The sequence below is a fragment of the Medicago sativa genome, chromosome 6, assembly GCF_051527215.1.
Source record: "Medicago sativa cultivar Bolivia chromosome 6, Bolivia_mono, whole genome shotgun sequence".
Classification (NCBI taxonomy): Eukaryota; Viridiplantae; Streptophyta; class Magnoliopsida; order Fabales; family Fabaceae; genus Medicago; species Medicago sativa.
The window spans coordinates 21,321,948-21,394,036 of record NC_140754.1 but is presented as its reverse complement, the minus strand read 5'-3'; the positions used below and the strand labels follow the sequence as shown (position 1 = coordinate 21,394,036).

Below are 72,089 nucleotides of genomic sequence, written 5' to 3'. Positions count from 1 at the left end.
TACAGGGACTAAAAGCACTGTTTATCCATAAATTTTTAATACTTTAGTGTTTATTAATTTCACTTGGCATTATTTGCATGGAAGTGCCCATCGTCACAAAGTTGTTACTAAATGTGATTGGCGATACACCCGTTGGCAAGGGAAAAACACGTGAATGATACTTTTCTTTAGAGCTTTAAACAATTTAACTAGTTTCATAAGGAGAAAACTACAAACAGAGTAATAAAAATTTATCATTAACATGTGGCATTAATTAAAATGCAATTAATATTGTCCTTGTGAACTATGTGAGCGTAGTTCAGTTGACAGGAACAATGTATTGTTGTATACAGAGACCATGTTCGAACTCCGGATATCTCACTTGTTCATCTTAAATTCGAACTCCGGATATCTCACTTGTTCATCTTAAAATGTGAATATTATCCGTTAAACTGATTTGAATCATCTCCATTGAAAATTTTCTCAAGTTTTCTACATTGTCAATCTCCATCATTAAAATACAACAACCACTTTTCATTATAATTTAATTCTCATTTTCTCTCTCATGATTGATGGTTGACATTCCACATGAGAAAACTAGAGAGAATTTTCAATGTAGAGAATCATAATCCCCGTTAGGCTACTTGATAAATAAATGCAACTACTTTTTAATTAATGTACGGTAAGTTTGAGGTTTAATTTAATTTTTTTTTTTAAGAAGTTTGAGGTTTAATTAAATTGGTTATAATGCTTGCTTTTGATTTTTTTTTTTTGTACCAAATGTTTATTATAGAGAAATGAAATTTGTTCAATCATTTTGTGATAACATTGTGATAATTGTTTTTCTCATACTCATATTATAATCATATTCTCTCTCTTCCTTTTTCTCTTAATATCACTACTCTTATGTTAAGTTTCATTTTGGTCCTACTCATTTCAAACGCTACACCATTTTGGTAATTTTGACAAACCCCTATTTTTGTTATTTTTTTTTAAGAAGCCTTATTTAACACTACTAAAGCAATCTTATGTGCGATACAATTGGAGAATGTAGTGTATAAACTTTACTGACATCAAGAGATAACTTGTAGCCTCAATCAAAAAGTCAGTTCTACGATTTGTAGTGGATAATTAGGGTTCCCCGTTTCTCTTCAAATCAAAGAAACCACGAACCCTAATTTTCCACTACAAATCGTAGAACTGAATTTTTGATTGAGGTTACAAGTTATCTCTTGATGTTAGTAAAGTTTATACACTACATTCTCCAATTGTATCGCACATAAGATTCTTTAGTAGTGTTAAATAAGGCTTCTTAAAAAATAGCAGAAAATAGGGTTTTGTCAAAATTACAAAAATGGTGTAGCGTTTGAAATGAGTAGGACCAAAATAAAACTTAAAATAAGAGTAATGATATTAAGAGAAAAAGTAAGAGAGATAATATGATTATAATGTGAGTATGAGAGAAAAAATTATCAAAATATTATTACAAAATGATTGTGCAAATTTCATTTCTCTAAAATAAACATGTGGTACAAAACAAAATCTAAAGCAAGCATTAGAACCAATTTAATTAAACCTCAAACTTCTTAAAAAAAAGAAATTAAACCTCAAACTTACCGTACATTAATTAAAAACTAGTTGCATTTATTTATCAAGTAGCCTAACGGATAATATTCACATTTTAAGATGAACAAATGAGGTATTCGGAGTTTGAATATGGTCTCTATATACAACAATAGATTGTTCCTGTCAACTGAGCTATGCTCACGTAGCTCGCAACGACAATATTAATTGCATTTTAATTAATGCCACATGTTAATGATAAATTTTGATTACTTTGTTTGTAGTATTTTTCCTTATGAAACTAGTTAAATTGTTCAAAGGTCTAAATAAAAGTATCATTCACGTGTTTTTCCCTTGCCAACGGGTGTATCACCAATCACACGTTCGTAACCGATCATTTTGTGAAGATGGGAACTTGCAATGAAATAATGCCAAGGGAAAGTAACTAATTAATGATAATACATCCATAAAAAAACAACACAAAAGTAATCATGGATTATTGACGATGTTGGGAAGATCTCAATTTTTCAGAAATCCCTAAATCCCAAAAAATCAAACAAGTAAGTAAACTCACCAAAATGATAGAAAATATGGAGAAAACAATACCAAAACACTATCTTTTCTCCCTTTTCAACAATTATTATATTATTTTCTCCATGAGATCCCTTTCTAATTTCTTCTTCAATATATTGTATGGGATTGGTGTAAGCAGTTGACTTTAATGGGGTGAGAGAAACAAGCTTATGGTGTTCTATGTGAATTTTGTGAAGATGAGAGACATAAGGTTACATAAAGTGGTTTGCGTGCAAAACTCAATTTTATAGAGAAACCCAAAAAAAAGCTTTGGCTCTTTCCGCTTTTCTCACCCTTTTCAAAAGTTATTCTATTATTTTTTTCCATAAGACTCCCCTTTTATTGCTTCTTTTATTTATTTTGTGGGAATGATGTGGGTATGGATGAAATGATTTTTATCACGAAATCAATTAAAGGGTGTGTAAACATGTGATGAAAGTGGGGGTGAGAGAAATGCGGTTATCAATTTGTAACTGTGTGAATTTTGTGAGGGTGCGAGATATGAGTTTACTTCAAGTGCTTTGCGTTCAAAACTCAATTTCACTCTCATGTTGTTTAAACAAAATCCTAACTTTTATTTATCCTTATTTATACTTTTTTTCTCAAGTGTTCCTAACTTATGTTACAAATTTTTCCTTATAATAAATTGAATTATCATCATCTATCCAAACCTATGTACACTCTCTAGTAATCACAAATATTAAATATAACATATAAAATTCAACACCATATATTTAAAACATATTTTTATTAAAGTATTTTTTACATGTAAAAGTATGAATGGCAATTTTTTTTAAAAAAAAAAAAGCCATACTACCCCTTAAAATTGATACTGAGAAAATCAAATTTGATATCTTGAGAGGAGCACACTTCAAGGTCCTAAGTCAACACCATCAAATCAACTCATATGGGTTAAATAGGTAGAAACTTAATTGCAAATTTTCTTCATGCATGTTTCAGTTTTGCAAGTTATCACGTGTACTTTTTAATGAGTCATTTAATTTCAGTTCTGCAACATCATATACAAATTGCCAATAAAAATACATTTGCTAATTGTTATTCCTATACCATAGATTCTATACCTTAAATACAACATAATTATGATGTGTTGTTAATGCGTTTCTATACGCATCTGCAGGCTTTATGCCGGTTCTTACAAGAAATCAGTAGCAGAAACTGAAGGTCCAACATGTTCTTTCAAAGAAGCATTCTAAATCCCGTGCACGGGGTGACAATAAATCAACTGATCAATGAATTGTCTCTATTGGAATATTAGAGGAAACAGCTGCGCAGATAGGTTGGATACTATGGGTCACTCCAGTGTTGGTGTAGTCTGGCTAGACACTCTTCCTATTGATTTAAGGCTTGATTTCTATAGGGATAGATGTGGACTTCCAAATTACAGATTCCCATGATCTGTTTTTTGGTTGCTTTTTATTGTTTCTTCTGTTTATTTTTTGTTTCCTTCTCTTTTTGTTTTTTGAGAGTTTTGGTCTAGTCCCCCCCTCCTTTTGTAATTATTTTTCCCCCTTTTTTAATAAAGTCTTTAGAGTGTGGTGACATAGGATGGAGGTCTCTCAGGGTGCCAACCTAGTTGGGTTGTCGATGATGCATTTTGATGTCTGTCTACGTTCTTTGCTTATCAAAAAAAAAAAAAAGATGTAATTAATCATTAACCTCAAAAAAAAAAATTATAACTAAAAATTCTTCGCCATCTTATATACCCTATCAGACTTCATATGACGTTTCTTACGGCGTTCTTCTGCGACCCATGCTGGAAGTAACCACTCATATCCTGGTGAAGTGTGGTCATGAAAAGTAATCAAGTCTAGATTTTCGGGCTTCTTCCGTTTGAGTTTTTTATCTTTTATTTTCGAAATTGTGTTTCTGGTTGCTTCTGAGAAATTATCCATTATCTGTATCAAACACACAAGAAAACTTATATGCAGGGCATTCAAATGTGAATAGGTATATAGAACATTAAAGGCCAAATAATTTGAAAAGAAATTTATTACTTTGACATGATATTTTCAAGGGCCAACATTGATAATACATGTAAACATATATGATTGTCAAGATAAAAATTGACATTTGGGTTCAAATCTTAGAAGTAACAAACAACATACAAGAACGTATACACATGATATGATGATACATGAATTATAGAATAGATTTAAGCTCATAAACAAACATATTTCAAAACACAACAAGAATATTGAACATGAAAGGAGCCCAATTACATGTATAAGTTTATGTTAAACCTCTGACCTTTATCACATGAGAGATATAAAATCTCAGTGTATGCTCTTCAGATCTCAAACATTATACATGCATATAGAAAAAAAATATTTAAATATATCATGCACCTATAATAATATAAAATTTAACCTAATAATATACAACAACGCGAGGTGTCCTGTCTTGCTCAATCTATACAAATACAACACATCTCCTCATATAAAAGAAAACTACATAGAATATTATACTAGTAGATTAAATATAATTAAAATCAATTGTAAGACAATTTAAAAATCCAAAAAGTCATATTTAAAGTATTGCACTTCTTTTATTTTAAACTCTAAACAATCTCATTAAAAATTGGATGAACCAGCACGTTTCAACTTCTTATAGTATTCAGATAAGCACAAATTATGAATGAAGATTCAAATGATTTAGCAAAATTTTCGAAGTTTTTCTGGAGTATTACAACTTACTTAGAATCCAAATTAAAATTATACACTAAATTTGATAGCACCTTTTCTATATATAAAAAAAATAAAAAATAAAAACTCAGTCCATCAAGATGTAATTTTATAAACTTATTAAATTATATTAATCCAAACATTGAAATATCCAGGCATTTCAATCAATTTTTTACTTCACTGAATCACTAACCAAGCATTTTAAGAATAGGTTCATTCCATACAGATTCACCCTAAAGAGAACACATGCTACTAGCACCTAACAAGCCATACTAAATAGCCATATCAACCCCATATTTAATAAATCTTTAAAATCAACAATAAATTGAGTTTTAATGATAATACATCCATAAAAAATCAACATCAAAATAACCTAATCATGGATTATTGATGATGTTGAGAAAATCTCAATATTTCAGAAATCCCAAAAAATCAAACAAGAAAGTAAACTCACCAAAATGATAGAAAATATGGAGAAAACAAGACCAGAACACTATCTCTTTCTTCTCCCTTTTCAACAATTATTATATTATTTTCTCCGTGAGATCCCCTTCTAATTTCTTCTTCAATTTATTGTATGAGATTGGTGTGGGTAAGATTGAACTGATTTTTGTTCCAAAATCAATATTATGGTGTGTAAGCAGGTGACTTTAGTGGGGTGAGAGAAACAAGCTTATGGTTTTGTGTGTGAATTAGGTGAAGGTGAAAGACATAAGGTTACATAAAGTGTTTTGCGTGCAAAACTCAATTTTATAGAGAAACCGAAAACAAAAGCTTGGATCTTTCTACTTTTCTCTCCCTTTTCAAAAGTTATTCTATTATTTTCTCCTTAAGATCCCCCTTTTATTGCTTCTTTTATTTATTTTGTGAGAATGATGGGTGGGGCTGAATTGATTTTTGTCACGAAATCAATATAAGGGTGTTTTAACATGTGATGAAAGTGGTGGGGGTTGAGAGAAACGAGGTTATGAATGTACAAGTGTGTGAATTTTGTGAGGGTGCGAGATATGTGTTTACTTCAAGTGCTTTGCGTTCAAAACTCAATTTTACCCTCAAGTTTTAAAAACAAAATCCTAACTTTTCTTTATCCTTATCTATATTTTTTTTTCCTTAAGTGTTCCTACCTTATGCTATAATTTTTTCCTTATAATAAATTAACTTATGATCTATCCAAACCTATATACACTCTCTAGTAATCACAAATATTAAATATAACATATAAAATTCGACACCGTATATTAAAAACATATTTTTATCAGATATTTTTTTTCTTCATGTAAAAGTATGAATAGGTAGACACTTTTTCTATAATAAAAAAAAAGAAGTCATATTAGCGCCTCAAAATTGATACCGAGAAGAATAAAATCTGATACTTTGAGAGGAGCACACTCCAAGGTTTCAAGTCAACATCATCAGGTTGAATAGGTAGAAACTTAATTGTGTTTTTTAATAATAAGCATTATTTGTGATCTTTTAATTAGAAATATGGAGCGCTATGATAAAATTCCTATTTTAATTTTCTATTTATATATTTTATAAAATAGAATAGATTCAATCATCATAACTACTTAGCTTAAAGGGAGAGATCTATTAGATAGATATTTTTTTTAGAATTGTTGTTTTGTTATAGGCCCTCTAAACTGAAGACGGTCCTTGTAGTACATGACTTAATTGAAGCATACATCAAGCCTACAATAATTTTAGATGGCTAAGAGTGGTTAAAAACAAAAAAAATAAAAAAATATGAAGGAAATGGTTTCACATCATCTCTACGATTTTATGCCCGTAAAATATTTTGCCACCACCTATAAAATTGTGACACGGTTGCAACAAACGTGTCACGGTTGCAACAAGGGTGACACGGTTGCAAAATCGTGACACGATTTTGACAACATCAGCAACCGCATAGACTGTCCAAAAGTAAAAAACAAAACAAAAACAGCCTTTCAAACGCAATTTTTACCATTAAAACTTCTCTAAGGCACCTAAATCAACTCCAACATGCAATTTCATGATTTCTACACCTTTTATCACAAAAACTCAAAACCCAAATTAAGCACAATTAAACTATGAATTTAACATAATCAAAGCATGAATTTAGAGATAATTACATACCAACATCATAGCAATATTATAAAATAAGAATTTAACATGTAATCATAAAAGATCATGAATAATATTGAAGAAATAGCATAAACCCTTCACAGCCCATTTCTCCAAACAATTCCCATGTGAATATAGACTCCCCCTTTACCTCAAGAATCGCCAAAGCTAACCTCTCCTATGAATGGGTCTCTCTCCAATCTTCTCTTCTAACCTCCTAGAGTTCTTCTTCTTCACCACCTTAAACCCCCTTTGTGTCTCTTCTCTCAATTTGCTCTTGTGTTTTTCTAACCCTAATTCTCATAAGACTAAAATCTACTTATGAATTATGTTCTTCACCCAACAGAAATTGCTCACTCCCAACTGAAAAGACCGAAATGCCCCTGCATAATTTAACTCACGCTAGTGTAAATCTCTGCGTGAGGTAACTCATGCTAGTAGAAATCTCTGCGCGAGTTAACTCACACTAGTGTAAATCTCTGTGTGAGTTAACTCGCGCAGCGTGAGTTAAGTCACACAGATTTAACATTAGCGTGAGTTAACTCACGCAAGGGTATTTTTGGAATTTCAGTTGGGAATGAGCAAAATGTGTTGGGTCAAGAGCAGAATTCTCTATTTATATCCTCTTATTTGGGCTTGGTTTTGTCACACTAATTGATTCGATTCATACTATGTATGATTCGTTTCAAGCTCGTATTTTTAGCGTTACTTTGAGGCAAACTTGTTATGTTTACCCTCACCCATATATACCCCTTTCACTCATTCTCTCAGAAGAATAATCAATTTGCAAAAACACTCCAAAGTCTCCAACCTCTCTTTTTCTACAACCTTCTTTGTATTAAACACTATTTTAAGAACTATTGTAGGATTTGAGATCTAGATTGTTAGGGTGCTTAGGTTAATTGTAATTTTGATTCTTTCAAGGATTTTGTGGGGTATCAAAGATCTAAAGTAAAAGGAGGTGCTTTTCACCTCCAAAGGTAATTGTGGGGGTTGTTTCTCAAACATTCAAGGTTCAAGGGGATCGAATCGGAGGGATAGAAAAGAAGGTTTATCAGAGTAGAAAAACAAAGAATTGCATGCAAGCTTATGATTCAAAAAACTTGTGCCTGTCCAATTTCAAGAGGTCTTGAAGATTGGATCTATTGTGATTGCTTAGCATAAAAGATTATGAATCGAAGGAATCTTTGTAATCATACACTTGTAAACATTTTCATCATAGTGGAATCCCGTATATTACTTGTAAACATATTCTACTATGCAGAGAGGGCATACCGCTAGCGAGGACAAAAAGGGGAAACTATTTGAACATTCATTTATACAATGAATAAGGACACTTTCTTTTAGGGAAATGAATAAGGACACTTAAATTTCATGAATGGGAGAGTAGTGTAAAGAAGAACGATATAACAAGGAAAGAAAAAGAGAAGAGAAAAAAAAAACTAAAAATGTGATATATGATTAGAAAATATTAAAATAGAAACCTAAGATTGTAAAATAGGATTGCAAATTTTCTTCATGCATGTTTCAGTTTTGCAAGTTATCACGTGTACATTTTAATGAGTCATTTAATTTCAGTTCTGCAACATCATATACAAATTGCCAATAAAAATACATTTGTTAATTGTTATTCCTATACCATAGATTCTATACCTTAAATACAACATAATTATGATGTGCTTTTTTGTGGAACATATTTACAATGTGTTCTTTCCTTAAAGATGTAATTAATCATTAACCTCAAAAAAAAAAAAAAATTATAACTAAAAATTCTTCGCCATCTTGCCACAAAGAGAAAGAAATATAATTTTACTATATTCTACGAATTAACGATGCTAGAATACTTTGAACATGGAACCAAACAAAAAAGAATACTTTGAACTTAAAGCATAAACATTACATTGGTTCACGATATTATTATGAAATACGATCTTTATTTTATTATTAATAAAACAAACATCAAAAGCTAGGAGTTAAGATCGGTGGATCCCAACCCAAAATCTAGACCACCTTATCAATGAGAATTTAGTGGTAATGTGCAAGATTTTAATGGTAGTGTGCTATATCTATTCAAGTAAATGAGAATTTAATATTAGTGTGGGTAAGATATGGGAGAGTTTTTGCATGGTTATCTATATCTATTAATAACATCTAAAGGTAATAACATCTAAAGTGTAAATGATACTAATGATCTGGCATAGAACACGGGGAAAGCATAATGCTTCAATTTTTTTGAAGAGACTAAAATAGAATATATTAAAATAAAAGAGTGTCGATCAGCACAAGAACAGCTTAGGAACACATCAAAAGATCCATGAAACAATTCACAAAGAGGGAAATAACAAGGACCAGCAAATGAGAATGAGAAAAATTAAATTACAGCAGTGAAGCACATGAAAGGGTTCTGCATCCAAACATTGTACTGAAAATTGAATGAGACAATCTTCGATTTAAACCTCTTAAAAATACGCATGTTTCCTTCTTTCCAAATAACTTAAACAACTGCTAACCAAATCATCTTGAAAGCAAAATAAATGTTTTTCGAAAAGCCATCTATGCCACAGAAGCATAATGGAATAAAATGCTGATATTTTCAATCGATATTGAACATGTCATGCTGCTTCAATCGATCGCAATCAGCCCCGAGTTCTCCCATACCGCTTTGACCTCGCTCTCACTTTTATAAAGGTTTCCTTCAGGGTCGTAGAAATACTGCATAACAAAATTGATAGTATAACTAAAATTGATGTGTAAGGTTTCTAATGTAAGATCCGTAATTTTGAAAAACAATAAATGTTAATAATATAATATTATGCTGCCTCGTTTATTTTAGTTTATGATCAAATAAAAATAAATAATGGTAATAAATCTTGACCATAATCTTAATCTTTAAAATATGGTCTCTTTGGTAGGAAATTGTCGAGTTGTATTTTCTTGCTCTATCTCATGTCTGATCATCTCTCTCTTTTTGCTTCGGTTTCTTTTCCCTTCTCCTAAGTGTCTTTGTCGTGAACTTTGAAAGAAGTGAGAGTTGAGTGTGTGAGAGTTGGGGAAATGAGTAAGATAATAAATTTAAAGCATTTACTTGGAAGGCTATTGGTGTGAGAACAAAATTGGGGATATCACCTTTGCGAATGCTATTGGGTTCTTGAGGGTTTTGACGTTTAAGAAATAAAAAGGAATGCTTTGCTCAGGTAAGGGCACTCTCTCGAAACACTATAATTACTTAAATGCGTGGTTGGTTTATGTGCTTATATATGTGTTGTTTGTGAATAAACATTTTGAGTAAATGTGTTTGCCCAGTTGGGGATGATATGCTATCAATTTGATTATGATCTATTGATGTGCTTTCCTTTCAAAATAATTGAAATGCTTGATGAATTTATGTGGTTATACATTATGATTAAGAAATGTATGAACAAGCATTTTATTGATATTACATATGCTTTTGAGATATGTAAGATGTTGCATTAGCATATAAGGGGAATCGTATGCTCATGCATTTCATAGTAAACGTGGCCACCAGAGAGGAGTCACGAGGTGCACACCGGAGAGGTGGCACGGGGTGCGTTTTTAAACCACCTTATCCCGTAGTGGATCATTGAGTCTGATAGATGAGTAGATACTCATCTCCTTAGTGGCGCGGCCACAACCCTCTGCGGAGCGGTGATAATTCCGGAATCATTTGCATGTGATGTCCTGTGATAGGCTTCATACTCGTGTAGAGTCTGCATTTTTAGGCTAAATGTGCATTGTTATAGTTTATTTGTTGAATGTTTATTTTAAAGCCATTTACCATGCCTACATGCAATGCATGTTGTGTTTTTGTAATTATGTTGTTTTTAGATCGTGTCCCTCTACATTAATTCGTGGATCGGGCTTTGCCCTACATCCAAATAGGGAATCGTTAAGAGGGAGTGACAAAGACTTCAGAGGAGTAGCAGTTTGGGAAGTCAAGCTTGGGTCATCAGTAGGTCTCAAACCAATTCAGTCCAGTTTAGAGTTAAGATCAGCTTTAGGATTCTTTTTAATTTTTAGTCAATACTTTTGATAGAAAACTCTCCCTCTGCGCAGGGATGTAATTGTGTCTTGTAAATTATTCCGTTGCCAAACAAAGCTCTATATAACTCTGACGTTCATTTTAAAAAGTAACCTTTAGTTTATTTTGTTAATAAAAGTCTATGACTTGAGTTTATAAAGGTTTTATTTCGTCTTCGTTAAAAAAAAAAAGACACAATTTCTGGTGTTAAAAAAACGGGGCGTTACATCTAACCTCTTAGTTTTTGATTCTCAAGCTTTGGTTTTTACTTCAATTTTTTTCCTTCATGTTTTACAATTTTTAATGTTAAATATAAAAATATATATTGAATGTATTAAATTTACATCAAAATAAAAGAATATAAGAATGTGAAAAGGGGTCTTATATGAAAATTAAGTCAATAATATAAACTAGAAGGGTGTAAGTATTACCTTATATACCCTATCAGACTTCATATGACGTTTCTTACGGCGTTCTTCTGCGACCCATGCTGGAAGTAACCACTCATATCCTGGTGAAGTGTGGTCATGAAAAGTAATCAAGTCTAGATTTTCGGGCTTCTTCCGTTTGAGTTTTTTATCTTTTATTTTCGAAATTGTGTTTCTGGTTGCTTCTGAGAAATTATCCATTATCTGTATCAAACACACAAGAAAACTTATATGCAGGGCATTCAAATGTGAATAGGTATATAGAACATTAAAGGCCAAATAATTTGAAAAGAAATTTATTACTTTGACATGATATTTTCAAGGGCCAACATTGATAATACATGTAAACATATATGATTGTCAAGATAAAAATTGACATTTGGGTTCAAATCTTAGAAGTAACAAACAACATACAAGAACGTATACACATGATATGATGATACATGAATTATAGAATAGATTTAAGCTCATAAACAAACATATTTCAAAACACAACAAGAATATTGAACATGAAAGGAGCCCAATTACATGTATAAGTTTATGTTAAACCTCTGACCTTTATCACATGAGAGATATAAAATCTCAGTGTATGCTCTTCAGATCTCAAACATTATACATGCATATAGAAAAAAAAAATATTTAAATATATCATGCACCTATAATAATATAATATTTAACCTAATAATATACAACAACGTGAGGTGTCCCGTCTTGCTCAATCTATACAACACCTTCGTCATATAAAAGAAATCAATTGTAAGACAATTAAAAAACCAAAAGGTCATATTTAAAGTATTGCACTTCTTTTATTTTAAACTCTAAAGAATCTCATTAAAAATTGGATGAACGAACTTCTTATAGTACTCATATAAGCACAAATTATGAATGAAGATTCAAATGATTTAGCAAAATTTTCTAAGTTTTTCTGGACTATTACAACTTACTTAGAATCCGAATTAAAATTATACACTAAATTTGATAGCACCTTTTCTAAAAAAAAAAAAAAAAACTCAGTCCATATCAAGATGTAATTTTATAAACTTATTAAAATATATTAATCTATCCAAACATTGAAATATCCAGAAATTTCAATCAATTATTTACTTCAATGAATCACTAACCAAGCATTTTAAGAATAGGTTCATTCAATACAGATTCACCCTAAAGAGAACACATGCAACTAGCACCTAACAAGCCATACTAAATAGCCATATCAAACCCATATTTAATAAACCTTTAAAATCAACAATAAATTGAGTTTTAATGATAATACATCCATAAAAAAATCAACATCAAAATAACCTAATCATGGATTATTGATGATGTTGAGAAAATCTCAATATTTCACAAATCCCTAGATCCCAAAAAATCAAACAAGTAAGTAAACTCACCAAAATGATAGAAAATATGGAGAAAACAAGACCAAAACACTATCTCTTTCTTCTCCCTTTTCAACAATTATTATATTATTTTCTCCGTGAGATCCCCTTCTAATTTCTTCTTCAATTTATTGTATGAGATTGGTGTGGGTAAGATTGAACTGATTTTTGTTCCAAAATCAATATTATGGTGTGTAAGCAGGTGACTTTAGTGGGTGGGAGAAACAAGCTTATGGTTTTGTGTGTGAATTAGGTGAAGGTGAAAGACATAAGGTTACATAAAGTGTTTTGCGTGCAAAACTCAATTTTATAGAGAAACCGAAAACAAAAGCTTGGATCTTTCTACTTTTCTCTCCCTTTTCAAAAGTTATTCTATTATTTTCTCCTTAAGATCCCCCTTTATTGCTTCTTTTATTTATTTTGTGAGAATGATGGGTGGGGCTGAATTGATTTTTGTCACGAAATCAATTTAAGGGTGTTTTAACATGCGATGAGGGGGGGGGGGGGGGGGGGGGGGGGGGGGGGGGGGGGCGAAATGTGGTTATGAATGTATAAGTGTGTGAATTTTGTGAGGGTGCAAGATATGTGTTTACTTCAAGTGCTTTGCGTTCAAAACTCAATTTTACCCTCAAGTTTTAAAAACAAAATCCTAACTTTTCTTTATCCTTATCTATATTTTTTTTTTCTTAAGTGTTCCTACCTTATGCTATAATTTTTTCCTTATAATAAATTAACTTATCATCTATCCAAAGCTATATACACTCTCTAGTAATCACAAATATTAAATATAACATATAAAATTCGACACCATATATTTAAAACATATTTTTATCAGATAATTTTTTTCTTCATGTAAAAGTCTGAATAGGTAGACACTTTTTCTATATAAAAAAAAAAGAAGCCATATTAGCGCCTCAAAATTGATACCGAGAAGAATAAAATCTGATAATTTGAGAGGAGCACCCTCCAAGGTTTCAAGTCAACATCATCAGGTCAACTCAAATGGGTTGAATAGGTAGAAACTTAATTGTGTTTTTTAATAATAAGCCTTATTTGTGATCTTTTAATTAGAAATATGGAGCGCTATGATAAAATTCCTATTTTAATTTTCTATTTATATATTTTTTAAAATAGAATAGATTCAATCATCATAACTACTTATTAGAATTGTTGTTTTGTTATAGGCCCTCTAAACTGAAGACGGTCCTTGTAGTCAGGGCCGTCCCTATGAAATAGGAGGCTCGACTCTCTATTTAAAATAGGCCCCCAATAAAATAAAAACGCAATTTTTTTGTGTAGCTAAGCTTTATTAAAAAATCAGAATCAGAAGGGATTCTAAACATGGAACGAAATACAAAAAAATTAAGCAAAAGAGAGGTAGAATTTACTAACGGCGTCGTTTGGATTTGTCACTTATCCGTTGTGAGAAAGGGAAAAACGAATGGTTTATGTGAAAAAGAAATGATTGTTGTGATTCTTTCAATGAAATAGGTTTTCAAATTGACTGCTTATTATACAAATTGGGGGTGGTTTGTCCAGATTTATGTCCAGATAAGAGAACTAAAGTCAAGAAGAAACTCAAACGTGTAAAGAAGTAACACAATAATTTTTTATTTAAGTGGGGGTGGGTATTAGAGTTAATTTTTTTTTTAGGCCCATAGCTTTTGGAGGCTCGGCTTGATTGAGCACCTTGCACTCCCTCAAGGTCGGGCCTGCTTGTAGTATATGCATTAATTATAAGGTATATCCTCCATCCGAAACTACTAATGATTCTAAAAATATAGAGTGGTCTTGCAGTATACTTACATGACTTAATTGAAGCTTATATCAAGCCTACAATAATTTTAGATGGCTAAGAGTGGTTAAAAACAAAAAAAAAATGAAGGAAATGGTTTCACATCATCTCTACGATTTTATGCCCAGAAAATATTTTGCCACCACCTACAAAATTGTGACACGGTTGCAAAATCGTGTCACGATTTTGACAACATCAGCAACTGCACAGACTGTCCAAAAGTACAAAACAAAACAAAAACAGCCTTTCAAACACAATTTTTACCATTAAAACTTCTCTAATGCACCTAAATCAACTCCAACACACTCAAATCGTCCAGAAATATTATACATGATCATTACACTTTAATTTGTCACTTATAACACATCAAAACATCAATCCAACATGCAATTTCATGATTTCTACACCTTTTATCACAAAGACTCAAAACCCAAATTAAGCACAATTAAACTATGAATTTAACATAATCAAAGCATGAATTTAGAGATAATTACATACCAACATCATAGCAATATTATAAAACAAGAATTTAACATGTAATCATAAAAGATCATGAAAAATATTGAAGAAATAGCATAAACCCTTCACAACCCATTTCTCCAAACAATTCCCATGTGAATATAGACTCCCCCCTTACCTCAAGAATCGCCAAAGTTAACCTCTCCTATGAATGAGTCTCTCTCCATTCTTCTCTTCTAACTTCCTAGAGTTCTTCTTCTTCACCACCTTAAACCCCCTTTGTGCCTCTTCTCTCAATTTGCTCTTGTGTGTTTCTAACCCTAATCACTACAAGAAATTTGCCATTTAGCAATGGCAGAAACCGTTGGTAAAAGTCCAAAAAACCGTTGGTATAGGGCATAAAACCTATACCAACGCCCACCTGCTGCCGTCTAGGATACTATGCTTATACCAACGGCAGAAGTGCCGTCCCAATAGCTTATACCAACGAATAACTAGCTTGTTGCTAAAAATTTCAGAGCTATAGCAACGGCATTTTACACCTGTTTAATTGCTTTAGCCAACCTGTATATCCGTTGGTATAGGACCAGACTGCCCGTTGCTATAAGTCTTTTTTTTTTAAAAATAAATATTTTTGTCTAAACCAAATAGTTTTTTAATAACAAAAGTTTTACTCTGTTTTATTATATGCACCACACAATATTTAAAGCAAAATAAAAGAAAATTTCAATTATATTGTCAAATTAACAAGTCTTACAAACATGTGAAACTAAAATCTTAAAAACTAACAAAGCTACATGGTACCAAGCTCTTATCCTTATAGAATTAACTTAATACAACCTATTTATGACTTAAGCTCGGATTTCTATTAACGATTTAAGCATCTCCTCTTAAGGAACTAGAACAGAGAATGTTATCAACACAGTCGTTGAATCATATTTGAAGTCGGCACACACTTCAGCGGATGCTGCAAGGAAGTAAACTTCAAACTTGCCACTGCCTCTCACCTTAACAAATTCACTCGTCTGCAACATGGGAGAGAGAGAATTATTAGAATCCAACAAAAAACACACAACACAAAGCCTACATCCTACGATGACAAAACACAACAAGGAGAAAAATACACTCAATCCTAAAAGAAATCTCAGTAACAAAAAAAACGCCTATGACATGTAAAAGTAGGTTTAACATTTTTCCCACTATCATCTCGGTCATATTTTAATATCAATATTAACTCAGCACAACAAATCACAATCAGAATGACAAAAATCAAAATCTCCAAATCACAATCATTTGAGACAAACACCCAAAGATTAGCATCCCCTTACTCCAATTACCAATTATTTGAGACAAACACCTGATCAAGATGAATCACACACCTCCACTAGGTTGAACCCACATAAATGTTTGTCCCAACCAATGTAGATCTGCAAACCCTAGAATTTCAAGAATAAACTAATGTACTTCGATTCCTCATTCCCCACTTCCCTTCGAAGCTTACCTCCGACTTCTTTCCTCTCATCCTTCCTCTGATCAAATTAAAATCTCTCAAACAACGCCAAAATTCCTCTACAAAGTTGTCTTTTACCTCTATGGTATACGCCCACAACCTCTATTTTGACAAAAAGTCACATGGATCGTATGCTTTAAGGATGATACACCAATTTTTCAACACACCCCACTCTAAATGCACCCCTGCAAATCCCTTACCTTGAAACATTGAAACAAAATTGCCTTTACCACCATCCCACATTTTATGAATTCCCCCACTCTTCCGCATGGAAGGGACAATGATCTACTCCCACACTATCATTCTCCTACAAAGAGAACACAATTTTCCATGATATCCACCCTCCCTATTCACCAAATCCCTAATTTCTCTCATCCTCAATGTTTGGACAACACCGAGATTTATCCAAAACATTTCCTTCAAGGTCAATCAATTTATCAATCATTTTCACTCTTTTTTCATTACTTGATAACCCTAAGTTCATGACTATATTGAATTATCATTCCACCTCAATTTTGTAATTGTTGAGATATGCGTAATATATAGTATCATTGACTGAGATATTATCTCCTATATTATCTTTATTTCCTTGCAGATATCTCTTATGTAATTAGGCCACATTTACTCCCTATGATCTTGGGATTTACTTTGTACATATTCTTATTATAAATACAAAAGGATGAAAGCTAATCCCTCAAGCTATTCAAAGATTTGGATATTATCCTACACCTTCAAAGATTTGGATAACCCTACACCTTCATAGTCGAGCACGGTGTTTCCCTCATAGTCCCTAATGAATCACCCTGAATATGGTCTAATTGGACCTCTGGAACTTCAAGTACCAAAGTGCTATTGATTTAGCATATGTGCTTCCATTTCATCAATCGATCCCTCTTCGTCGGATTCACAAATTTTGAGTTACCATTAAGTTGATGTTGGACCTAAGCCCACAAGGTACCCGCAAAAATTACACACAGTGGACAGGGTAAATACGGAAGTTTTACCCCACACCCTTACATTTATACCTTTACCCATACATTTGTTTCAAAATTCCTATTTTGTCCTCTTATACAAACTAAAATCCACCCCATCTTTTTTCACTTGTCTCTGAACAAGATACGATGAGTGATAAAAACGTGCATCCTTTTCCATCTAAAAATCTTCTTCCGTCTCTGCCTCCAATATATCTATGATTTTAACTTATTTTGTTCCTTTGATTGGATCTTGGATCTGAGAGTGTCTCCTTTCTATTCACTTATATTTCTCAATTTGATTTGTAGATTTTAATTTTGAAATTAAAATTATGGTTTGTTTTATTCTTCAAATCCTTTGGAATTTGGCTTATTATTCTGTTATGGAATTTCACATAGTTTTTATTTAACTTGTTGTCTACGTTGATTGCTAGCTTCAATAAAAAATGTGGAGAAACTATGATTATGTAACAATAACATAGAAAACATTGGCAAACCCATAAAACCTCAATAAATGATTTCGGTAAATAATTAAGAGAACAAACACAACCATATGAAGAAACGATTCCGATAACAATAATATTCCGGTTGCAAGAATCAATGTCTGTAAAAGAAAATCAAATTGAATTGTTTTTGACAAAGAAGGGGTTCCACACTGTTTGTTGAGAGCGTTTTCCAGAAAAAGGTAGGGGTGAAAGAGTGATTGAGTTTTATTTTATATAAAAGGGTAAATTTGGTACTTTGTGTCAAATGTTGGGATCAAGGTATAAATGTAGGGGTGTGGGGTATAACTTCCGGTAAATACCAGCAATAATGGGTTTGAGCCCATGTTCGAATAATTAACCGCAAGCCCTCCCCGCAGCTGTACATATATAAATATAAAATTTTAATTTATTTAACACTAATATTATTTAATTAATCTTAAAGTTTTGATATGTATTGTAATATGAACTTGTTTTTTATTCTTTGGATGCCTTTTAGTTGGCTAAATACTATGATTTGTAATATTTTACAAGTTGATTTAAAAGATTTTGCATCATATTTGAATTATATTCTGATGCTTTTTTTTTTTTTGTTATTTATTGTGTTTTTGTTGTTAAAGTGTGGATAATGGACAAAGATACATGCACTTAAGTGTCCAAAAGGTACTGAGGCAGACACTAATTTTGTTGCCCACGTTTGTTACAAATGCAAGTATGGGGATATACACTATGCCCTATGACAAGGGTACACATTGTCATCCCTTTATCTCATACCCTTTTGTGATCTTGGCTACTAGCAAATCTAATATCCTCTTTACTTGTTCATTTTCAACCTCCAGTGCTGAAGGCTCAAGGTTAGAGATATTTTTTGTGGCCCAATTAGACCATCCACCCCCTCCCAACAAAAATACACTCCCCAAAAAAAAAATTATTGAAAAAGATGACACAAATTTATTGAGGCAAGGTAAGATATTCTGCATAAAAATACAATAAGGAACTAAGATATTAATCTTTAATGAATAAGTTTAATTGTTGGTTCCTTCCATATGATGAGGGGATTTCCGTCTCGTGCGACTGTCCACGGCTAATAAAATTGTAGATGTGCGATTGTAGACGACTATGTGACCATAAATGAATAATTTTGATAGAAGGGACACAAAAAAGAGCTTTAGGATCAAAAACTCATCAATATTGTCAGACATGGTGAAACATGCTAGTGAATCAGAGACTAAGGAGATTATGATTATCGTCAGCTGTATGGAATTATTAAAGTTCCTCTCATCTTTTGGAGTAAATATTGCATTAAACAATTTTGCATTATTGCATTGCGAAACTACATGATACATAAACTCAACATCAATTGCATTATATAATAGAGGCAATGCCAGAGAAAAATACAAAATGTTTTGGAAAACAAAAACAAAAAAAGATGTGTTGTAGGGAAAGATCCCTTGCTCAAAATAGCATACTAAACACCTAGATATTCAACACAGTTATTGAAACAAAGCCGAAAAACGAAAAATTTGCATTCTCAGTGAACCAAGCAGAACCATTGTGTGATTACTTGGATTCTACTCTCTTAATTACTACCACTTACTTTCCACTTGCAAGCTGGTTGCGGATGCGTTTTGTGGCCTCAACCATGGCAGTGAGGGCTGGGTTCACCTCGGTGTACTTGCGAGTTTTGAGACCACAATCGGGATTGACCCACAAAACGTTTTTCTCAAGCACTGCAAGCATCTTGTTGATCCTCTCAGCAATTTCTTCAGTGGGTGGTATTCTTGGGGAGTGAATGTCATAAACTCCGGGGCCAATTCCAGCGCCATACTTAACTCCATCACGGAACACCCTTAGGAGCTTTTCATCAGAACGAGAATTCTCGATGGTGATCACATCAGCATCCATGTCAATGATTGAGTGGATGATATCATTGAAGTGAGAGTAGCACATGTGGGTGTGGATCTGTCAATTGTTAATAATCCAAGATATGTAAGTTAATTAACTATAGATGTAACATTTTATAAGTTCATCGTATGAATTTAACTTCATCATACATAAGAAGGGAAAAAAAAATCCGATAATGTTTTGTATTACAAAGCTTGGACACGGACACCAGACACGACGCTGACGGGTAATAATATAAAAAGAACGAAAGTAATTGAACGCAACTTCATGTGTGTCGGTGTCAGACATTGACGCGTGTCTCACATCGAAGATGCCAATGATCTGAAGTGTCGGTGCTTCGTATTTGTAATTTAGAAGTACCTGAGTAGTATCCTGCACACCAACATTGGTGATCCTGAAAGAATGGACAGCCCAGTCCAAGTAGTGAGCTTGTTCAGATTTCCTCAATGGCAACCCTTCTCTCAAAGCAGCCTCATCAATTTGGATAACAGTAATACCGGCTTTTTCAAGGTCTTCTACTTCATCCTTGATAGCCAAAGCAATCTGATAGCAAGTCTCGGATCTGTAAAAAAGTTGAATACCATGTTAGAAATAACAATAAAGTAAACATCATTTATTTATAGTCTTTTGCCGACCACATTAAGATGAGTCGTAGAATTTATACCTAGGTTGGTCATTACGAACAAAGGACCAATTGAGAATGGTGACAGGGCCAGTAAGCATTCCCTTCATTGGGCGTTTGGTCATGCTCTGAGCCATAGATGACCAGAAGACGGTCATTGCCTTAGGACGGCTCACATCACCATAGATGATTGGTGGCTTCACACAGCGAGATCCATAAGATTGCACCCATCCATTAACAGTGAAGGCAAAGCCTGATAACTGCTCACCAAAGTACTCAACCATATCATTTCTCTGCAATGAAAAGTGAAAACAATTAGTTGGAAGTACAATCGGTAATCGACGACATCTGAATGAGGCACAGGAAATTGGACAAGGACATGAATATTTAGTCCGTAAATGAATATGAGAACTAACCTCAGGCTCTCCGTGTACAAGGACATCGATATCAAGCTTTTCTTGGAGCTCAACGACTTGACGGATTTCCTCTTTCATTGACTTAACATACTCTTCCTCTGAGATCCTGTAAAAGAAACAAGATTATAGTCAATAAAAGAATGAAAAAATGGTCAAGAAAGCCAAGTTATCAGCTCCCCGCAGCATATCTTACTTGGTAGCCTTGTATTCACGTCGCACCCTCCTCAATTCAGGGGTCTGAGGGAAGGATCCAATGGTCGTGGTTGGAAGGACAGGAAGGTTGAGCTTCTTTTGTTGTGCATCCAGTCTAGCGCTGACATTTGTGGCACGACGATGGTCAGAACCCTTCAATGCAGCAGCCTACGAGGGAAAGAAAATATGTCATAAATAACATGATAATGATTTATTTTTTCCGCAATTCTGACTCGAGAAATGAGCAGTTGAACACTCACAGCCTTCTGAACAGCCTCGTTAGTCACTCTTGGAGAGGACTTTCTTGAAGCGAGAGCTGCAGCGTTAGAAGAGAAGAAGGCCTGCAAATGAAACCACAAAAAGCTACTGTTATAAATAATTTGGAAGATGGATAAAAGTATTTTATTGTGGATGTTTAAATTTTCCCATAATAACTAAGATAAAATTTTGTTATCAAGTTTTGTTTGATGTATAAGAAGGTTGATTACCTCATCCTTTTGGCCAGCCAATGCCTTGGCCAATGCATTTACTTCAACGACTTTTTGGGCAGCAAAAGCTAGCCATGATTTAATCTCATTATCCAGCTTGGTCTCGTTAACAAGATCAACAGCAGTGTGGAGAAGTGAGCAAGATGTTGACACAACGAGTTTATCTGCGTACATTTTTGTAAAGTAGATATATCAAGTGACATTATTATGACTGTTTGAATAAACAGTTTAATTAAGTGCTTATAAGTTTTTTCTAACAAAATATTCATGAAATGCATCTTTGACGAAATACCTTTGCCGACAATGCCTTCCAGCCCGTTTAATGTAGTCAGAGAAGAAGTAAGATCATTAGCCCAAATGTTCCTTCCATCAACTACTCCAGCGAACAAGTATTTTCCACTAGGAAATCCACCCTTAATCAAATCAACAGTCTTAGCTCCACGGACTAAATCAAATCCGAATGCTGTGACACCAGCAAGACCTGTGAGGATCTTGTATGCCTCAGCAGGAATGTCGGCAAAGTAGGTCTCAACAAGAACATTTAAACCAGATAAAGAGGAAGCAAGATCTGAGTATGCTGCAGTAAATGCGTTCAACTTGGGTGATTCAAGGTCTAAGACAAGTGTTGGTTCATCAAATTGAATCCATGAAGCCCCGGCTGCCTTAAGATCAGCCACAACTTCCCTGAATTAATAATAATAAGCGAGTTAGGAAAGTAACATATATAAAAAACTTAATTAAGTGTTTATCGTATAAGTGCTTCTTACTTGTATACTGTAATGACTTTTGGGAGGAGAGTAAGAAGATCAAAGGATGGATCAACACCGTTAGCAGGCTTGGAGAGCAACAAGTATGATACTGGCCCAACGAGGACTGGAATTGTATCGACTCCAAGCTGAGAGAAAAATTTAATAATCAGGGACAATGTAGAGATATATAAACACATGAAATCATCCCACACAAAAACCAACATCAGAGTCCTGAAAAATGAAATGTACACAAATGACTTTAAATGCTTACCGCCTTGGCTTCCTTGTATTCATTCACTGCCTTGTGAGAAGCATAAGTAAATTTCACATCAGGTCCCAATTCGGGGACAATGTAGTGGCTGATCAATGCACATAAACACACAAGTTTCGTAGTTAGATCATAATAACCATAGCATCATTAGTAACAATTATCAACCAATACAACAAAAACATGAGCCATCATCACTTACTAGTTGGTGTCGAACCACTTGGTCATCTCCATTGCTGGCACAGAAGCGTTACCTCTGGCCATGGAGAAGTAGGTATCGAATCCAATCTCACCGCCGGTCCATCCGTATCTTGGTGGAACTGCACCGACCATGGCTGTGGTATTGAGCACCTGATCATAGTATGCGAAAGTGTTGCTAGGGATATACTTGATCCCGGCACTGGACATCTGTTTCCAGATAGATGCCCTGAGGTCAGCAGCCACCTTCTCCAAATCCTCGGCGCTGCTCTTCTTATCCCAGAATGACTCGAGGGCGAACTTGAGCTCTCTCTTGGGGCCCATGCGAGGATATCCAACAATATGTGATGCCATTTTCTGCCAGATCAGTTAAAAATTGAAAAGAAAAATCTCAGTCCTCTATAGTTTCAAATCACGTGTTATATTCCTATATCAGAAATTATACACCTCACATACACTATTACTACAATGTGTTATTTGAAAATATCCTTTGAAAATTTTACATCCTATGAAACACTAACACACACAAACACAGACACTAACAATAATTTGACAAAAATCAAAATGATTGAATGTATCCACATGTGTCTGTGTCATGTTAGTATACACCTTCAACCAAAAGTGTTTTGTGTTGACGTAAATCACACGAGCACAATGAATGTTTTAAATAAAGATCTATGAATGCGATAGAGGCCGCGACATCTAAGTTTTCAATGCCTCGGCAACTATAACCTAACCGCGACAGCAACAATTACCGCGACCACGATTTAAAACGGTATTACACATGATCATTGAATTTTTATTTTAATAACAACAACAAATTAGAACAAAAACAGATCTAAATTAAGCAAGTAAGCATTAAGATAATAACAATAATAATTACCAGTAATGATAATAAAGAATAAAGAAGAGAAAAATGTTATATAGTTTAGTTAGTAAGAAGAAGAAAAGAGAGAGAGGGAGATATAAGAATAAGGAAGAAGAAAAACAAGAATATATACAAGAAAAGTGAAAAAATGAATGAATGAGAGTGAGAGTCTCTGAATCATACCCTTTATTTTTGAGAGAGAGTGAGACCAATTCTTTTGTGATGAATGAAAGAGAGAATGTGGCGCAAGAGAAATGGAGTTAAGTTCGGAGTATTTATAGTTTTTTTTGTTGCATGTGGCTGTTTTGTTGATGATGTCTAAATCCAACCAACTACTACCATACCAAACTTCTCATTCATTCATACTCAACATACCACTTAACCAACCATCTTTTTGCTTTTTTTATACATTTTACAAAATCTAAAAAGTTAGGAGAAATTATTATTTTTTTCAAAATTCAACATCAACATTGTATGTTCATAATTGGTAAGGTCTAGCACCTCGTAGTTGTATGTGTTCGTTTCATATGAAACTTGTCTGACTCATTTCGTCTATAGATTAAAAAAACATATATTTATATAGTTTTCTAGCTTTTATATTATATTTCAAGTAACGACAAAAACATTGATAACATATAGGACAATCATGGTGAGATTTAGTATGGGAAAGGAAAGTTCTTTCCCACCATGGGAAAATAAATTTTAACCATTAGATAAATGAGAAACATTGATCTTATCATGGTCTCTCCACACTATATTTTTTAATTTTTTTTCTATCTTCAACCATGAAACAACCCAGACAAAGCTTTAATTAATCCATGAATCACAAGAAAAAATTAACATTCAATTCAAGCAACACACAAATCAAAGCCATGAAACTCTTCCATTAACACATTTTGGGCTTCTCTTTCACTGAATCTATTTCAATTGGTTTTTTTTTTCCTTCACGAATTAATCGATTTTTTTTTAAGAAGATTATTTGTTATCACGGTTAGTTTTTAAAAATTTGTATATCTTCATCTTTGATTTTTTTGACATATTTTGGGTTTTTTGTTTTCCTTCATGTTTAATCATATCACCATGAATGGTAATTGGATCTGATTTTTTTATTTTATTTTATCATTAGGAACACGTTGAAAGATAGAAAGAAAAGTGAAAATGATTTTGGTTATGAAAATGGTTGAAATAAATGAATCAATTTGAAACCCCAATATTCAATTAAAATTGTGCAACACGTTGTTAAACAAAAGAAAGAGGTGGAAGCAAAACAAAAAGGTATCCCAAATTCTGGAATGAAAATGAGAAGATACACGTTGTTGAAGATGAACAGTATGGATCTCATAGTTTGGTGGTGGTGGACAATGAGGAAGATGAATTGTAGAGGTTGAAGATAAAGTGACAAAAATAAAAAAATCAAGTGTAGAGAGACTATGATAAGATCAATGTTACTCATTTATCTAATGGTTAAAATTTACTTTCCCATGGTGGGAAAGAACTTCCCTTTCCCATACTAAATCTCACCGACAATCATATAACAATACGTTAAAAATAAGTGTTAGTTTGATTAGATGAAAGAGAGAAAAAATTATTAAAAAGATTACAACCGTATAAAAATATTTGTGTTGGAACACTTTTAGCTTGGTCAAATAACTTTTCTCTTATATTGTTTTAGTAGGGTCACATCCACAATTACTTGAATATGATGTTATTGGATTTTATTTTTTTGGTACAACGATGTTGTTGGATTTTGTGTGTTCCAATATGAGAAATACGATGTTTTTTGAGGAAATGATACTTAAATCAAGCATACATTTGCCACCCTGAGCATAACTCAGTTGGCAGGGGCATGCATTGTTATATGCAGAGGTCGGAGTTCGAACCCAGAACATCCCACTTATTCACCATAAAAAAGGTGAATTCTAACCACTAGACTACTTAAAAAAAAAAAATCAAACATACCTCTACATTATGTTTCTAACTTTAGTAACATACCTCGGCGCTGTCTACGGTGGGAGACCTTGATAGGTCTCCTACCGGTGGGAGACCTCATTTTTTTTGTTTTTTTTTGCAAAATGAATAGGAGTCACTGGATTAAATCTAATGGTTATAAAAAAAAAACAATATTTGTTAAATAAAAAATGTGTTCTGTCTTTTCTTCCGCGTTTCTTCCTCTTCCCTTCCTTTCACCGTCATCGATATCCACCCCACCACCGTCCATCCCTGCTGACCTCCACCCCACTCTCCTCTTCCTTTCACGGCCCTCTCCCCTCTTCCTTCCACCATCGTCTCGCCGCCGCCGTTTCAAACTATCGCTACTGTTATAGGTCATATATTATTGCTCTCCTACTTGGTTATTGCAACCTTTAACAGATTTGTGGTTATTGCAACCTTTTCAAAACTGATTTGTTTTCTATTATGGTATTGTGTTGACAATTGATTTATTGAAGGAGAAAATCGTCCAACAAAATATGCTTCAAGACACAGAGAAGAGATGGGGCAACAAATCTTAAAATAGCGGTATACGACGGTGGCTGGCTGCAAGACCAATACTGGAGGAAAAGGAATGATGAAAGGATGAGGAGAGAGGGTGGCGATCGGCGGCGGTTGGTGGAGAGGAGTGGACAAAGGAAGAAAGAAAAAGAAAAAAGGAAAGGAAAGGACAAAAGAGTAAATTTGGATTTAATCAACCATTGGATTTAATCCAATCCAATGGCTCTTACTCATTTTGCAAAAAAAAAAAAAAAAGAGGTCTCTCACCGGTAGGAGACCTATCAAGGTCTCCCACCGTAGACAGCGCCAACATACCTCTACATTATGTTTCTAACTTTAGTATTGTTTGCTTATTAGAATATATTATATGGTCAACCATGACTAAAGAATGAACCAATTTTTTTTTTAGTTTCAACGAACATATTTAAACTAAGATTGAATCATGGTTGGTTCAATATATTTTTTTTTTTAGTTTTTGTATTTACTTTTAAATTTTTATAATACTTTTATTGTTTTATTTATTTATTAGTCATCTAATTTAATTGTTGTTGAATCGATTGAATCAATTCAACAATAATTTAGAAGTAACTTGTTTGATTTCAAGTGTGATTTTTAAAACTTTGTTACTATGCATAGTCAAAGATTATCCATATAATTATAAATTCGTGGTTGGTAACAGTCAATACCATGATATGGTTGGCCATCTTTTGAAAATGCGCTGTACCTTGTTTTAGTAGTGTAAGCAACTCAACACAAGTTTTCTTCAGCCAAAATTTTTGTTTTCAATACATTTGAGCCATCTTACTCTTGTTGATTTATCCCTTTTAATATTATTAATCTAAGAGATATGGCCAAATTTACTTGACAATGCCTTATTTAGTTTAGTTATAAAAAGGACCTTTAAATTAATGAGAAGTGTACTATGGGTTGTTCTTGCGGAAAGGTTAGCCTCGACAAACAAAGGTCTACAAGTATTTAGGTTTAATGTGTCCAACACACATTAAAAATATATACTCCCTCCGTCTCAAAATATAAGCAAAAATAATTCAACATAAATGGATGTATTTGGTACAAATTTCAAACAAAATACATTAACTTTTGTTGACTAATTTTTGCTTATATTTCGGACGGATGGAGTATCTCATATAGAACGAACGTATGGAAGAAAAAAATTAATGAGATTTGTAAATTTGGTCTCATATAGAACGAACGTATGGAAGAAAAAAATTAATGAGATTTGTAAATTTGGTAAAATATCAAAGTTAAATGATTCGTTAAAAAAAACCGAAGTTAAATGTTTTAAAATATCAATGTGAACGATGTAATTCACTGGCATATTTTTGACGAGACTTTACTTACCTCATAAAAACAAATAGTTTAGAAGAATCAATATGCTCTACCAAAGAACAAACTGTTCAAGAGAATCTGAGTTCAATTTTTAAGTGAAACAATTTTTTACCATACTTTAGTTACCTCCCAATCGGGCTCCAAATTATCAATGCCTCTTTTTCTTAGGAACCGAACTAAAAAAAAAAAACTTTTAAAGTGGGAAAATTAATGTGTATAAGTGCTTTCTTATATTTTTTAAAATCTCACATTAATAATGTTATCTTTTTATATTTATGTTATCTAAAATTAATTGTTTTTATTTTATTTTACACTTGTAATATCAAATTAAAAGGCTACCAATTATCCTAATGATGATCAAATAATGAAGCTCACTTCAAAGGCATTAGATTTGCCCAATAACAAAAGTCCAACAACAAATTTGTCTGAGATTCTCACCTAAGAACAACGGATGGCCAAACGCAGAAATCTACCCTCAACATCATCCCAGAAAACTAATGCATCTCCAATAATTTTAGAAGCACAGACGTACTTGCCACATCATGGGACATATTGTTTATCTTGGATTCAGTTTTCCATAAAAACTTAGCTTATCTTATACAAATTCAACATGATGATAGCAACAACCATCAATGTGTCACTTTGGAGCCATAATATTAACAGGGGGTCTTCCATCTAGGTACGGTCACCATATTTTTCACTGCAATTACTCACTTGTTACCTATTAGCACAATGTCTAACTTTTATATCAAAATGTCTTTTGCAGGTACACGCATTTTGGTGATATATATGCCAATTGGGGCGGAGACTAGTTTTACCACTCTCACACCAACTCCCGAGTATCCCCCACAAAAAACCCGAACATGTACTGTGGCGGTGTAGGAATTTCGATCTCCATCCCCATCTCTAATAGGGATCGAGTTTCCCCACCATGCACCCACCCCTGATGGGATTTTAGTAATATCGCATCGTTTCTCGTTTTCTAACATCAATTGATTAACAAATATTCATACGCACCTTGTTCTTGAGAAGATGGCACCCGATTGTGTTCTTTTTTCTTAAGCAACGGATTCACCATCACTCTCATTTTACTTCAATCATCAATCCTCCACCTACAACCTTTCATTAACACTTGTCTAGATATATAAATGCTACGCCAAGTAAAACAAGGATTATAACGTAGCTTTGCATAAAAAAAAGATGATTTAGGAAAATACCTTGCCTTGAGATCTCTAGCTCCCGATGATTCAACATATTCCACCCTTGTTTAGGCGAAATTTTTATTCCAACCCTAAAACGAAAATAATTTAAAAATCCGACCTACTATGAGTATTATTTACCTAGATGACCCACCTTCTCAAGTTTTTTTTTTTTTGTGTCATCTAACGGTTGTCCCTCGAGGTACTCAACTATGGTTTTTTTTGCAGCTTTTCTGATATTTTTTTGGCAATTTGATTTTACCTAAATGACCCACTTTCACCGAGTTTTTTTTAATGATTAATGCTGTATAAGATCTTTTTTTCTCTTTTATTTATTGAGATTTTTGTTACTAAATTAAATTCAAAATAACAATGGTTTTGTGAATTTTTCTATTAGTAGACAAATTGTTCTGTAATTAATAGTTTTGTTATTGACAAAACATATTCTATAAATATTGCTTTCCTAAAAAAAATTGCTAATATGTTGCTTGATCTAGTGGTAAAAAGATAGATCTTGAATTTGAGCAGTGCCGAATTCGAGTGGCCACTAATGCATTTAGAGGGAGATAAATGTAAATAGATTTATAAGTATTTTAAGGGCCCGTTAGTTACAGATTAAAATCAAAGTGATTTTGACGTAAAATAATTTAGAGATTATTTTTAAGAGATTTTAAGAAAAATCAAAATCTATTTTGTGTTTATTTACCTTAATAAAAATCACTTTTTAAAAAAAATAATTTAGAGCCCGTTTGTTATAGATTTTTTAAGAAAATAATCACTTTTAAGAGTTCTGCATCCGTTTGTTATAGATTTTTTAAAAAATCAAAATCTAAAAAAAAAAAAATCTAAAAACAACTTCAAATTAGAAGCTGTTAAGAACAACTTCTCAAAAAATAGATTTTTTTTAGAGGAGAGAGAAAATATGATTTAAAAAATTGAACTAATTTTGTAACAAAAAAAATCCCTTTTATATAGTTGTATCCAAACAAACTAGAGTATTTGTTTAAAAAAGTGATTTTTATTACAATAAACAAACGTAAAATAGATTCTGATTTTTCACAAAATCTCTAAAATATAATCTCTAAATTATTTTATGTCAAAATCACTTTTATTTTAATCCGTAACAAAACGGGCCCAAGTTTGTTTGGATACAACTATATATAAACAATTTTTTTGTTACAAAATTAGTTCAGAGCTCTTTTGTTATAGTTTTTTTAAGAAAAAAAATCATTTTCTAAAAAAAATAATCACTTTTAGGAGTTTTGCATCCGTTTGTTAAAGATTTTTTAAAAAATCAAAATCTAAAAATAATCTAAAAACAGCTTTAAATGAGAAGCTGTCAAAAAATAGATTTTTTTTAGAGGAGAGAGAAAATATGATTTTAAAGATTGAACTAATTTTGTCACAAAAAATCCCTTTTATATAGTTGTAACCAAACAAACAAGATTATTTGTTTAAAAAAATGATTTTTATTACCGTAAACAAACGCAAAATAGATTCTGATTTTTCACAAAATCTCCAAAATATAATCTCTAAATTATTGCAAAATAGATTCTGATTTTTCACAAAATCTCCAAAATATAATCTCTAAATTATTTCATGCCAAAATCACTTTTATTTTAATCCATAACAAACGGGCCCATAGTTGTATCTAAACGAACGAAATTATTTGTTTAAAAAAAGTGAGTTTTTATTACTGTAAACAAACACAAAATAGATTCTGGTTTTTCATAAAAACTCTCAAATATAATCTCTAAATTATTTTATGTCAAAATGACTTTTATTTTAATCAGTATCAAACGGGCCCTATATAAAAGCAATTTTTTGTTACAAAATTAGTTCAGAGCCCGTTTGTTATAGTTTTTTTTAAGAAAAAAATTACTTTTTGTTTTAAGAAAATAATCACTTTTAAGAATATTGCATCCGTTTGTTACAGTTTTTTTAAATATAAAAAAAATCCAAAAATAGATTCAAATGACAAGCTGTTAGGAGCAGCTGAAACAAATAGATTCTTTTTAGAGGAGAGAGAAAATATGGATTAAGATTGAACTAATTTTGTAACAAAAATACGCTTTTATATAGTTGTATCCAAACAAACAAAAATATTTTTTTAAAAAAGTGATTTTTATTAAAGTAAACAAACGCAAAATAGATTCTGATTTTTCGTAGTTAGCAAGTAGTAATTTATTCAATGTTTTTGAGATGAATTTGAAGCCCGCCAGCCCAAACTCACAAATGGCAGCCAAGGAGACTGTGGAAAACCCTAACATTACTCTCTTTTTCATCTTCTAACAAGTTCTAACCTTCTCGTCTGTCAGATATTCTCTTCAAATGTCACCGCCGTCGCTACCAACTCTTCACTTCGATCTCATAACAGAAATTCTATGCAGACTCCCAGTGAAATCCCTCATGAAATTCAAGTGCGTCTGCAAACCCTGGAATTCCCTAATTTCTTCCAATCGTAAATTTGCCAGGAAACACCTTCCCTGCATGTCGTCACCATGAACCATAATCTCATTCAACAATCAGAGAACAATCCATCCAACTTCTCTATTTATCCTCTGCGAACAATCTTCACCAGTTGCACCACCACCAACACCGCAGACATCACATTCCCTCTCCACAGTGAAAACTATTTTGATGATCGTATTCACATAGTTGCCTCTTGCGATGGAATCCTTTGTTTAAGTGTGGGGCCTTGCTGTGAAAGCATCACTGTTTTGTGGAACCCTTCCGTTAGAAAATATAACATATTGCCGCCTTTGGAACAAAATATATGCCCCCTTTGGAAGAAAATCTACGAACCAGGTATAACTATGTTCAAACAGTATGGCTTTGGCTATGATAATATAACGGATAATTACAAAGTTGTTGCTGTTTTTATTTATACATGTTATAGTAGTGGTATTTTCAAAACTCAAACTCAAGTGAAGGTTCATACTTTTGGTACTACTTCTTGGAGATTGATAGATGAGTTTCCTTCTGGAAGTTTCGGTGAATTCTCAGTTCGACCAGAAATATTTGTAAGTCGCTCAATTAATTGGTTGGTATTTAACAGTGATTCAACTTTGTGCTCAATTGTTTCTCTTGATTTGGGGACAGAATCCTATCAAGAGATTTTGCAGCCTGATTATGGAGAACAACGGGTAAAAAAGGATAATATCTTGATCTTGGGGGTTATGAGGGATTGCTTGAGCCTTCTTAGTGGAGGAGATATTTGGCTTATGAAGGAATATGGAATTAGAGACTCTTGGACTAAATTTGCCACTATTCCTCATGCTTCTTATTTGTATGGTTCTTATTTGTATGGTGAAATACTTTATAATTCTGAGGATGACCAAGTGTTGCTGGAGTTTATAACGACCGTGCCCGATTTGAAGTTTGTGATTTACGATTCCATAAATGATACTTTTAAGAGTCTAGATATGGAGACACATGGGATGATCTACGTTGAGAGTTTGATATCACCTTGTTGTTAATGTTAGTATGTACATGTTTTGCTATACCATTTGTGCATTATATTCAATTGTAACTTTATGTCAAACTTCGGTCCATGTTGTGTATATATCATGTGTTTTTTTTTTTTTTTTTTTTTTTTATCAATGGTAACTTAATAAATCATTGTTAATTACCGATCAATGGAATGTACAACATGAAAAACTGTTGTTTGTTCAATTTATCTTTCTTTTTTTAACAGGTTTGTTCAATTTATCTGTTTTTTCAAGTTGTTGGTTCCTTCGTTGTGCATTACATTTTATACAGTCCACGATCATGCATTGCATTGGATGCTTAGTTGTTTGGTTTTCTAAGATTGGAATAAGTATTTTGATGTATGCCTAGTCAATAGTATGTTTGTTAACATATCTGCTAGCCGCACAAATCTTGTTGTGTTTAAAGTAAAAAATTTAAACTTGTCCGTCAATAGTTAGAACTCAGAAGGAGAGAGCTGTGAGAACCTTGTCTAAGTCTTGTTTGGTCATCATAATATATTTGCGATAGTGATTCTATCTGCTGCTCTTGTTCCCCATACCAATATAGCTTTTTAGTGCTTCAGTTGACTAAGCTAGCCTCTCTATATCTTGATCCGATCTGTTTAGTGGGTCTATATTCTTCCAAAGTTAGGAAGGCTAAAAAATGTGATTCTTCGGATCATAGTAAACTATCTGTAAAATGAAAAACATCAGTTTGATTTTTGACACATCATTGTTTGTGCAGTTTGGAGGGCTTCTAACAGCTGGGATCCTGGCATTCTTTGGATGTAAGTTCTCTTAAAATTACTTGAACGGCTATATTTGTATTATTATGGATTTCCTTTACTATTTAGGAAAATTATTTTAAATCCGAGGTAATATGAGAAATTAAAGGCTTAATTACTCTTTTGGTCCCTTAAGTTATTTGTTGGTTACATTTTGGTCCCATAAGTTATTAACGTTACAATTTGGTCTCTTAAGTTACTTTTTGGTTTCGTTTTGTTCCCTTAACTATTAAAAGTTTCGTTTTGGTCCCTTAACTTATTTTTTTGGTTTCGTTTTGGTCTCTTAACTTATTTTTTGGTTTCGTATTGGTCCCTTAACGCTAATACATTCATCCTAACGTAAAGGACCAAAGTGGTTGACGGAGGAAGAGTTAAGGGACCAAAACGAAACCAAAAATTAAGTTAAGGGACCAAAACGAAACTTTTAATAGTTAAGGGACCAAAACGAAACCAAAAAGTAACTTAAGGGACCAAATTGTAACGTTAATAACTTATGGGACCAAAATGTAACCAACAAATAACTTAAGGGACCAAATCATTAATTAAGTCGAAATTAAAAGTATGTATTGTTAAAGAGGATTTTACCATTGCGGGATCAAGAGCACGAGGTGAAAAAAGCGTTGAAAAGGATGAGTAATGGCATGGCAGTTGGGCCGGACAACATACCTATCGAAGTGTGGAAAAGTCTTGGCGATAGAGGAATTGTGTGGCTCACAAAACTTTTCAACGAGATTATTGAAGGTGAGAAAAACACAAGAAGGGGGGGTTGAATTGTGTTTTGAAAAATTCTTCGTTTCTCCTAAAAACTGAACACACTGATCAGAAGCTAAGTGAGACAGCTTCTGAAGTGATAATCAGAATCTAAATGCAGCGGAATAAAACAGAGAGAGAAGAAGAACGACACAAAGCAATTATACTGGTTCCTTCCACAATCCGGAAGTAGTTCAGTCCCCCTTGCACTTCCAAGGAGATTTCACTAAGAGTAATATCTGATTACAATTGCTCAAGCACACAAGCAAGAGACTTCCTTTGCTCAAGCACACAAGCTAGAGACTTCCTTTGCTCAAGAACACAATCAAGAGACTTCCTGCTCAAGCACAACTGCAATAGACTTCCTAACTAAACAAAATTACACAGAAAATTGTTTAAGGTTGAACACTTGATATACAATCAGAGGTGCTCACAATACAAATCAGATACAGACTCAATGGACTTAAGAATTTCTAATATGACTTTGAGACACAGAAATTCTAAGTGAATGCAGAACAATTTCAGCAGAGGTTTGGCACTTGTAAAAATGTTGTGAGTCTTTCGTTCAGCGTTCTTGCATTACCAAATCTCTAGATCTTTACTCCTTTATATAGAGGTGTGAAAGAGACGTTGTGAAATTGCCAGCACACCAAAGAGTCGTTGTTGAAGCTTGATCTTTCACCAATGATCTTTTGCCTGATTTGGTTGTTGTCCTATGAAGAACCAATTTGAAATCCATTCCTTATCCAAAGGAACATATATGCAGGCGAGACCGTATTCTGGAGCTGTTTTCTTGTCTTGTAGCGTGGACACAAAACAGAGTAGTGGAGAACGTGGTTGTACAATTCGTACAAAGTACAATGTCAACGCTTTCGTCCAAATTGCAAGCACATGCCTTCAAACACCTTTGAAATGACCGTTGCAATGTTCCACTAATTTTCTGCTGTGTTTTCGAAACCAATAGACAACTTTTGCAATGTAGATTCTTCAATCTTTGAATGTTCTGCAAATCCAGTTGATCTTCAGCTTCTGGTGAAATGACTTCTGATGAGGCAGCTTCTGATGATGCAGCTTCTGCAGCTTCTGATGGTGCAGCTTCTGATAATGTGGCTTCTGGACCTCTTGTCTTCAGAAGCACTATTTCTTCAGGAGCAGCTTGACTTCAGGAGCGCTTTTACTTTCAGGAGCGTATTGCCTTCAGAATCATCTAAGCTTCATTTTCTTTTGCTCTTTATTTGCTCATTCAGAACCAATCAATGATGTAACTTTTTTAACTGTGGTCCTGTACACTTGAACAAATATTAGCTTGTCCAATTTACAATTTTTAATACCTTGTTATCATCAAAACTTTTTAAGGTTCATTGTTAAACACATTTTGTTCCAACAATCTCCCCCTTTTTGATGATGACAAACAATAGTATTTAAAAATTGATCAATTGTTGTTAATCTAATTAACAAGTTGACCTTGGGGTTCTGAGGTTTGTAAGCTCAGAGTCTGAGGTTTGTAAGCTCTAACTCCCCCTGAGTCTGATAGTCTTTAAGGTGAGGTTTGTAAGCTCCCCCTAAGTTCTATCCAAGTTAATTAAATTCATTTTTTGCACAATAATATCAGAGCTAAAAAAAATTGAAAGAATTGACTTATAGATAAGAAGAATGGTTCAATTAATTGTTATTTGAAATTTGATACTCCCCCTTTTTGATACACCGATAAAAAGGATAGAAATTTTCAAAATTTTCAAACATTAATTAATGGGGCTCAGAGCCTTTAAATACTATCCCATATACTCCCCCTTTTGTCATTAGCAAAAAGACATAAACAAAAAGAAGAGATGAGAAAAACGTAAGATTAAAGGTTCAGATCATAATTCAAATAAATTAAAAGCATTTTAACCATCTTCAAAGATTAAATAAACAGTCATAGCAAGCAAATAATGACATACAAGGTATAAATAGTTAAAGATTTTCAGACGCAGGAAGAATTCAGAAGCTTATAATATTAGAAGCAAAAAGAACTAATTCAGAAGCAGAAATGAACAAAGAATATCAAAAGCCTAAAAAGACAGAAAAATAAGCTAAAAGTGTGCAACTATGGGTTTGGCTTATTTCTCTAAAATCTTCTTCAGAAGCTCTTGAACATCAGCATACTTCTTGTCCATATCTTTTCTGTAGTTGTCTTCTCTGATCTTGGCTTCTTGCATGTCAGCTTCCAACTGTGATATCTTCAGCTTTTGCTCTATTAGCTCTGTTTCAAGCCTGTCATTTTCTTCTTTGAGCACCTTGTTCTCCTGAGCTAGAGCCAGGTTAGGCGCATCAATCTTTTCCAGAATCTCAGAAGGAATGATCAGATGCAGCTCCTTAGGCAGGAATTCATCAGGTTCTCTGCCTCTGATACTGAGTGGATTCTTCACCCAAGTACCAAGAATTTCTACATCTCCAGCATTCTCTTCAATTCCATTCAACCAATCTTCCAGCTTCTGCTTGGCTTGCTCTTGAGCCTCAATGCAGGAATCATGCAGTGCTGAAATAAGGTTGACGACCCTTTCTTTGATCCTTCTCCATTGCTTCTGATAGCTTATTGTATGACCCAAGTCATTTCTACTTGCTATCAGTCTGAGAACTTCAGAAGCAATATCTTCCCACACATCTTTTAGTACTTGAGAATCCAGGTAAATGGTGGGAGGTGAAGGTTGTTTAGAGGGTTTTGGAGGGGCTAGGGGAACAATTGGTAGGTTTGATGATGATTGGTCATTTGAGGATTGGCTAGTTGATGGTTGGTCAGGAGTGGGGTCAACTACCATATCAGAGGCATGATCATATTGATCATCCTCAGAGTCTGTGTCCATATCACATACACCAGTATGGTGGATGATCTTGATGACTTGAACTGGTGAAGAAGATATGGAAGCAGAGGTTAGCTCAGGAACAATGTGTTCAGGAGCGGTAGTTTCAGGTTCAGGTTCAGGAGTGGGTTTAGTAACTGGTTGTTCAGGAACAGAATGTTCAGGAACGGTCTTTTGAGGAGTTGGTTGTTCAGGAACAGATGGTTCAGGAATGATTGGGGGTGATGAAGTTGTAGGGGGTGAAGAGGCTTTTTTCTGGTGAAGGTGTTTGTTGTGGGGGGTCTTCTGAAACAACTTTATCAGAAGCAGCTGCTTCTGAAGTTGTCTCAAAGGCTTTCTCTGAGGTTGTGGTAAAGCCAGATTGGGGTAGTTCACCTAGATAATGACTTTCTAGGTGATCTAAAAGAGATGTGTCTTCAGAAGGAATAGAGGATGTGGTACAAGATGTGTGAGAAACTAAAGGTACCTTAGATAACATTGCAGAGTTATCTACAGCTTCTGAAGTTCCAAGATTCTGAACTTGCTCCACATTTTCAGCAACAGCTTCATCCACTATTAGAGTCCTTTCTCCTTCCTGTTCTTTTTCAAGTTCTTTCATGGCTTTCAGTTCTTGCCTATTTGCCAAATAGTCATCAGAAAGTTCCTTAGCCATTCTCTTCATGGCTGGAGTCATTTCAACCATGGAACTTTTCTTGTCAACAGGAGCCTTCTTCCTTTTCAACTTTGGCTCAGCCTCTTCTTCTTCTATTTCTTCAAGAGCTTCCTCCAACCTTTCTTTATGAAAAATGGTTTCAGCTTTTCCTCTCTTTCTCTTAGCAACCTTCTGTTGCTTGCCCTTATCAGTAGTTGCTTCTGATGCAGTAGCACTCTTAACCTTCTTTACTTTAGCAGGCACAGCTTCCTCCTGAGTGCTTGTAACTCCCTCCAAGACATACTTAGCAACTGATTTAGCCAAGATTTTCGAATTGCTTTCTTCAAAGATTGAAGGAAAGTCTCTGATAATCCTAGTTTCTTCTGTGGTTAACTCCAACCATTTTTCATTCTCAGGAGCTTTCTTGATAAACTTCATAGAGTGTAAGCTCCTACTACTAATAGTCCTTTCAGCAGTAGATACTTCAAAACATTTGTCAGAAGCACTCCTTGTATTTCTCAAAAAGTCCAGCACTCTTCCTTGATGAAAGATCTCAGACAATAATCTTCCATAAGGTATTTGTTTTCTTCCTTTAATAGTACCTTCATTTATAGCCCAGCATAGATGATCCATTACATATCGTGGGAAGTTTATCTTTTCCAGATTGGTCATGAAGTAAATTGCTAGCTTCTGTTGGTTGTTTGGTTGATCAGACCCACCTGCTCTTTGAAAGAAGCAATCGTTACTGAATTTCACCAACATTCTGTTGTGAATCTCCATTTCAGAAGGCTTAGCATCTTTGTTACCACCCAGAAGAGTGTTGTAGTAGCTTTGCAGCAGGACATCATCCTTCTTAACTATTTCTTGAAACCTTCCTTCTGCATTCATTCTACAAGCTTTAGCTATAACGCCCTCAGTGATGGTTATAGGGATGTCCATCACTTCAGACCTTATTTCTAAGCTATCAAACGATGTAGGATTCATATTCATGGTCATTTTCCCTTTCTTTGACCCAGCTTGTTTGCTTACAACTTTTGCAGGCTTTTCATTGAATACTTCAGATTTTAACCAAAAGTCCTTGACCAAGTTCACATAAGTTGGTCCATTTAGCATCTTGAAATACTCAGACAGCTTCTGAGTTTCTATCAATTCTTCCATGTTCACTTTGTACTTCTTAAGAGAAGCGAAATCCACGGGTGATTCTACTTGAACTGTTAAAGATTTCTATGGAATATCCATAGTCTTCTCTTTGTATACGGACCCAGATCCTGATGCGCCTTGCTTGCTTGATGAAGATTCTGAAACTTTTGAGCTTGAAGATGCCATTTGATGATGATTGAAGAAGATTTAGAGAATTTAGGGTTCTAAGGTTTTTTGCGCTTACTTCGCAAGAGGTTTGAGAGCAAAATGTGTTTGTTGTGAGTGAGTAGTGTGTGAATTGACAAAGTGTTAAAGGTAAAACGATTGCAATTCAAAAGAGACAAACAAACATAACATTAATGACAAAATTGGGGGCGCGTGAAAAGTACTTTCAAAGCTATTAAATCATCATTGCCCTTTTAGTTATACACCAACACATACAGGCCACGTAAGAAGTTCACAGAGTAACTACCAAGTTAGTGGGCCAGAAGTTACTTTTAAAAAGTAACTCCCAACGTTTCCACTAATTCAACTATTTGAAAGCAATAAATCCAGCTTCTGGACTTCAGATGCTGACGTCATCATCAGAAGCGAGTTTTCCTCAGAACCTCAATAAGGAGCTTCTGATGGACTACTGCTTATGAACTAACTTTAGAACCTAAAATCCTATTCAGGAGCAAGCAAACATCTAATCAGACACGTAGTGCATGTTCAAATTTTTCTTTATAAAATCATATCTTTCAACAGTTAAAGGCTTAGTAAATATATCAGCCCATTGATTTTCAGTATCAATGAATTGTATATCTAAAATTCCTTTTTGAACATAATCTCTGATAAAATGGTGTTTGATCTCAATGTGCTTAGCTCTAGAATGCAAAATTGGATTTTTAGACAAACAAATAGCAGCAGTATTATCACAATAAATGGGAATACTGTTAGCAGTTATCTGATAGTCTTCCAACTGATGTTTCATCCAAAGTAGTTGTGTACAACAACTTGCAGCTGAAATGTATTCTGCTTCTGCTGTAGACATAGCAATAGTTGTTTGTCTTTTGCTAGCCCAGGATATAAGATTATCACCCAGAAATTGACAATTGCCACTGGTTGACTTTCTTTCAATCCTATCACCAGCATAATCAGCATCACAGAATCCAATTAGCTTATAATCTAAGGATTTCCTATAAAGGAGTCCAAGATTAGTTGTTCCTTTCAAATACCTGAAGATTCTCTTGACAGCAGTCATATGAGATTCTCTAGGATCTGATTGGAATCTTGCACACAAGCATACACTGAATAAAATATCTGGCCTAGATGCAGTGAGGTATAACAAAGAACCAATCATACCTCTATATAGCTTCTGATCTACTTTAGCTCCTTCATCTTCTTTGCTTAAGGTGCACGTAGGGTGCATTGGAGTGTTCATCACTTTACAATCTTCAAGTTTGAACTTCTTCAGAAGCTCCTTTGTGTACTTTGATTGATGAACATAGACTCCATCTTTGCATTGATTGATTTGAATGCCAAGGAAGAACTTCAGCTCTCCCATCATGCTCATTTCAAATTCATCCTGCATTAACTCCGAAAATTCCTTGCAAAGAGATGCATTAGTAGAACCAAATATTATATCATCAACATATATTTGCACAACAAGAATATCTTTCCCAAGGGTCCTTCTGAAGAGTGTAGTATCAACCTGTCCTCTTTTAAAATCATTCTTGATTAAGAAATTACTTAGTCTATCATACCAAGCTCTGGGAGCTTGTTTCAAGCCATATAGTGATTTCTTCAGTTTAAAAACATGGTCAGGATATTTAATATCCTCAAATCCAGGAGGTTGCTTGACATACACTTCTTCTTCTATGACACCATTTAGAAATGCACTCTTGACATCCATTTGATATAATATTATGCCATGATTAACTGCATAGGAAAGAAGTAACCTGATTGCTTCCAATCTTGCAACTGGAGCAAACGTTTCAGTGTAATCAATGCCTTCTTGTTGACTATACCCTTGTGCAACAAGCCTGGATTTGTTTCTTGTTACTTCACCTTGCTCATTCAGCTTGTTTCTGAATACCCATTTTGTTCCAATAATGTTCTTGTGCTGAGGTTTGGGTACCAGATCCCACACATCATTTCTTTGAAATTGATTCAACTCTTCTTGCATAGCTAGGATCCATCCATCATCTGAAAGTGCTTCATCAACTGTTGTAGGTTCAATCATTGATATTAGTCCAATCATTGACTCTACTTGTCTGAAATGTGATCTTGTTCTTCTTGGACTATCTTTGTTTCCAATGATTAGCTCCTCAGGATGTGAAGACTTGTGTTTGAATGTGTTTCTGGGAGGATCTTCTTGATGTGAGCCATCTTGTGCTTCATCAGAAGCAGCTTCATCCTACGCTTCTGATGTGGGTTCAGCTTCTGGACTATCTTCAGATTCAGCTATCTGATCAGGTTCTGGAGTAGCTTCAGGAACCTGTATCTCTGCAAAACTTTCATCTTGCTTTGAAGTTTTATCTTCAAGCTCCTTGTCATCAAATTTAACGTGCATAGATTCTTCAACACAGAGTGTTTCTGAATTATACACTCTGTATGCCTTTGACCTTTCAGAGTAACCTAAAAAGATTCCTCTTTGGGCCTTGGCATCAAATTTCTTTAGGTAGAACTTGTTGTTCAGAATGTAACATGTACATCCAAATTGATGAAAGTCAGAGATATTGGGTTTTCTTCCTTTAAAGAGTTCATATGCTGTTTTCTCCAAAATAGGTCTGATATAGATCCTGTTTTGAACATAGCATGCCGTATTCACTGCTTCTGCCCAAAAATGTTTTGGTAAATTGTTTTCATGAATCATGGTTCTGGCCATTTCTTGTAAAGTTCTATTCTTTCTCTCTACAACCCCATTTTGTTGTGGTGTTCTAGGAGAAGAGAATTCATGGAAAATTCCATGTTTTTCACAAAAAGCTTCAAATGGCTCATTTTCAAATTCTCCACCATGATCACTTCTGACTTTCAAAATTTTTGATTCTTTTTCAGATTGAATTTGAGTGCAGAAGCTACTGAATACATCACACGCAACATCTTTACTCTTTATGAATTTCACCCAAGTCCATCTGCTGTAATCATCAACAATGACTAATCCATATTTACTTCCATATAAGGATGCAGTACTCACTGGTCCAAATAAATCAATATGGAGTAATTCTAAAGGTCTTGAGGTTGAAACGATGTCTTTGGTTTTAAAAGATGATTTCACAATTTTCCCTCTCTGACATGCACCACAGAGTGCATCTGAATGATAGTCAATGTCTGGTAGCCCTTTCACAAGTTGTAACTTACTAAGCTTAGAGATTAACCTCCAGTTAGCATGTCCCAACCTTCTGTGCCACATCCATTTCTTATCATTCACTGATAATAGGCAAATCACCTTCTGATCAGCCAATTCAGAAAAATTGATTTTATAGACATTGTCAACTCTCTTTCCCTTGAACACAATGGATTTGTCTTCCTTGTTGATTACTGTACAGTTGGGTTTTTCAAAAAGCACATCATAACCATTATCACAAAATTGACTAATGCTCAAAAGGTTATGTTCAATACCATCTACCAACCATACATTATTAATTGAGGTAGAGGAATTACCAATAGTTCCTGTACCTATGATCTTGCCTGTCTGGTTTCCTCCAAACTTCACATTTCCTCCCTCTTTCATTGTTAGGCTGAGGAACATGGACTTGTCTCCTGTCATGTGTCTTGAGCAACCGCTGTCTAGGTACCATGATCTTTGCTTTGGCACTGCTCTTAGACATACCTCGTTTTCATCTTCTGAGTCTGAATCTGATCCAGCTTCTGAAGTTGCTGTTGCTACCAACCCAACAGCTACCTTTGCATCTTCATCAGCTTCCTCTTTATCAGATCCAGATTCACTACCCAAATCATCCCAGGTTGCCATTAAACTCTTCTTAATCTGCTTCTTGAATTTGCTTGGTTTGAATGTAGACCTCTTTGACTTGTCCTTTGACTTTTCTCTTTGAAGATCAGGGCATTCAGCAATGAAGTGTCCCGGCTTCTTACAGTTGAAGCATCCCTTCTGATCTTCTTTCCTTGAGCTTCTGGAGTTACCCCTTTTGGCGAGAAACTTTCTGTTCTTCTTGGCCAGATATTGAAGTCTGTTTGAGAGCATGGCCATTTCAGCAGCATCTGGTTCAGAATCTGAACTTGACTGTTCTTCCTCTTCAGATTCAACCACTTTGAGAGCTTTTGATGACTTGCCTTTGGATGGAAGAGATATTGATTTACTCTTCTTAGTAGACTCATGTTCATTAAGACTTAACTCATGAACTTTGAGAGAACTAACAAGATCTTCGACACTTAAAGTGTTTAAATCTTTAGCTTCCTCAATGGCAGTCACCTTTGGTCTCCATCTGGCAGATAAGCTTCTGAGTATCTTGCTTACATGATCAGAAGCAACATAGCTCTTCTTTAGAATCTATAGCCCAGAAACTAAGGTTTGAAACCTTGAGTACATCTCCTCAATAGTTTCATCATCCTTCATCTTGAATAACTCGTACTGATGTACAAGCAGGAGAGCCTTTGCTTCTTTGACCTTTTTGCTCCCTTCATAATTTGAACAGAGAGAAGCAAATATAGCTTTAGCAGTGGATTTGTCACTCATCTTCATGTATTCTGCTTTGGGTATGGCAGTGACAAGGGCTCCTCTGATAATATGATGCTTCTTGTAAAGTTTCCTCAGTTCTGGAGTATGTTTCTTTCTATCCACAGCAGCTCCTTCTTCATCAAGGACTAAATCACCAACACCATCTTCCAGAATATCCCATAATTCTTCATCTAGGCTCATGATGTAACTGTAAAAGTTGGTCTTCCACCAAAAAAATTCTTCAGCATCTCCATTGAATTTTGGAATCTTCCCAACACTGGATTTCTTACTATCACTATAATCATGTGAGACATTTTTATAGCTAGTATCACCAGAACCAGTAGGAGGAGGAATAGACATGTTTTTCTCAGATCTTTGACTGTTGCACGGTCAAGTGTTACACAACAGACCAAGGCTCTAGATACCAATTGAAGGTGAGAAAAACACAAGAAGGGGGGGTTGAATTGTGTTTTGAAAAATTCTTCGTTTCTCCTAAAAACTGAACACACTGATCAGAAGCTAAGTGAGACAGCTTCTGAAGTGATAATCAGAATCTAAATGCAGCGGAATAAAACAGAGAGAGAAGAAGAACGACACAAAGCAATTATACTGGTTCCTTCCACAATCCGGAAGTAGTCCAGTCTCCCTTGCACTTCCAAGGAGATTTCACTAAGAGTAATATCTGATTACAATTGCTCAAGCACACAAGCAAGAGACTTCCTTTGCTCAAGCACACAAGCTAGAGACTTCTTTTGCTCAAGAACACAATCAAGAGACTTCCTGCTCAAGCACAACTGCAAGAGACTTCCTAACTAAACAAAATTACACAGAAAATTGTTTAAGGTTGAACACTTGATATACAATCAGAGGTGCTCACAATACAAATCAGATACAGACTCAATGGACTTAAGAATTTCTAAGATATGACTTTGAGACACAGAAATTCTAAGTGAATGCAGAACAATTTCAGCAGAGGTTTGGCACTTGTAAAAATGTTGTGAGTCTTTCGTTCAGCGTTCTTGCATTACCAAATCTCTAGATCTTTACTCCTTTATATAGAGGTGTGAAAGAGACGTTGTGAAATTGCCAGCACACCAAAGAGTCGTTGTTGAAGCTTGATCTTTCACCAATGATCTTTTGCCTGATTTGGTTGTTATCCTATGAAGAACCAATTTGAAATCCATTCCTTATCCAAAGGAACATATATGCAGGCGAGACCGTATTCTAGAGCTGTTTTCTTGTCTTGTAGCGTGGACACAAAACAGAGTAGTGGAGAACGTGGTTGTACAATTCGTACAAAGTACAATGTCAACGCTTTCGTCCAAATTGCAAGCACATGCCTTCAAACACCTTTGAAATGACCGTTGCAATGTTCCACTAATTTTCTGCTGTGTTTTCGAAACCAATAGACAGCTTTTGCAATGTAGATTCTTCAATCTTTGAATGTTCTGCAAATCCAGTTGATCTTCAGCTTCTGGTGAAATGACTTCTGATGAGGCAGCTTCTGATGATGCAGCTTCTGCAGCTTCTGATGGTGCAGCTTCTGATAATGTGGCTTCTGGACCTCTTGTCTTCAGAAGCACTATTTCTTCAGGAGCAGCTTGACTTCAGGAGCGCTTTTACTTTCAGGAGCATATTGCCTTCAGAATCATCTAAGCTTCATTTTCTTTTGCTCTTTATTTGCTCATTCAGAACCAATCAATGATGTAACTTTTTTAACTGTGGTCCTGTACACTTGAACAAATATTAGCTAGTCCAATTTACAATTTTTAATACCTTGTTATCATCAAAACTTTTTAAGGTTCATTGTTAAACACATTTTGTTCCAACAATTATGAGGACGAAGAAAATGCCAGACGAGTGGAGAAGAAGCACCTTAATTCCAATCTATAAGAACAAGGGGGATATACGACATTGCGCGAATTATATGGGAATTAAGCTAATGAGTCATACCATGAAGTTATGGGAAAGGGTAATTGAGCGAACAGTAAGAAAAGAGACTCACGTTACGGATAACCAATTTGGTTTTATGCCTGGGAGGTCGACTATGGAAGCGATCTACTTACTTCGACGTGTGATGGAGCGATATCGGACGGATAAAAAAGACTTACACTTAGTTTTCATTGATTTGGAGAAGGTTTATGATAGAGTACCTAGAGAGATTTTGTGGAAAGCCCTGGAGAAGAAAAGGGTGAGGATTGCCTATATAAGAGCTATCCAGGATATGTATGAGAGGGCTTCGACTAGTGTGAGGACGCAGGATGGGGATACCGTAGATTTTCCCATAACAATAGGACTACACCAAGGGTCAACCCTAAGTCCTTATCTTTTTACTTTAGTTTTGGATGTACTGACGGAACACATCCAAGAGTTAGCACCGAGATGTATGCTTTTTGCAGATGTTGTAGTCTTGCTTGGTGAGTCGAGGGAGGAGTTAAACGGGAGGCTAGAGACTTGGAGGCAAGCCTTAGAAGCGTATGGCTTCCGCCTGAGTAGAAGCAAGACGGAGTATATGGAATGTAACTTCAGCAAAAGGAGAAGTGAGTCTACCTTGGAGGTGAAAGTTGGAGATCATATCATACCCCAAGTTACGCGGTTTAGATATCTTGGGTCCATAGTACAAACTGACGGAGAAATAGAAGTTGATGTACATCATCGTATTCAAGCTGGGTGGTTGAAATGGAGAAGAGCCTCAGGTGTTTTGTGCGATAAGAAAGTACGACTTAAGCTGAAAGGAAAGTTCTATCGGACAGCAGTCAGACCGGCAATGTTGTATGGTACAGAGTGTTGGGCGGTTAAGAGCTAACACGAGAGTAAAGTAAGCGTAGCGGAGATGCGGATGTTGCGTTGGATGAGTGGTAAGACTAGACAGGATAGGATTAGGAATGACACCATTAGAGAGAGTGGGGGTAGCACCTATAGTAGAAAAGTTGTTAGAAAATAGGCTTAGATGATTTGGACATGTAGAGAGAAGATCCGTAGATGCCGTTGTAAGAAGAGTAGATCAAATGGAGGAGAGTCAGGTTAAAAGAGGTATAGGAAGACCTAAGAAAACCATTAGAGAAACCATTAGAAAAGATTTAGAGGTCAATGAGTTGGATCCAAATATGGTTTTTGATAGAACACTATGGCGTCATTTGATCCATGTAGCCGACCCCACTTAGTGGGATAAGGCTTGGTTGTTGTTGTTGTTGTTGTTGAGAGCTTCATTTGAGTTTCTTTTAATTGCAGGTGGAGAAGGAACTCTTTGATGCAACTTTTGGAAGTTGGGAATGCTGTTATTTTACCTTTCTTTTGTTTATTTTTATTATGAGCCTTGGAGGCTAGAACTTATTTCCTATTTTGATTTATGTTATGTTTGAATATTAGATATGTTGTTATTTTGAGCCTTGGAGGCTACAACTTATTTGCTACTTGAATTATATTATGTTTAAAATGTTAGTAGCAATGAACTTAAATGATTAGTAATGAATGTGTTTAATTTTGTGCATTCTTTGATGTTTTAGTTTTCACATGTGTAGTGCTTGTATTGTTTTCCTATAGAATTTGACGTAATTTTCATATGCGTCACATTATAGCATTTTGGGGACCGACTGCATAGGTTTAATTTTTATTAACATGGGACTTAAATTGGAGCAATATGACTCATTCAATCAATCAAAACAATACCACAATCTCATCGTCATGTTTGAAGATGAATCGCGAATAAAAAACAAGAAGTATGCACAACAATTTCACACTTGGCGTAATCTTCATTTCTAGCATAGTTGCTTATATGAAAGATAGAAGGTAAAATAAATACAGAAACTAACAAATATATAAGCCATTTGTTTGTAATGTAGCCGTTTAAAAAATCCAAATTTAAGATTTAAGGTTCATTTAAGTTTCTTTTGTATATGTTGAACATATTTCAGTTGGTACACATTGGCTAATACCTGCATTTACCGTTGCTGTATATGTTGAACATATTTCAGTTGGTACACATTGGCTAATACCTGCATTTACCGTTGCTTTTCGTACAAGAAAAATGAAAATTGTTTACAGATATTCTTACTATTCTAAGCGCCTATGACTAATAATACCTCCAAAGAAAGAGAAATCCATGATATCCAATACTAACTCAGCCACCCACTGCAGTGCTTCACAAAGTCCTAACGCTTTGCCAATCTCCATCGAACACAACAGTGCAAACCATGTTGCTTTGCCAATCTCCACCGAACAGAACCCCCATCGGCATCTCGAAGACATACTGATACCAACCTTGCTATGGGAAGTCGAGAAAGAAGCATCTACGTTACATTTTAGTCTATCTAGGGCGGGTCTCTGCCATCGAATCATGTTCATATTACTCGGCCTTGGTGGCATATTTGATGTTTTGTGATATTTTCATCACGTTTGAGTATGATATCATACCCTTGTCTGAGATTTAGCTTATTCTTTGACTGATGTTGGTTCTGGTGACATTTTTAGACTGTCACTGTTGAAACCTAACTATGCAGTGCTAATTGTTTTGCTGGCTTTTATGATGTTATGTTGGCTCAATTTTCTATAGATATGTAATGTGTTTGACAAAAATTCTCTTGCTTTATTCTTCAAAAGATAATAAAGAGTGCTCTAACTTTACTGAGAGTTAGAGTCTTAAGAGAATATTCATCCGTTTATCATGTGTTATTGGGATGAACCTATCTTGCATTGTGCTTTCTTTCTTTGTATATAGTGAAACTATTAGGACCCTGTGATGCATGGATATTGGATACATCAATTTCCTCGCCGTACCATGTCAGATACGAATCTCAAACGATACAAGTATCAGAAATTCCTCAAAATAATATTTCTGTTTTTGCGTCAGATAAACCTTAATCCTAAAACATTTTGTGTCAACTTGTAAAGAGAATTTTGAAGAGTTTATTTAATTTTCCTGCTCAAACATTTCCTTGTATGGGATTTGGCTTATTCTTTGACTGATGTTAATTTTGGTGGCATTTTTGTTCTAAGTAGTGCTAATTCCAGATCAGTCAGGGTTTAGCTTCTGATTGCTTTTTATGACCAAATAAGTCCGCATGTTTTTTTTCCTCAATATTTGAGGCGAGGGCGGGGAGTGATCACTCACCCTGCCCCTTAAAATGTCTCTCATCCCATTCATATTCCGCACCATGTGGAAATTTCCTTCAGTCTCATTCACGAGGGTTTCCACGGGTATTTCTAGGAACCCTGTCAACATAAAAAAGTTGTAAATTTTATAGAAATGAGAGTGATGTAATATGTTATTTTGCTTGAAATTATATTGGTATTTTTATGAAAAAATTCCAAAGTGCACTAATATTAATTAAGTATTGACTAACCATGAGTGAACCTTTAAGTGCACCCAAGGAAGAAGTACAGAACAATACTTACTATATACATCAGCAACAAGAGAGTAGCTTTGCCACATAATGGGATATATTCAAATATGATAAGTGTTATTGTTTATCTCGGATTCAGTTTTCCATAACAACTTAGCTTATCTTATACAAGTTCAACGTGATGATAGCCATCTCCATCCCCGTCTCTGATAGGGATCGAGTTTCCCCACCATGCACCCACCTCTGATGTGGGATTTTAGTAATATCGCTTCGTTTCTCGTCTTATAACATCAATTGATTAACAAATAAGTCATACACACCTTGTTCTTGAGAAGATGGCATTTATTCCTAAGCAACGGATCCGGCATCACTCTCATTTTAGTTCCATCACTAATAGTCCACCTACAACCTTTCATTAACACTTGTCTATATATATATATATATATATATATATATATATATATATATATATATACTACGCCAAGTAAAACTAGGATTATAACCAAGCTTTGCATCAAAAAAATATGATTTAGGAAAATACCTTTGCCTTGAGAACTCTAGCCACGGATGATTCAACATATTCCACTCTTGTTTAGGCGAAAAAAAATTTCCAACCCCAAAACAAAAATAATTGAAAAATCCAACCTACTATAAGTATCATTTACTTAGATGACCCACTTTCAAATTTTTTTTTTTTTTTTGTCATCTAACGGTTGTCCCTCGCGGTACACAACTATGGTTTTTTTGCAGCTTTTCTGATTTTTTTTTTTGGCAATTTGATTTGACCTAAATGACCCACTTTCACCTTTTTTTTTCTTTCATTTTTTTTATGATTCGTACTTTTTAGGATCTTTTTTTTTATTTATTGAGTTTTTTGTTACTAAATTAAATTCAAAATAACAAAATGGTTTTGTGAATTGTTCTATTAGTAGAAAAATTGTTCTATAATTAATAGTTTTGTTATTGACAAAACATAATATATAAATGGATTAAATGTAAATAGAAAAGAATAAATTTAAATATTAAAAAATTGTAACAAACACGATATAATTATATATATATATATATATATATATATGTTAGATTTTTTTCCTTTATCATTTAAAAAGTGTAACAAATTAGATGATTATATTTCTACTTACATTTTTCATGCCAATTATACCCTTAAACAACCTTTTCTAAGAAAGATTTTAATTGGTGTCATTAAAAAAAAAAGAATTTAAATTATATATATTTTTTTTTTGAAGGAAAGAAAGCTCATTTCATTTCATCTAAAATAATAGACTCAATACAATAGGGAGGATGATTGAAAATACTGGGACTAGCATGTAATATAGACGCTCGAGCAAGATTATGAGCGACTCTATTAGCTTGTCTCCTAACATAAGCTAAAACATAAGTAGCATTAGAAAAAAGCAATGTCCTACAGTTAGAGAGTAAACTTCCTAGCTCATTAACATATGGGCTATTACTAAGAACAACATTCATAACAAGCTGACAATCTGTTTCAAAAACAATGTGATTGAGACCAAGATCGAGAGCAATTTGGAGAGCTTGTTGTAGAGCAGTAGCTTCACCCTCAGCTGCGGTAGAAATAGAGGGAAAAACCATTGAGTGAGCTTGGATAAGATGTCCAAGGCTGTCTCGAAAACAGATACCAACACCAAATTTTCCTTCGGCTTCGAAAAGGGCACAATCAACATTACACTTTATCCAATCTGCCTGCCGTTTAGTCCATCCTGGAGTAGCTGACTACATAGTATCATTGGGATGGTTGCACCACATGAAATCTCGAACAGTACCCAATGCTAGAACACAAGCTGCGTGTGCATTCACTGGTTTTTGTTCCCATAAGCAAGCATTACGCGCACGCCAAATACTCCATAATATAGCTATAAATTCAGCACGATTTTCCACTTCAAGCCATCTAAGGATGACAAACATAATAGAGGAAAAACTACCGTTTGACGTCATATACGATGCTATCTTACCCCAAAGATTCGATGCTTTCCAGCAATCTGTAGCAAATTTACAATGCATAAACATGTGCATTTCATCTTCCAGGCCGTGATTGCAGACCACACAAGTTGACTGGCAATGAACTCCACGACTTTGCAAATTAGACCTTGTAGGTAAACAACCGCGAAGCAATCTCCAGCAAAAATGTTTGATTTTTGGCGGGACACACAATGACCATATCAACTTCCAATCCCCCGGGACATGATAATTTGATCACTGGTCTGAAATACTCACGCACATCTTATACGCAGATTTAACTGTGTATGATCCATTAGGTGATGCATTCCATATTATGGTATCAGAGTGAGTTCGAGAATGCAAAGGCAACTTACAAATATTAGATGTGTCTTGTGTGTTCATTATAGAAGCAATAAAGTCGGGATTCCAAGTGTTGGTTGTTGGATTGAAAAGTTGAGAGACAATCAGATTGATGAGATTGCTTGCCGGTAATGTGGTAGGCCGCAAATTCTGATGAGTGCGGATCCATGGGTCTTTCCAGACATTAATATCATTACCATCACCGGTTTTCCACCTATAACCAAGAGATAACATCGGAATAGTGCTCCAAATACTCCTCCATGTAGAACTTGGACTATGACCAATAGTGGCGCCCAAAAACCTGCTTCTAGGAAAATATTTAGCTTTGAGAACTTTGGTGAGGAGAGAGAGGAAGAGTTTGTGAGGAGCTTCCATCCTTGCTTACCTAGCATGGCAAGATTAAAACCTTCAAGGTCGCGAAAGTTAAGACCACCGTGATCTTTACAAGCAGTCATCTTATCCCAGTTTAGCCAATTAATACTTCTACCACCATTCTTCTTTGAACCCCAATAAAATGAATTCATCATGCACTCTATTTCTTCCCCAAATGAGGCAGGGAGCAGGAAAGCGCTCATACAGTAAGTAGGTATAGATTGGGCAATTGACTTTAGGAGCACTTCCTTACCTGCACGTGAAAGAGATCGAGCATTCCAATTTTGGATATTTTTCCAGATACGTTCTTTGATAAAAGTGAATATTGCTTTTTTGTCTCTTCCTACCATAGATGGGAGGCCAAGATACTTACCATGCCCCATCATTTCCATAGCACCTAAAAGATGAATAATATTGTTTCGGAGAGTCGTATTTGTATTTCAACTGAAAGCGATGAAGGATTTCTGATAGTTAATAGCTTGGCCACTAGCAGTTTCATAAGTATCTAGAATATTCTTGAGGGTTGACACTTCAGAGATAGTAGCCTTACAGAAAAGAAAACTATCGTCCGCGAAGAGGAGATGGGTAATCGATGGACTCCCCCGACAGATGCGAGTACCATGGAGAAGACCGCTATTCTCATGGTGCCTGATGTAAGAGCTTAAGCCTTCTGAACAATTAATATAGAGATAAGGGGAAATGGGATCCCCCTGTCGAAGACCACAAAGAGGAGTAATAGGTCCAACACGATCGTTGTTGACAAGCGCATGATAGTTGACAGAGGAGACACATTGCATAATCCAACTGATCCAGGTATTTGAAAAACCCATTTTTTCCATCACCGCTTGTAGATAACTCCACTTGACCCTATCAAAGGCTTTACTAATATCAAGCTTTAGGGAAATATTTCCTTCTTTACCTCTGGTCTTGCATTTCATATAATGAAGAACTTCAAAAGCAGTGAGAGCATTGTCAAGAATGTCTCGACCAGGGACAAAAGCGGCCTGAGAATCAGAGATGCACTTATGGAGGATTTGTTTGAGCCGATTGGCAAGGACTTTTGAGAAAATATTGTAGATGACGTTGCAAAGTGAAATGGGACGAAGGTCCTACATGCTCTCTGGATGGTCAAATTTTGCAATTAAAGCAATGTTAGTATCATTTAAAGTAGGAGGGAAACTACCTTCATCAAGCCATGAACAACAAGCTTCAAAAAATGTCTGTACCAATAAGGGGCCAAAACTTTTGAAAGAAACATGGATTAAGATCATCAGGTCCTGGTGACTTGTCAGGATGCATAGAAAAAATATCTTGTTTGAATTCTTCTTCTTTAAAGGGAGCCGTTAGAGAAGTATTATCTTGAGGAGAAATACATTGAGGGATAGTAGCAATAATAGGTGAATAATCTCCATCAATAGGTGTGTAAAGATTACAAAAGTAGTCTTGGGCAATGCTTCACAAACCAGCTTGATCTTCTACAAACATATCATGAGAATTCCGCAACTTTTTAATACTATTTCTCTTGCGCCTTGCACTCGCAGATGCATGAAAAAACTTACTGTTTTTTTCCCCATCCTTGAGCCAAAAGATTTTGGATCGTTGTTTCCAATAAATATCCTCCTGCAACAAAACACAAGAAAGCTTGTTTTGGATGTTAGTAATAGATGCATCAGTTGTGTGATCATTACTACTTTGAATGGCAGCAAGCTTGTTTCGTAATTTGTTGGCTTCATGGAGGAAATTTGGACTATTTGCTTTGCTCCATGCTTCCATATCATCAACACAATACTTTAATTTTTGTAAAATATTATTAGTTGGATAGTAGTGCCAGTTCTCATCAACCATATCTGAAAGGCTTTGATCAAGCAGCCATGAATTTTCAAAACGGAAGCTACGTTTCGAATGAATATAACTCTCAGGGTCCAGCTTAAGAAGGATAGGTGAGTGATCTGAAGTGGCTGCAACAAGATTAATTAATCTTGCACTCGGGAAAAGAGTAAGCCATGAGGATATGTGGAACGCTCTATCAAGTCTTTCTTCTACCGCGCGAGGAGTTCCAAGACCTTTGAACCAGGTAAATGGATATCCTTCTAGGGGGAGGTCGTGCAAATTACAATCATTTACTGCTGAACAAAAACCATTATAAAGCCAAGTCGGTCTCTCAGACCCCCCTCGTTTGTCATCACTTATAAGAAGATCATTAAAATCACCTATAATACACCAAGGGTCCGTGGACATAGCAGCAAGGTCACGGAGGAGATTCCAAGATTGTCGACGTTATGCATTGTTAGAGTAGCCCCAGAAAGAAGTTAGTCGACATATACCTCTGTCTGAGTCATTAACTTGCAGATTAATGAAATTGGAAGAATAATTTATAATATTACATTGGATAGAAGACTTCCAGATAACAGCTAGACCACCACTACGACCTTCTCTATCAACAGTAAAGTAAGCATCATAACCAACCAAATAACAAACATCTCTTATTTTATTAGAGTGAGACAAAGTTTCAATAAGGAAATAAATATCCAGTTTATAGACACGGATAAGGTCTTTTTAGACTAGGAACTGCCTTAGGATGTCCCAGACCTCAGCAGATCCAACATAAGATACTCATTTCGTCCGACAGGCCTGGTAACCAGACTCTGCCGATAAAAAATGTTGTTGATTCATTGTAGTTTGTTGTGAAACCGCACGCTGCACATCTTCCATATTGGTCATGTCAGACTGTTGATTCAGATTTGTATCTACCTTTGGTGCAGTTTCAGAATCATTACTCCTTGAGCGCTTTTTTACAACACCATTTAATTCTTCTTCCATCAATTCAGTCTTGTTTACATCCGGAGTTAAAATAGATTTGGTAGGCAAGGGATGGAATAAAGTAGCAGGATTTGTGAATGCCTCGGCCATAGAGATATGCATCCCCATGTTATTAATTGCTACCGGAACATCTGAATGTTGTTTACTACCTCCATTAGTAACAGTTGTGGTTCTCTGAGATAAGTCAGGTATTACATGTCCTTCTTTCTGTGATGGTGCAGCAGACCTAACCGGACCACCATCCTCTCGCAGCCACTTTGATCCAAAACTTCCACTGCCATTTCTCTTCATGGGGGCACGTAGCTCAGAACTCCAAAGGCGCGTGCCATCATCAGTAGCATTGGCATAAAGATTGCTGCAGAATTCATCTATGTGGCCAAGCAAACCACATAAATAACAAAAGGACCCGAGTCTCTCATATTTGAAACAAACTTCATGTGATCCAGTCTTAGTCTTAATCTTTTTAAATCGAACCAGTGGTTTTCGAACATCCAGCATAACACGGATACGCATATAAGAAGCAAGAAAATTGGAATTATTTTTCTCATCATACTCCATATATTCTCCAACGAAATTACCCAATTGTTTACCTGCAGTAATGGACATACAACCGATGGGAACATCATGGACTTGCACCCAGAAGGGTATGTGATTGAGAGGAACAGATTTGGGCGTGCTTCCTTGCTGCAAAATTCCTAGTACCAGAAGATGCCCGTCAAAAGACCACGGACCTTTCTTGAGTACTCGCTCCATGTCACGAGGGTGAAAGAATTGAAAGAGGTACATGTTGTCATCAACCTCCTTAATAGACATCTGACAAACAGGTCTCATGAATTCCGGCATCTTCTCCTTCATCGCATAGAATCGAATACGGCGGTCGGTGAGAAAACGTCCAACTAGAACATAGGAATCTTCAAAGGACTCAACGACAGCTTGTTGTTCATCGAACTGAAGTTCGATTTCATCCTCTTCACCTGCGATTGAAAGGTGCTCCATGAGGATTATGATCGGTGAGCAAAGGAGAGAAAAGGGTCGACGTAAAGGAGAAGAATGCTCTGTGTAACAGAAAAGAAGCGTAACAGAGAAAGGAAAGAAGGAAGGAAACAGAGGATCTTCTCACGACGGCACAGAGAGAAACTTATCACCAGGATGCGATAACCCTAGGAGAGACAACGATAATGAAGAAGAGTGATTCAGGAATCGCAAAGAAAAATCAATCGCTCGATCACTTTATGAAGAAAAACGATTCAGGACGCAAAGAAAAATCAATCTCTCATCGTATTCATGAAATTGTTGGGGATAGTCAATCGCTCATCGCAAGGAAAAACGATTCAGGAATAGCGATAGAGATATTCAGGAATAACGATTCAGGAGATAGCGATTTTGGTAGCCAAAATTCCAATGTAAAACGATAACGATTAGGTACTTATATATTTTTGTTATATTGTTTGTGTCATTAAAATATATAATCATGGTTAGTTTGATTTTTTTTTTATGGTGGCCGGGGTTCGATCCCCTGACCTTGCATATATTATGCATTGTCCATACCAACTAAGTTAAGCTCATGAGGATCATGGTTAGTTTGATTTGTTATAACTTGAAAGGAACAAACATTTATATTTTTAATTTTAATTCCTTCCAAAAATAATATTTTTAATTTTAATAATTTTTTTTAAAAAAAACACCTTTCATAATTTTTACATGTTAGCGCAATAAAAAAAGCGGAAAGACGGGTACGTGAGTGTCCGTCTTTTCGCTAATAGTTATAAATAACGTTTAAATTCCACAAAATACTTATACATAAATGACAAAAAAAATGGACAAAATCCTTCAAACCCCGTTAAAATCTTGCGATTTTGTAATGATTTCAAGATATTGGTTCGATTTTAATAGGATTTTGCTTATTTTAGGATTTCACTATGAATTTGAGTCGTTTGAGGAGAATAAAGTAGCAAAATCCTTGATTTAAGATTTAAGTCTGAATTTTGAGAACGACACACGATTCTTGGTTTTTTTTTTTTGAAGGACACGATTCTTGGTTTAGCACAATCTCTTTTGCACCTTCTTTAGATGTAGGACCCACAGTGCGAAATCTTGGAAGTTCCATGATTATAAGATCCCACATTAACCCATATGCTCTCTTCCCTTCAAAAACGCAAACGGATTAGCATTTGAAAAATTAGAGCTATTATTTCTCCATGAAAAAAAATTATATTTTAAAATACTTTCTCAATTAAGTTTTTTATTTGGTTGCTTCTCAATTAAGTTATGATAAATTGATATTTCCTCCTAAAAAAGATATATATCTTTCTAGGAGCCGCTTTAAAGGATTACACTTTGCAAACCTAATTCGTTCTTGAAGCCAATATGGAGAGATGCGTGGATTTGGTTTCGACAGATGAGAATGCAGAGGTAAGAAGGAGCCAATCTCATATACCTAACGATCTTTTCTTCTCTATTCTCTCTAAATTGCCTATTAAATCTTCGAAGCGATTCGGATGTGTACTTAAATCATGGTCGCTCTTGTTTGATAACCCTTATTTTATGACTATGTATCGCAACAATTTCTTAACAAATGATCATTCTTATTATGATGATACATCTCTCCTCATGCATCAAACATTTAGTCCCTGGGGCGGTCATTATTCAGATGATAAATTTGAGTTGTATTCTGTTTCTGGTGAGAGGTTTGGGAATAGGGTCAAATTTGATTGGCCAAAGGTTGAGTTAGATCGACCATATCCGCGTCTAGAGTATAATTCTGGTTTTAATATTTTAGGATATGGTAGTGTTGCTCATGGAACTCTTTGTCTGATCTGCCGATTACAAGAGGCTATTGTATTGTGGAATCCATCTACTGAAGAATTTAAAGTTATACCACCTAGTCCTTTTGATTCTGGACCTTATTGGGAAGCTTGCGTTTGCCATCAAGGATTTGGTTATGACCTTGTCAGAGACGATTATAAAGTGATGCGCTATATGGGATTTTTACGGAAAACTAATTGTGACCTTGATGTGCTACCAGGGACAAATATATCTTTCAACTCCTCGATATGGGAGATATATAGTCTAAGAAGTAACTCTTGGAGAAAATTTGATGTCGATACGCATCTTGAGCATATGGATGATGAACAATTTTATATGGATAGAGAACAATTTTACATGGATGGACTCTCTCACTGGATGTGTAGAAGTGAAATACATAATGAAACATATATGTTATCATTTGACTGGAGCAATGAGGTTTTCCTTACAACACCCCTTCCCTCAGACATGAATGATACTTTCAATCTTAATTCTCGTTTGGTGTGGAGTCACTTGGTGTTATTAAATGGTTATGTTTCTTTGATCTTAAATTACACAGAGACGGCCACATTTCACATTTCAATTTTGGGTGAACTCGGTGTAAAGGAATCATGGACTAAAATCTTCATTATTGGACCTTTACCTTGCCTTGAGTATCCTATAGGAGCAGGAAAGAAGGGCGATATGTTGTTTAGGAAAAAACACGGCAGATTAGTTTGGTTTGATTTAAATACCCAGGAGATTGAGGAGCTTGATGGTGTTTTTACATGGAGGTTTTCAACTAAGATATTGATTCATAAAGAAAGCCTTCTTCCATTTTAAGGAGCAAATATTTATTTATTTTTCATTGTATTTTTACCCTAGAGGTATATGACTATGGTGATTAGCGGAAGTGGCTTGTCAATTACAAAAATCATAACTATTATCAAGAAGTTTCTTGATTTCTCTTTGAATTGTAGGAATGATCTTTTATTTTTATTGAATAGTTTCTAGTTTTATGTCAAAATAGCCTATATTTTGAAAACTCTGTTATTTGTACTCATTGAATTAATTATCTAGTAAGGCTCTTGATCTGAAAAATGTTTGGAAGATCTTCTAAAATGTTGTTAAACATTGCAATATGGAGTGTCAAATAATGTACTACTTTTGTAATACTTTTTATTAGCCAGGCTTGCTTGAGTTTATGTCATCTTTTGCTTTAGATTTGGTGCTTCTTGGGCTGCATCTTTTGTAGGCTTTTGTTGGGGGGGTGATGCTGGTTCTGCTGCATCTTTTCTGGCAAAATTTAGGCATTTGAGCAAAACATAAACATTAGTTTCACAAAGTTGCTTAAACATTAACAACAGTTTACAATCATTAAAAAGTTGCTTAAACTTTTTAGTGGTGATTAAATACTGAATACTGAATCATGCAGGAATCGATTATAGTGGTGATTAAGCCAAATTTAAGTCAAAATAGGAATTGCTGGAGTTTTCAAGCTAATGGTGCGTTCTTTTCATTTGGAGCATCTTCAAACTTTGACAATCCAACAATCAACCATTAAACTCTAAATAGGATTTGTGATGTCACAAAAAAGACAAGTTTCTTTGGCATACGCTCTCAACTTTTGCACTTTTTTTTTCCGGGTCTACCCGACCTTAACAAGTTTTGGATAGCTTCTTTAGACTTTGACTGTCTCACAATCCACCTTCAAACCCTAAAGAGATTATACCCATCCAGCACCAGCCTCACATTGTCCAATATCTCATTCTTATATGTACTCTCTCTAAAATAAATTAACTACACTAAACCATTTTCAAGTTGTTCATGCTTTTTGTACCAAGTTGTATTAACCATCATATCCACAAGGCTTCGAAAGAGTAAATTTTGTTAAACATTTAGTCTATCTTTAGCAGTTGTGAATTTTCATCCGTAGTTAAGTATATTTATTGATTTTAAGGCTAACATATGTGATATGTGATAACTGTTAGTAGCTACATTGTGCACTGAATTTTTAAACAGACAACATATATATGTTTTTACCTCCTATATAATGATTGATGATGCTTTTGTTATAACTAATTATCACATCACAACATATAACTAATTATGTTTTCCTTCATTCTTTAATCATTTTCTGCCAATTTACTTTGTCGTGGCCTTCATCGATCCGTATTTTCATAATGCATATATCTTGCCTAGAGAGCAAGCATGTGAAGAGAACTCAAGGGTTGTTGATGAACTTGACTTGTTGTTTAAGAAACCTAATATTTTGCAGGTTTTGGTGCTTTTTGGGCTGCATCTGTACAAATTGTGGGGCTAGTTTTTTGCTTTTGTGGGACTTTTTTGGGCTGTTTCATTGAAAGAAGTAGTATGGGTGATCCAGATTTAAATCTTAGCGGTAGTTATTAATGTGATGAGGTTTTGTTTTAAAGATCTTACTGGTTTGCTGTTTTATCTTGTTCAATAAATTCATAACATTTGCTTGGAGTTTTTTCCCATTTAGGACCATTCTGGTTTCGGACTGCAAAAGGCGCACCAAATCGGGACTGGTTGACATCAAACCATGTTTTTCCATATCAAACCATACCTTGCACTCCAATCTGAACAGCAGTCTGTCGCTCTCGTTCCAAACTCTATTCTTACGTGCATACCATATTGACCATAGCATCAAAGCCACCTTCCCGCTGTCGCCTTGTCCTCTCTGCTACAAATATCAAAGGGTATGAGTGGTTGTGTCTAACCTCAAACTTACCTTTGACATTACAATTGTGTTCTGATCTACATCTTTTTTATGTTCGACCATATTCTTTTCTTGCATATATATTGCTTTTCAAAAGTTTTTTCTCCCTCCTATATCCTTAAAAGCCCTAAATTTCTCATTTTTTGTGCCAAATTAACCCCTCTTCAAATTACACAATCTGGAAGGGAATTGTTTAGAATTGCGGATTAGACAACCGCAGTGTAAAATGTAATTTTTTAAGTACTTTACACTTTTGGATTGGCCAATCCATACGTGTAAAATATTTTCTCAAATTTTCAGGTTGTTCACACTTTCTGATTGACCAATTCGGAGGTCTAAGATGAAATTGTCAATATTTTTTATGCATGTATATTGGTAAATTTGGAAGTGTATAATGTGACTAATGGTAAATTCTGAAGTGTAAAATGTGACTAAAGTTCTGTTGTATATAATCGGTGCTTTTATATATCTTAGTGTCCAGTTCCATGTTTTAACACAATTGTTTAGAACGAGAGGTATGTCAAACAAAAAAATTTAGTTTGGATTTATTCCTCCAACTCCCTTTTGATACTTCATATTCATTATTCTTCTTCATTTAGTTGATGAAATGCATATTTGATAATTGTTGTTTACCAAGTCTTTAAATCACCAAGGAGCATGAGTATTCTAAACATCTCGCGGATCCGCCATCACTCTCACTTTACTTCCATCACCAATCCTCCCCGGACAACCTTTCATTAACACTTGTTTGGATATATCCAAGTACTACGCCAAGTAAAACTAGGATTATAACCAAGCTTTGCATAAAAAAAAAAATGATTTAGGAAAATACCTTGCCTTGAGAATTCTAGCCACTTATGGTTCCGGATGATTCAACATATTCCACCCTTGATTAGCCACCATTGCTTACTTAAATGCATGAAAAGCTCGAAATCATATATCTTCCTTCTCCTATGGGCATGCCATTCTTTCCCATGACAGCCATCTAATTCCGAAATCCCATACCCTCCCACCAAAAAGCGTTAAACATTCTCTCAATATCTTCTATGATGGAATTCGGAATAACATAAATACTCATTATGAATGCTGGTATTGCTTGAAGAACTTCTTTTATCATTACCTTCTTCCCTGCCCTAGATAGAGCTCACTCCCTGTAAGAATTAATTTTCTTCCAAATTTTTTCTTTGATGTAAGAGAACGTTTTTTTTTTAACAAGCCAAAATGTTATATATTATTATCACAATAGACTCCTTATCGGCACAATGTGTGCCAACAAAGACGTCAAGTATACAAGGGAACCAGTCACAAGGGAACCATAACACAAAGTGATTAGCCGATACCCAAACAACAAACGGGCTCAATCACCACATATGAAAATTTAAGCTAATATTAACATAATCGACCTTCATCCACCTAAAAGAATATATCTTTATTTTTTCTAACGAGTGATGAATGTCCCTTTCCTTATTCTTGAAAATTCTATTATTCCTTTCGTTCCATATAACCCACACACAACAAAAGCAAACAAGCTGCATAAAATTACGGCGCCAACGTGTACCTCCAGAAACAAAAGCAAACTGAAAGAAATGATCCTGTACAATACAGATGTAAGAGAACGTTGCTTTCTAGTATCTCAAATCTTCTTAGTGACTAGCAGGGGTGGCATTGAGGGTGGACGGAAGGGGCGGTAGCCTAGGGCACCAAATTTTTATTTTTACTTGGTAGTTAGTACCATATACATATATTTCTTTTTAATTTGTTTTGATTAACTTTATTGAAAATATATTTTTAGAGAACTTTGATTATAAATGAATCTTTTGTAAACAAAAATGCAAGAAGAATAATATTGGAATAATTAAAAGGGCAATATTTTATTGTTTCGCCCAGAACACCAAAAATCTCAGGACCAGCCCTGGTGACTAGTTAGCTGCTTCCACCAACAAAGGCAACGTCTAATAATAACTGTAAATCACATGACAAACTAAATATAGTGTTTGGCCGATTGAATTAAAGAGTTCATATTGGCTAGCTGGAACTCGGTCAATATAGTTATCAATAATTAATTTGCAATCGTGACCTGGAAGATGAAATGCACATGTTTATGCCTTGTAAATTTGCTACAGATTGTTCGAAAGCAGCGAATCTTTGGGGTAAGATAGCATCGTACATGATGTCAAGCGGTAGTTTTTCCTCTATTATGTTTGCCACCCTTAGATTGCTTGAAGTGGAAAATCGTGTTGGATTTGTAGCTATATTATTTGTTTATGGAAACAAAAAACAGTCAATGCACAAGCATCTTGTGTTCTAGCGTTGGATATTGTTCGAGATTTCATGTGGTGCAACCGTCCCAATGATATTATGCAGCCAGCTACTCTAGGATGGTCTAAACCGCAGGCAGATTGGATAAAGTGTAATGTTGATTGTGCCCTCTTCGAAGCCGAAGGAAAATTTGGTATTGGTGTCTGTTTCCGAGACAACCTTGGACATCTTATCCAAGCTCACTCAATGGTTTTTCCCTCTATTTCATCCGCTACTCTAGGTTTTTTCCCTCTATTTCATCCAGCTACTCTAGGTTGCTCTCGATTTTGGTCTCAATCGTGTTGTTTTTGAAACTGATTGTCAGCTTGTTGTGAATGTTTTCCTTAGTAATATCCCATATGTTAATGAACTAGGAAGTTTATTCTCTAATTGTAGGACGTTGTTTTTATCTAATGCTACTTATGCTCTAGCTTATGATAGGAGACAAGCTAATAGAGTCACTCATAATCTTGCTCGAGCGTCTATATTACATGCTAGTCCCATTGTTTTCAATCATCCTCCCTATTGTATTAACTCTATTATTTTGGATGAAACATAATGTGAGTATTCTTATAAAAAACATAATGTGAGTATGAGAGAGAAAATTGTAATAGAATGTCACAAAATGATTGTGCAAATATTATTTCTCTGTATTTTTTTTTTTATATTGTTGGTGTAATTGAAATAGATAGCTAATCATTGTTTGTTTGATTTGTTATAATTTAAAAGCAAAAAATATTTATATTTTTACTTTTAATCAAAATCAAAATTTCATAAAAAAAACACTGTTCTTAATTTTCAAACTTTAGCGCACTAACAAGAGCGGAAAGACGGGCGGTCTTTTCGCTAGTAATATAATAATATAGTGTTTACAAGCTCAAGTATTTTTCTCATTGATAATGATGTTATTATTGCCTATTTCTTTTTCCACCCAACTCTCTTCTCGTGTGCCCTACGAATTTCGGATTTTATCAACCGAACAGTGTAAACGCCCTTCCAAATCCTCCAAAACACGTTAAAACACCCTTAGAAGAGAGTATTGTGAAAAAAGAAATAGCCGTTTTTTATTTAGGGTTAAATAGTCGTTATTATTATATCACTTTTACATTGCTAAAAATTTTGTATTAATATATATTATATAAAATCTTGCCTCCTCAAAGCAAAATTTATGGATCTGCCCCACCCAACATTGCCTATGTCAAGTAAACTTACAACCAAACTAACTTAAATCCATGACGCCGCATTGAAGCATGTCACCAACCCTAGAAACACAAAAGAAAAAAATAAAAAAATCATGAAATAAGAAAAATAAAAGCCACATTTAAATAAAAAACAAAAACAAAACATTTCATGAAATGAGAGAAAAACTAGATATTTGACCCGTGCTCCGCACAGGTTTATTGTAAAGGGATTGACATACAAATAAGGATATAGCTAACAGGATAGAAATGAAATTGGTGCGATGCATTTTTTTTTAGTATTAAATAAGTGTACAACAAAAAAGGCAAGAGGATAGAAATGAAATTGGTGTGATGCATTTTTTTATTTTTAGATTGAATTTGTTAGGTTAAATTACTGCTAACCTAATACAGCAAATGAACGGGAAAATATTAGGTAAAATTGTTGCAGACCTAACAAAATTAATAAATAAGGATATAGCCAACAGGATAGGAATGAAATTGGTGCGATGCATTTTTTAGTATTAAATAAGTGTACAAAAAAAAGGACAAGAGGATATGAATGAAATTGGTACGATGCATTTTTTTAGATGGAATTTGTTAGGTTAAATTACAGCTAACCTAATACAGCAAATGAGCAGGAAAATATTAGGTTAAATTGCTGCAGACCTAACAAAATTAATAAATAAGGATATAGCCAACAGGATATGAATGAAATTGGTGCAATGCATTTTTTTAGATGGAATTTGTTAGGTCAAATTACTTCTAACCTAATACAGCAAATGAGCGGGAAAATATTAGGTTAAATTGCTGCAGACGTAACAAAATTAATAAATTAGAATATAGCCAACAGGATAGGAATGAAATTGGTGCGATGCATTTTTTTTAGTATTAAATAAGTGTACCAAAAAAAAAGGCAAGAGGATATGAATTAAATTGGTGCGATGCATTTTTTTAGATGGAATTTGTTATGTTAAATTACAGCTAACCTAATACAGCAAATGAGCGGGAAAATATTAGGATAAATTGCTGCAGACCTAACAAAATTAATAAATAAGGATATAACCAACATGATAGGAATGAAATTGGTGTGATGCATTATTTTAGATAAAATTTGTTAGGTCAAATCCTTATTTATTAATTTTGTTACGTCTGCAGCAACTTAACCTATTTTTTTCCCGCTCATTTGCTTTATTAGGTTTGCAATTATTAACCTAACAAATTCCATCTACAAAAATGCACTGCACACCAATTACATTCCTATCCGCTTGCCTTTTTTTTTGAAGAAAATATTTTCTACCATATCAATGATCACGTATGATCCTTCTATTTTATACCTTTTTTTTTGTCAAGAATTTTACACTTTTTTTTGGATTTTTTTTAATTTCATGCCTTTTCTTTGACATCCTTATTTATCCTTATTTATTAATTTTGTTACGTCTGCAGCAACTTAACCTAATTTTTTCCCGCTCATTTGCTTTATTAGGTTTGCAATTATTTAACCTAACAATTCCATCTAAAAAAATGCATTGCACACCAATTTCATTCCTATCCGCTTGCTTTTTTTTTTTGAAGAAAATATTTTATATCATATCAATGATCTTACGGGTTAAATATTATTTATTGGTCTCTATTATAGTCGAGAAAACCCGTGCGACGCACGGGTCAAAAGTCTAGTTACTGCTAACCTAATACAGCAAATGAGCGGGAAAATATTAGGTTAAATTGCTGCAGACGTAACAAAATTAATAAATAAGGATATTTGAAACCAATCATTGAAAAATTATAGGACCCCACATTAATCCCATGCTCTCTTGTTTTTATTCTTAATCCAAATCTTTGAAGTTTCATGCAAATCCACTCCATGATTATAGGACCCCACATTAAACCCATGCTCTCTTGCCTTCAAAAAACGAAAAAACTAATTAGAGCTATTATTTCTCCCTACTAATCTCAATTTTGTTTTTTATTTGGTTGCTTCTCAAATAAGTTATGACCGACTGATATTTACTCCAACGGATTACACTTTCCAAACCAAACTCGTTCTTGGAGCCAATATGGGGAGATGCGTGGATTTGGTTTCGACAGATGAGAATGCAAAGGTAAGAAGGAGACAATCACATATACCTCAAGATCTTTTCTTCTCTATTCTCTCTAAATTATCTATTAAATCATTGAAGCGATTTGGATGTGTACTTAAATCATGGTCGCTCTTGTTTGATAACCCTTATTTTATGACTATGTATCGCAACAATTTCTTAACAAAGGATCATTCTTATTATGATGATACATCTCTCCTCATGCATCAAAAGTTTTGTCAATGGGACAGTGGTTATTGGGATGATAAATTTGAGTTATATTCTGTTTCTGGTGAGAGGTTTGGGAATAGGGTCAAGTTTGATTGGCCAAAGGTTGAGTTAGATCGACCATATCTGCGTCTAGAGTATAATTCTGGTTTTAATATTTTAGGATATGGTAGTGTTGCTCATGGAACTCTTTGTCTGATCTGCCGATTACAAGAGGCTATTGTATTGTGGAATCCATCTACCGAAGAATTTAAGGTTATTCCACCTAGTCCTTTTGATTCTGGACCTTATTGGGAAGCTTGTGTTTGTCATCAAGGATTTGGTTATGACCGTGTCAGAGACGATTATAAAGTGATGCGTTATATATTTTTAAGAAAAACTAATTGTGACCTTGATGTGCTACCAGGGACAAATATATCTTTCAACTCCTCGATATGGGAGATATATAGTCTAAGAAGTAACTCTTGGAGAAAATTTGATGTCGATATGCATCATGAGCTTATGGATGATGAACATTTGTACATGGATGATGAACAATTGTACATGGATGGACTCTCTCACTGGATGTGTAGTAGAAGTAAAAAACGTAATGAAAAATATTTGTTGTCATTTGACTGGAGCGATGAGGTTTTCCTTACAACACCCTTACCCTCAGACATGAATGATACTTTCAATCTTGATTCTCGTTTGGTGTGGAGTCACTTGGTGTTATTAAATGGTTCTATTTCTTTGATCTTCAATTACACAGAGACGGCTACATTTCACATTTCAATTTTGGGCGAACTTGGTGTAAAGGAATCATGGACTAAAATTTTCATTATTGGACCCTTACCTTGCCTTGAGTATCCTATCGGAGCAGGAAAGAATGGTGAAATGTTGTTCAGAAAAAAAGATGGCGGATTAGTTTGGTTTGATTTAAATACCCAGATGATTGAGGACCTTGGTATTTGTACAAATAGATTTTCTTGTAAGATAGTGATTCATAAAGAAAGTCTTCTTCTATTTTATGGGGAAAATATTTAACTTTTGCCTTTTTATTTTCACCCCAAAGAATTGGCTATGGTGATTTGTAACCGAATTGGCTTGTCAATTACAAACATCATAATTATTATCAAGAAGTTTCTTGTTTTGAATGTTTACTCTCGCTCTATCTGTAAAATTATAAGATTTCTCTTCTAAATAGCGTATATTTTTAATTGTTAGAATGATCTTTTATTTTTATTGAATGGTCTTTGGTCTCTAATTTTATGTAAAAATAGCATATATTTTAAAAACTTTTATGCTTTGTACATTGAAGTAATTATCTGGTAAGGCTTTCTTGATCTGAAAAATGTTTATAAGATCTTCTAAAATGTTGTTAAACATTACAATATCTTTAGCAGTTGTGAATTTTCATCTGTAGTTAATGTATATTTATGGATTTTTATGTGATATATATGTTTTCTACCTCCTGTATGATGATTGATGCTTAACTAATTATGTTTCCCTTCATTCTTTAATCATTTTGCTGTGGCCTTCATCGATCCTTGCTTTCTGGTTAGATTAATGTCATGAGGTTTTGTCCCCAACCTATGGACTAAATAGTGTTTGTTTTATTAGGTTAGGTTAGTTTTTTTTTACCAAAAGAATCCTAACTCATATCATTAATCAAATAGCTCTCAATACAAAAAGAAATGTTCTCAAAATAACGGTCTAGCCCAAGATATGGCCGCCCTTGCAAGGGTGTGAGAAACCATATAATTTGTTTGTCTCCTAACAAATTTCATCTTGTAGTTTACATGCAATGCTAAGCTAGAAACAATGTTGGAAATCAAAGTGGTAAACTCAGTCACTCAGAAACCCCTACATGATTAGAGTGAATAGCATCAAATACTACTTATGAATCCTCTATCGGATGCCAACTTATTTCTGCAACCCTCTGATAAAAACTGGTATCAAAATACAAATTAATATTTATTATACAATAGATTCCCAAGAAATTTGTGAGTTTTGGTTCTCTCCCCTCCAAGAATTCGAGAGCTTGGTCTCAAATATCCACTTTCTACCATTCAGAATAACCCACAAAAGCATGTGGCTTCCCTTTTATTCACACACAATACATAACTAAATAACTACTTGTTACATAATAACTTACACAATAACCGCCATAACTGCTATTACAAAATATAATTTTTATTTCATAATAATGAAAGTCTAACACCTTGATTTTGCGCTGCCACATAAACCGACACTTTAGCTCGTTTCCATTGATTTTGTGCTGCCACAAAAACACCTTTATCGCTCCGGATGCAGCAGCTGGTTGAATAGATATCCTTGTCATTAACGAAACCGGCGTCAACATTGATTTTAATCCAACCAGTTGGAGGTCTTTCCCATTTCGGACCCTGCTGGTTTCGGTCTGCAGTAGGCGCACCAAATCGGGACTGGTTGACATCAAACCATGCTTTCCACATCTCAATAGCTTGCACTCCAATCTGAACAGCAGTACTGTCGCTCTCGTTCCAAACTCTATTATAACGTGCCTACCATATTGACCTTAGCATCACAGCCACCCTTCCCTCTGTCGCCTTGTCCTTTCTGCTACAAATATCAAACAACAGTTCTGGTTTCAGAGCCATGTTCAATGGCCAGTTAATTGTCCAGTCTGTTATACAAGGGAGACTGCTATATGTGTTTTATATGTATACGTTGTAAGACATTAAAGGGTAAGAGTGCTTTTGTCTCTTACCTCAAAATCAACTTTGACATTACAATTGTGTTCTGATCTAAATCTTTTTTATATTCGACCATATTCTTTTCATGCGTATATATTGCTTTTCAAAAGCTTTTTCTCCCTCCTATATCCTTAAAAGCCCTAAAATTCTCATATTTTGTGCCAAATTAACCCCTCTTCAAATTACACAATCTGGAAGGGAATTGTTTGGATTGACTAGCTCATATGATTATAAGAAGTTTAACATTTTACACTATAAATCTTTTAGAATTGCTTGGATTAGACAACCGCAAGTGTAAAATGTGATTTTTCAAGTTCTTTACACTTTTGGATTGGCCAATCCATACGTGTAAAATATTTGCTCAAATTTTCAGGTTGTTCACACTTTCTGATTGACCAATTCGGAGGTCTAAGATGAAATTGTCAATATTTTTTATGCATGTATATTGGTAAATTTGGAAGTGTATAATGTGACTAATTGTAAATTCTGAAGTGTAAAATGTGACTAAAGTTTTGTTGTATATAATCGGTGTTTTTATATATCTTTGTGTCCAGTTCCATGTTTTAACACAATTGTTTAGAATGAGAGGTATGTCAAACAAAAAAAAAAAATCGGTGGAATCACCAAGCAGCAACACCAATACTTCATATTCAGTATTCTTCTTCATTTAGTTGATGAAATGCATATTTGACAGTTATTGTTTACCAAGTCTTTGAATCACCATGGAGCATGAGTATTCTAAACATCTAGCGGATCCGCTATCACTCTCACTTTACTTCCATCACCAATCCTCCCCCGACAACCTTTCATTAACACTTGTCCAGATATCCAAATACTACACCAAGTAAAACAAGGAATATAATCAAGCTTTGCATAAAAAAATATGATTAGCCACTGATTAGCCACCATCGATTCAACATATTCCACCCTTGATTAGCCACCATCGATTAATTAAATGCATGAAAAGTTCCGAAATCCCATACCTCCCTTCTCCTTTGGGCATGCCATTCTTTCCCATGACAGCCATCTAATTCCTTTACTATTACCCCCACCCAAAAGCGTTAAGCATCCGTTCAATATCGTCTACGATGGGATTTAGAATAACATAAATACTCACTATGTATGCCAGTGTTTCTTGAAGAACTGCTTTTATAATTACCTCCTTGCCTGCCCTAGATAGAGCTCTCCCCCGCTAAGAATTTACTTTCTTCCAAAATTCGGTCTTTGATGTAAGAGAACATTGCTTCCAGGTATCAAACACTGATCACTATGTACCTCAGATCTTCTTAGTTACTTGTTAGCTGCTTCCACCAACAAAAGCAACGTCTTATAATAACTCACCCTACACCAAAACAACCTTATACTAACATTTTCTGGTGACGATGTTAAAATCACATATGATAAACTAAATATGGTGTTTGGCAGATTGATTTAAAGAGTTCATAGTGGCTAGTTGGAACTCGCTCAACATAAGTTATCAATAATTGATTTTTATCTCTTTTTTCTTTTAATTTTTGTCATATGATTAACATTCTTAGAGACTTGTAATCTAGTTTTTTTAATAGAAACTTTTTGTTGAAACAAGTTCAAAAATTAAAATACATTATATGTTTGGCACATTAGGGGGATGTATTGGATTGAGATTTTAAAAGACTATTTTCACAAAAAAAAGTCTTGAAAATTTTAAAAGATTGTGGAGGAATGTATTAACTTTCAAGGGATTTTAAAAGAGTTTTAAGATTTCAAGGGATTTTAGATCATAGACTTTTAAGATTTGAAAGTATTTGATTAGAATTCATAAGATTTGAGATGACTATCAAATTTTAGCAATACTTCAAATTACAAGAGTGGATGACTAAAGATAATAAAAAATCAAAGGTTTGCATGAAAAAAAATAAAATCGATACCATTTCTCTTTGAGGATCATTATTTCATGTTTGTTTTCTTTTTTCCAGGATAATTTTGTGATGGGAGCTTCTACGGTGAAGTCGGACAATTGACTTCTTCGGTGCAGTCGTTTAATTCAGTCAATCATATTTCAAGTGATGACACGTCAAATGTAGAACAAATTCTAATATGGATCACTTCTTCATATGTTCCACCATGGACAAGTTTCTTTCAAGATCTTAACCGTTAGATTTATTTGATCTCTATGTTATTGTGGTACACTCTCTACACATGATTTTTCTTCTAATTCCAATTCTCTCTCCTCTCTAATTTTTTCTTTCTTTATTTTTTTTTTGTTACATTTTCTTTCTTTATTTATTCATATTCTCTTTCATCCAGATTTTTATTAAATCACTCTTCAACATCTTTATCATACCTTCATCATCTTCATGAGAAAAAAAATCTAAAAAATTAAAAATAAATAAATTACATAATTAAAAAAGAACACTGCTAATTGTTTTTTTTTACAAGAAACACTGCTAATTGTTACGAAACAATTTTCACAAGAACAACAAGAATGCATACATGCTCGGCTTTAATTAAATTGAAAAAAGGTAGTTACGTGAAAGATGAAAATCACAGTTGTGCCTTGTTTAAATTATAGGGACATGATTAATTTGTGCCTTTCTTGTTTTGACATTCCCGTAACATTAAGCATTACCTTTAAGATGGCTTAAAGTTATGGTTTTTCGGTTTCGGGTCGCATGGGTTTCAACCGGGTCATTATGACCCGTCTGAAGGTAGAAGATGAAGTAGTAAAAAAAAAAAAATCAACATTATAGGAATCGAACGCGCGACCAACCTTTCAAAAAGGTTTGCCGAGGGTCAAACATTCTGATTTTATTTAACTTTATTTTAGGTTTTAAATTGTATTCAATGAACAAAAATAATTATCATTAATTTCATGCTTTAGGAAATTCAATCTATAAGAATGCACGGTCGTATAAAACTGCGATGATAGTTATATTGTCTATTTTGATGGTAATCAACATTAATAAAATATTTTTATTAAATAACTTTTTTAATTTTATATGCAAAACATCGTTAAATATTTGCATTGTATTTATTGTAGGTTTTATGTGCTTTTTATCTATGGAAATAAATTTTTATGTATCGTTATGAGATAGTCTATATGATAAAATTTTAAAAACTCATGAGCATTTTCAAAATATCAAAATTAATATAGTATTTCTATTAAATTTTTATTTTATTTTATTATACATTCAAAACACCGTTAAATATTTACAGTTCATCCGTTGTGGATTTTGTGTTTCACCGTTAAATAGGAAACTCATGACCTATTCTCACTCATTTTTTTAGTGAATTGAAATTAATAAGTTTTTTATTTGATAAATTACTAAATTTTAAATAAAAGTTGTGGAACATAAAAGTTGCGATTTTTCGCAACCATGTACTGTAACGCCTAAATTTGAAAGTGTCTAGAATATTCAAATAAGCGTTAAACTGGCATTGGATACATTAATTATACAAATACAAAACACGACATCAAGTCGGAAATTCAGTTACAACACCATCCAAAGCTACTATGTTACATTATTTCACCAAAAGGTTTAACATACATAGGGTAGCTACAAGACCCGTAAAAACACATCTTATAATATAACATATACATCTCTATTTCACAACAAAGGGATTCCATGAAGTCACGATCAATCCAAGACTCTTTCTTTACCTTTTCCTTGCGCAACCTGTGAACCTGAACAAATAAGGAGTTGGGTGAGACATAATGTCTCAGTGAGTTCTTTCTAGCCCTAGGCTAGTGATAACCTCGGGGATAACCTATGGTTATCACGTGTCTACTTTACAACCTGGCGGTTGATTATACGTGTGTGGACTTGTACCTTTGACGGTCGTGCATGCTATATCCGTCTTAGGTCTTTCCTATTTGTTATAGGCTTGCTAATCAACATACGTGCCATGGCGGTTAAGGGTTCCTAGAACCGCTTTGCTATGATACGCTAAATGTATCTAAGCCTAAACATGAATCCAATCATGGCACAACCTATACCGGACGAATAGGGTATCCTAAGATCGTCCTTGGCAATCTTTTATAACTTGCTCAAATCTATCATCATATCATAATCATGCATGAACACATTCATTATATCATTATGTTAGGGTTGAACAATCAAACATAATCTTGGTTTGTTTTACGGAGAGTCCCGGGTGGAGTAACCCCGAGTACACTCCCATACATGACCGATGTACGTACATCGGACTCCTTCA

The 72,089-nt window shown here is 34.5% G+C and overlaps 4 protein-coding genes and 1 long non-coding RNA gene across 6 annotated transcripts; 4 read left to right on the top strand and 1 right to left on the bottom strand.

The window, feature by feature from the left end:
* Window positions 1-19,280: 19,280 nt before the first annotated feature.
* Window positions 19,281-23,936, bottom strand: LOC146913650 (5-methyltetrahydropteroyltriglutamate--homocysteine methyltransferase 1-like). Of its 2 annotated transcripts, none has more exons than XM_085716884.1 (12): window positions 23,705-23,936; window positions 22,826-23,178; window positions 22,627-22,714; window positions 22,374-22,501; window positions 21,899-22,290; window positions 21,607-21,770; window positions 21,379-21,459; window positions 21,120-21,286; window positions 20,927-21,032; window positions 20,553-20,803; window positions 20,249-20,450; window positions 19,281-19,945 (listed from the first exon to the last, which is right to left on the bottom strand). In XM_085716884.1, exons 2-12 carry the CDS (start codon window positions 23,173-23,175, stop codon window positions 19,577-19,579), a joined length of 2,298 nt encoding a protein of 765 aa, XP_085573010.1. In that variant the 5' UTR covers window positions 23,176-23,178; window positions 23,705-23,936; the 3' UTR covers window positions 19,281-19,576. The 2 variants fall into 2 exon arrangements, with proteins under 2 accessions (XP_085573010.1, XP_085573009.1); XM_085716883.1 differs by having other exon boundaries at window positions 23,873-23,936.
* A 1,784-nt stretch (window positions 23,937-25,720) lies between these two features.
* Window positions 25,721-26,587, top strand: LOC146913649 (uncharacterized). Its single transcript, XR_015016403.1, has 2 exons — window positions 25,721-26,013; window positions 26,137-26,587. It is a non-coding gene; the product is annotated as an uncharacterized LOC146913649 (long non-coding RNA).
* A 4,639-nt stretch (window positions 26,588-31,226) lies between these two features.
* LOC146913648 (F-box/kelch-repeat protein At3g23880-like) lies at window positions 31,227-32,204 on the top strand. Its single transcript, XM_085720965.1, has one exon. It carries the CDS (start codon window positions 31,227-31,229, stop codon window positions 32,202-32,204), a length of 978 nt encoding a protein of 325 aa, XP_085577091.1.
* Window positions 32,205-56,205: 24,001 nt separating this feature from the next.
* On the top strand, window positions 56,206-57,627 carry LOC146913647 (F-box/kelch-repeat protein At3g23880-like). Its single transcript, XM_085720404.1, has one exon. The coding sequence runs from the start codon at window positions 56,240-56,242 to the stop codon at window positions 57,497-57,499; it is 1,260 nt and encodes a 419-aa protein (XP_085576530.1). The 5' UTR covers window positions 56,206-56,239; the 3' UTR covers window positions 57,500-57,627.
* Window positions 57,628-64,776: 7,149 nt separating this feature from the next.
* Window positions 64,777-66,315, top strand: LOC146913646 (putative F-box protein At3g16210). The gene has a single exon (XM_085720403.1). The coding sequence runs from the start codon at window positions 64,933-64,935 to the stop codon at window positions 66,202-66,204; it is 1,272 nt and encodes a 423-aa protein (XP_085576529.1). The 5' UTR covers window positions 64,777-64,932; the 3' UTR covers window positions 66,205-66,315.
* The last annotated feature ends 5,774 nt before the right edge of the window (window positions 66,316-72,089 follow it).

Excerpts from the sequence above, each read along its gene's own strand:
- LOC146913648 (XM_085720965.1), top strand. The coding sequence starts at position 31,227 with ATGAACCATAATCTCATTCAACAATCAGAGAACAATCCATCCAACTTC.
- LOC146913646 (XM_085720403.1), top strand. The coding sequence starts at position 64,933 with ATGGGGAGATGCGTGGATTTGGTTTCGACAGATGAGAATGCAAAGGTA.
- LOC146913647 (XM_085720404.1), top strand. The coding sequence starts at position 56,240 with ATGGAGAGATGCGTGGATTTGGTTTCGACAGATGAGAATGCAGAGGTA.
- LOC146913650 (XM_085716884.1), bottom strand. The coding sequence starts at position 23,175 with ATGGCATCACATATTGTTGGATATCCTCGCATGGGCCCCAAGAGAGAG. Across the intron at positions 22,715-22,825 it reads AAGTGGTTCGACACCAACTA|CCACTACATTGTCCCCGAAT; the intron begins GTAAGTGATGAT and ends TGCATTGATCAG. Across the intron at positions 20,451-20,552 it reads GTTCGTAATGACCAACCTAG|ATCCGAGACTTGCTATCAGA; the intron begins GTATAAATTCTA and ends ACTTTTTTACAG.